At 47.7% G+C, this 72089-nt stretch overlaps 1 protein-coding gene across 1 annotated transcript; it reads left to right on the top strand.

Moving 5' to 3' along the window:
* Positions 1–16598: 16598 nt before the first annotated feature.
* LOC119441438 (renin-1-like) lies at positions 16599–55772 on the top strand. Its single transcript, XM_049660354.1, has 8 exons — positions 16599–16865; positions 44402–44501; positions 45119–45236; positions 49358–49539; positions 51560–51813; positions 52198–52336; positions 53592–53687; positions 55320–55772. The coding sequence occupies exons 1-8, from the start codon at positions 16807–16809 to the stop codon at positions 55476–55478; spliced, it is 1107 nt and encodes a 368-aa protein (XP_049516311.1). The 5' UTR covers positions 16599–16806; the 3' UTR covers positions 55479–55772.
* Positions 55773–72089: the final 16317 nt, after the last annotated feature.

Genomic DNA, 72089 nt, shown 5'->3' on the forward strand with positions numbered 1-72089 from the left:
TGCACTAATACAACTTCAATATATAGTCGCGTAGCAATGTTTGAGCCTTTCTCACTGCGATGTTATCGTATATGCTGCAATGCTGTTAATAACGTCTATTACGCCAGCAAAGTGTTTGTGATAGTAATCAGCGTCCTTCAGCCAAATTCCCCAGCAGGGGATAGCTTTCTAAACAAAAAAATATTTCGCAGTTTTGCCCGAAAGGCGAAGCATCGATTGCGATAGCAAATTAGTAGAGATCTATTCGGAGTAGGGATAGTGGTTTTATCGGCTGCATAAACTTGGACACATTCGCTTACTAACTGAATTAACAATCGTGGTGTCAGCGCGCACAAGCAAACATGAATAGATACACTGAATGACCGCAGACAACGACTGTCAAAACGCTGGCAGCAAGCGCAGCCGCCGCAGCGGGCGAAGGCTCGCGCGGTCTATGTCTTCAACGGAACTGAGCGGCGAATGCACAGCGCATACAAAGGTCAGAGCCATGTGGAGGTAAGAGACGGTGCGGGCGACCGCCAACGCCGGGCAACGTGCAGAGGAGTGGTGCAGAGGAGAAGTTGTTGGCAGAGGAGAGAGAATAAAACATTTATTATTGAAAATTAATAGCCGTTTTGTGGCCGGACCTCCTAGTCCGGAAGACCATTGGCTTTTGCCGCCGTCCGGGCTCGGTTGACCAGGGCTTGTTGCTGTTCTGGGTCCGAGCTGGACAGGGTCGCCTCCCACTCGACTGTCGGCGGATTATGTTTGGCCGATATTTGCGGATTCTGTTGGCAAGCCCAGACCATGTGGTATAACGTGGCCGTCTGGGTACAGAATTTGCATTGCGGATTGTATGTCATGGAATCTATCTTTGATAATACATAAGGATTTGGAAAGGACAATGTTTGTAAGCGTCTCCATGCTACCTGCGTTGCCTTATCTAATTTGGGATCAGGCGGGGGTAAAGTGCGTCTACTCAGCCGGAGGTGTTGTAGGATCTCAGAATATGAAAGAAGGGGCTGAGGATCATCCCGGTCAGCGAGAAGTTGTGCTGTGGAGGAATCGGCGGAGCCCCGGTGTAGAAGTTCTCGGGCGGAGGCATGAGCAATCTCATTGCCTCGAACTCCCGCGTGCCCTGGTACCCACAGCAGCTGTTTCCACTGACCCTCTTGACGATTGGCCGCAGCCTGTTGCAGTATTGAGTGTGCGAGGTGGCCGACTTGACCTCTTGTGAAATTGCGATACGCCGCCTGGGAATCCGTGAGAACAAAGGTGGCTCTTGGATTACGCATGGCTAAGGCAATTCCGGCCTCTTCCATGGCTGTGATGTCCATTCCGGTGGCCGAGATGCAGTCTACCACCTGTCCCCTGTGTGCAACGGTTGCCGTGGAGCGGTTGTGCAGGGGTCCTGCGGCATCTACAAAGAAGGCACCTGCGTGATCCGAATACTTGTCGGCAGAGGAGAAGCTGCCCCCCCCTCCTTCCCGCGCTGCCTTCCCGCTTTCTTGCTTTTGCGTGGGAGATAGAGTGGCAAGTTCCCCTTACGCGCGGTTGCAAGATACGCCTTTGGTGCCGGAGCACAGCGTCGCCTCGCCTCCCTCCCTCCCATACCCCCCCCCCTCCTTTCGCGCGACGGTCGCGTTTGCTTTCCGCCGTGCGTTCGCCCTCCGTGATAGCGCGCGGGGAGTTCGCCCTCCGTGATAGCGCGCGTCCCCCGCGCGCTATCGCTCGCGCATACGGCGCGCGGCGACGATTTTATCACCCTTGAAATCTATACGGAACCTCACGGTGACGCCGACGGCAGAAATCCGGTTGAAGTGTCCATATAATTGCTATCGCAATAATAAGGCTAGAACAAACACGGGAAAAAGCATTTTTAGGCTCTGAAAATGCAATATAGGCACCAACATACCTAGGCATTTATCGGCACAATAATAGAGCCGCTAAAATGTTTCTAGACTCAATCGTTTGTGCTTATCAGTTAAATAAGTAGAATAAGGGCATAAGGAAAAAGATTCTGGTAAAACACACTTTAGGTCTCCATCCTGTAATGAGCAGCAGGCATAGGACTACCAATCGACAGCCATCCGAGAAAAAGTCAGGAATCCTTGTTGAGCATCAATTGTCTCGAAGTATTTTCAGGGGTGCTTCACCAGGCCCCATCGAAAAGTTTTGGACGTCACGTGGGTATGCACGTTGCCATGCTACTTGGTGGGGAGCTTCACTGCGAACATAAAAATTGTCTCTCTTTACCTCGACAAGCGTCTGCAAGCCACGTTCCTTGCTTGCAATCTCCCTTACCGCACCCGATGGACTGCGTCAAATTTACGTCACGGGCCCTGTCTCCTTTTCTTTTTCTTTTCATCCACGTCACTCTTCCAGCGGTGGTTCGATGCGTTCTGCATTGGATAACTTGCCGAAGTCACGTGCCATAATCAGTGACGTTACACACGGTGCCAGCGACGTAGTGGCGTTTATGCATTTGACCTTAATTTTCCGGCAGAAAACACGGCTCCCTCGAGAGGAAGGGGTCACGGGTTTTCGTATGAAGTTGAGTCTGATATCTCGCCGAGCAGCTAGCGGTTTGATACTCTGCAGACAGGGTCGTCAGCAAGTGGTGTAAGTACCAAGCTTGTCTGTTAGCTTGCAATACCCCGTCCTGGTGAAAGGTCCTTTTTAAAGAGGTAGGGACAAATGAGAAGGATAAGGTACTTCATAGTTAAATCCAACACTTCCACATTCTGCATAATATAGTCAGAAGTCGTACCCCCGACAATTCAAGTGGAGTCAAATTATTTCAGCATTTTCTTTTGTACAACAACAGAAGAATGATAGGACAATCAGAAGAAGCTGCTAAGCTATAGCTTGACTGGGTGTTTACCCCATTATTTGCCAAAAACAAGAGAGATGAAAAATACATTTCTGTGACTAACAAAAAAATATTTACACATTTTAAGTGGTAAAATCGCGTAAAATGCGTAAAATGCTCAAAATCCTGCGAGCCACTGTTGTGTTATAGTAAGCCACTGTAGAATAATTAACAGAACAGTAGCCGACGGAAAACATAAACCACATATTTTAAAACACTCAGAAACCTCATTACAGAATCAATAACAGTGAGTGTCGACAAATAAATCCAAAAAAGCATAACATATATATTTCAATGTGATGTAATTATCTCTTCATAGTTACAAATCAACGAACAGTCTGAATGTGTTTCAGAGCACCAATTGTATTGTAAATAAGTCATCCAGTTCTCGCGGGATAAGTTATTTATTTCTACATTGTCATTTTCGAGGTCACATAAAAGAGTAGATATGCACCATTTTAACATGTTGCTTCCATGAAATGTTCTTGAAAGTGGAGACAGCCATGGGCTTCTATTTCTGAGGGTGTGAGGCGTATCCGATGGCTGTGTCCAATATTTCAGTATTCTCCGTCAGAACACGACGAAGCCTATAAAACACATCACGCGCTCGGGGTAGATCAAGGTGCTGATACAAGAACCTTCAGCGTGCTCAACTTTTTTTTTGGCCACATTGACGGGATCTACGAATGTGATTCAAAGGCAGAACATTTCCGTTGTTTCATAAAACCCATTAAATCTTAAACAAAAAACTGTCAGCCCTTCCACTGGGGTGGAGATTGAAGACCAGCGAAGCTGTACCATGGTGGGAATTATGTATTTCCAATTATGACAATAGCAGCTTAACAAGCTTATTTTAAACGACCGGATGCCACGCTAAAGAGCGCGAAAAAGGTTACAGCATAGTAATTCATTAGGTCCATGACAAGCTGCTCCGAGATTCGCTTGCTTTCGTTCCAATGAAGGCGTAATTGCTTGTGGAAAGTGATTGAGCCTCTACGTGCTAGTAAAAGCTAGTGAAGGTCAGCACACGATGACCGAGCGCTTAGGTCTGCGTAGATACCACTGGCTTCGTTCGCAGTTTGGGAAAAGCGGACGGCAGGGCGGCCCAGAAGATTGCACTCAACGGCAACAGCTCCACGACAGCAGAGCATTGACTACGCACTTTTATGATTCGCGCGGTTGATTGTAAAATGGCGATTGACCTCATTTCCTGCAGTTGAGGTGGTAAACAGGGCGCTGTTTCTAGACGTCTACGATGGAGAACGGCCTAACATGCAGATAACGACATGGCAGGTGTCAGGAACGTAGAAGACAATATTTTATTTGGGGATGTAATAAACACTGCATGTGTTTTCACATGTAGCGTGCCGTGACCTGAGTCATGCATTACTTCACCGTGTTCTTTCTGCGATTACGTTAAAAAATTAGACTTAAGTGAATTTTCCATCAGGCTCGACTAAGAGGGGTAGCTATCAATCTGTAGAACTGGATGAACCACTGATAAAATATCATACGAATATACTGAGGTAGTAGTGTGTTTCTGTTATATATAAAATGGTACTATCTAAGTACGTAGGTCTACAAACGTTTGCTTAGTGCTCTTCTTTCTCTGTTTTCAGCCTTAATCTCCAATGAAATTACCCGAGCATTTGTCCGCGCAACATAGAAAAAGCAAAGCAAGCCTTCGTGCTGCCAGCCAACGGTGAAAAAGAAGTTCACACACTAACATGCACTAATACGAGATACTCAATCCCGCTACGGTGGAAAACAAACGAATTGGCCTTACTGTGTCGAGGTTCTTATCTGCATAAGGCTTTTAGGATGTATAATCCCTCTAAATACGACAAAATATACCTGCAAGACTTCATGGTGTTTGACATTTATTGGCAATGTCGCGACTGTATGGTCTCATGTTCACTTCTTTACATCATTTGTATTTGGGTACAATAACAACGAGTTTCTTGTGATGACAAGATGTCAGTTTGCAATACGTAAATAGGCATATGTGCAACAAAAGTAGCAGGACCCATGATAGCTGAAAAAATATATATAAAATGGTACTATCTAAGTACGCAGGTCTACAAACGTTTGCTTAGTGCTCTTCTTTCTCTGTTTTCAGCCTTAATCTCCGATGAAATAACCCGAGCGTTTGTCCGCGCAACATAGAAAAAGCAAAGCAATCCTTCGTGCTGCCAGCCAACGGTGAAAAAGAAGTTCACACACTAACATGCACTGCGTAAACTTCCTTTACATGAATCCAGCGCGGTAATTATAACAGATTCCCTTTCTGTCTGCTCTGCGCTTACAGCTTCAACAAATTCGCCGGCTCTAAACACATTTCTAACATTAGTTCCCCCCCAGCTGAATCTTGTAAAATTATTATGGGAACCAGGACACTGCGAATTACATTTAAATGAAATGGCCGATTCATTAGCGCGAGCATCCCTGAATGGACCAATATCGGTCCTTCCAGTGGTGGCACAAATAACCGCGATCAGACATCGGAATTTTTCAATTCGTAGAGATATTATTGAAACAATTACATCATGGACTGCATTTCAGCACCTAAAATTTCCGTGGAAAATACATTGGTGTCCATCAAGACAATCGGAAGTAATAATCACAAAATTACGCTGCCGTGTCCCACCATTAAACCTACATTTACACAGGGCTGGTCTGGCGATATCGCCGCTGTGCCCATTCTGTCTAGAAATAGAAACCATGGAACACTACTTTTTAATATGTCGTCGGTATAAATTACAAAGAAAAAGACTTCTTGAAATTCCGCTCGCTAAATTAGGGGTAAATTTAACATCAGAAATAGTACTCTCTTTCGGTGCCTCGGTATTCGGCTTTAGCCACAGGGACGTGTTTGATGCCGTTTGTGGTTTCATTCAATCAACTAAACGAATAAAATTTTAAATCCATACTTTTACAACTAGAGATATAGCATGACATTTATATTATAAAAAGTGCAGTATAGGAAAATTATTCTGTCTGTTCTGATTACTAAATTGCACTGTAACAGTAGTTTCAAAAACCGTATCTAAAAGTTCAGGTGCCCAATTCTTGGCCAATCCTCCGGAGTGGGTACGAGGCATGTGCTGAGGTTATCATCATCATCACATGCACGAATACGAGATACTCAATCTCGCTACGGTGGAAAACAAACAAATTGGCATTACTGTGTCGAGGTTCTTATCTGCATAAGGCTTTTAGGGTGTATAATCCCTCTAATCACGACAAAATATACCTGCAAGACTTCATGGTGTTTGACATTTATTGCCATTGTCGCGACTGTATGGTCTCATGTTCACTTTTTTACATCATTTGTATTTGCGTACAATAACAACGAGTTTATTGTGATGACAACATATCAGTTTGCAATATGTAAAATAGGCATATGTGCAACAAAAGCAGCAGTACCCATGATACCTGAAAAAATTGCTGTGACGTGACAGTTGACTCATTATTAAGTGAGTCTTGCACTCTTTCGTATGGCATTGGTTGAAATAAATATTTGAGATTCGTTGTAGCAATGCCAGTAATGCTTCTCGTGGCTCAATGTCTAGATGGCGATTGACGTCATTTCCTGCAGCGGATGTGGTCAAGAAGGTGCTGTTTTGAGAGAGATGTATACGAAAGTCAACGGCCTAATATGCGGATAACGACATGACATGTGTCAGAAACATAACAGGATAACATTACGAGATGTGTTAAAAACTGCATGTATATTCACCTGAAATGGGCAGTGACCTAAGTCATACATTACTTCACCGTATATCTTCTGCGAACAAGACAAAGAATTAGACTTCAACGCATTTTTTATCAGGCTTGGCAAAGAGATCCGTAGAGCTGGATGAACTACTGATAAGAATATCACAAGAGCATAATGGCAGACATGATCAGAAGAAAAGCGGCAGGAGAAAACAGAGTAACAGTCGATTTAATCAAAGATGGAGGCTTGCGACCCAAATAGATGCTTGCGGCCCTTCACACGCAATGCCTCATGACTTCAAGTGTACCAGAGAACTACAAAAATGCCAACATTGTACTAATCTACAAGGGAGACGTTAAAAAATTGAATAATTATAGGCCCATTAGCTTGATTTCAGTATTGTATAAAATATTCACGAATATAATTTCCAATAGAATCAGGGCAACACTTGACTTCGGTCAATCAAGAGAACAGGCTGGCATCAATCAGGTAATCGAGAAATCTTTGGAGTGCAATCAACCTCTCTGTATGGCTTTTCGTAGATAATGAAAAGGCATTCGATTCAGTATAGATACCAGCAGTCATAGAGGCATTGCGTAATCAAGGAGCATAGGAGGCATGCGTGAATATCTTCTCAAATATCTACAGAGATTCCAGAGCTACCTTCGTTCTCCACAAGAAAAGTAAAAAGTTACCTAACAAGAAAGGTGTCAGAGAAAGAGACAATCTCTCCAATGATGCATGATTAGAAGAAGCATTCAAGCCATTAAACTAGTGTTATGTTGGCCGAGTTGGGTTCCAAGCCGGGAGAAGAAGACGCCGGGAGAAGGAAGAACGTACTTTTAATGCGGCATGCTTGCCGAAAGTAGGGGTGCTATGCAGGATGCCCCGAGTTTGGCGAAACTCGGGATCTTCACGAGCTCTGGCGACGCCCCAAGATCAAAGAACAAATGATAACAAGACGAAGTTTGTCCATCGGCACGCCTCCAGTTTCATTGGTTAATCTAGATTCACTCTGGGTGGCTATTATCCCTTGGGCGTTGCCATATGGGCGGTCGACAAACTGGGGCTCACGTGATCATACGGTCGGTGCATGGTCGCGCCTTCTTTCACTTGTTTGTCGTTCCACCGAGTGCATTACAGGCACAAGCAAGTTATAAAATAAATTCATTTAGTACAATAATATTAGTCACATTAACGTGGGTGGTAAGCATTTTAATGTTTCTACGATGTACACGGAATGTGTATTAGACTAATTTGTATTTAAATACGTTTCGCGTTATGCCACGAGGGGACGCTCGCCCCCCTCTTTTTTTTCTGGATTGGATTGGCACGGCTCGCTACGTGCTTGCGCTCCCATTTCCGAGCAGAGATTGGTGTGCGCCTGGTTTTCACACTGGGCTTTTAACAGATCGCTCGTTGCTCGCGCTAAAGAAAAGCTGCGAGTAGCGCGCGCATCCAGCTACAAGACGAAGTGAGCGTCGGCTAGCGCATAAGTGGTTTGCCGCGCGCGTACCGTGTAAGCACACAGGAATGCCGGAAAGCAGACATACAAGGGTCAGAAAACTATGCTTTATTTTCTTTTACTTTGCGATACACCTCCATACTGGCAAGCGTCGAGCGATGGCTTCTAACAACCGCAGGAAAGAGTCTTTGTAGTGGCTAGCCCGAGCGATCCGTGGCTTCTAACAAACGCACTAAAGGGTCTTTGCAGCGCACGTGGATGTTGACTGCCACCACATGCATCCCAGGTGGGACTCCAGCATCGGTGCAGTTACCCTGTACCCATCGCTGACGAGGGAGCGCTTCACGTTTTGACAATAACTTTCTTTTTTTTGCGTGTGAACGCCCGTGATGGGGTCCGCAAAGTTCACGCTTTGGTTGACTGTCTACCAATGCGGATTGAGGTATAGCCCCGTTAGCATCCACTAAATTTGGGATACATTTATATGCGGCCAATTCGTCACTATGAATATTGGTCCCCGGTTGAACATTGGCTGCAATAATGACGCCTAGCGTCGCCGCCTTTCGTCGGTCGACTTTGAAAGTCGCAGCACCCCTCTGGTCGCGCAGAACATGTCGAAGACCCATGGGCCCCCAACTTTAACACCGCCGTAATTTTGGCGGCTGGCGGAAAGTTGTCGCCCGTCATTACGCGGCCTCGATTGTAGACTTTTGCTCGCCGCGAAGAAGGCACTCATCAATTTGCGCTATCTACCCGGGGTACCAAGTGGAGGTCGCGCCAGCAGCTCGTCCCTCGCGACCTTACGGGGGTAGTTCGTCCTGTCGGCGATGGTGTGCTCCTATAGAGGAAACAAGTCACCGGTCATCTCCTTCAACAGCCATATGTCTACGCTTTTGCTCACGCAGTACGTGAGCCAAATCATTTGCCGCCTGGAGAGGTGGTCGTTCGGACGGCCGAGGCGGTCCGTTTTGGCGAAGTAACGTCCTTCGCCTCTCTGACCGTGCAGTGCAGCTTTACCGTGTAACTGCGAAAACTGATTTCGGCACCTGTTGCATCGGAAGGCAGCCCGGCTTCCATTCTGAGTCTTCCAATATAATGTGACCACTTCACCTACGCAGGTTGGTTGGCCCGGGTTGAACCCCAGGTGCTCGCAGGTGCCCCAGTACTCCGATGACGACGCCGGATCTGGCCTGGGGCTAGGGCGCGGGGGACGAGCAGCGCTTGAAACAGGAGAGAGCCGAAGCGATCGCACGAACTTTTCCTCCGCAGCCTAGTCACATCAGTCTGTGCTCGGAAAGCATAATATGCCCGCCACGCAGTCTCCGCAGACAAGGGCGTTCGCCTAACTCGTCACACAGCCAGCGCACTGACGTTTTGGAAAGGCAAAAACGACGCTGAAACTCTACGTCGGTCATGTAGGTGAACGGGTCCAGACGGTCATATTGACGCTTGCTGCCGCTGGATGCGATGACACAGGCTGCTGCTGCCGCCGCCATGCTCCCGAGTTTAACTCGAGGGGGGTTTCGCGATGTACGAGTTTGGCCCGAGTTCGCGTGTCAATCAAAACCATAGGTCACGCCCCGAGCGAGGCATGTAACTCTTGTGCGCGCCCACCACGGTTGGGCCACGCCCAACTTATATTTCGACAACAGCGACGTGGTGCGGAACTGAGAGGCATTAACAATCTTGACCGGCGAAATAAAACACGCACAACGCACTGTCATCGGTGATGTACTCAGCACCACTATAAAAAAAAAGCGTCGACTTTCGCTGCCTTATGCATATGTCTTCTTGGGCTGTGATGACCCCACAACACGGTTCATTGTCTGCGTTGTGGCTACGTAGCGCACAGCAAATAATTATCCGCACGTCACTGTAGCTGCTTGCAAGGCGTCGATGCGCCGTGGTGGACGACGATCTTGAGCAGTGCGTAGTGTTTTCCAACGACAACGTATCGCAGCTGTCATTTGAGATGGCTGCTCTGTCAATGATATAGTGCAGCAAACACGGTCGGCGGTCAGCGCAAACACACCCAGTGCAATGGCATTTTGTCATCACAAGCACGGCACACTAAACAATTGCAACGCCTTCCTGCGTTCGAAGTCTAATTTCCTAACTGCACACAAGAGCCCTCACCAACCAAAATGCGATTGCTGCGCTGTCGTTACGATAACCATCTGCGATCGCTGTTAGCTCAGCAGCAGAGGCAATCGGCAAGCACATTGGAGTGAACAACACACTCAAATTCTGCGCACATGCGCACGGAGGCACCTTTAATGGACAAGCGGTGACAAGCGACGAACTGTGTCGCTAGGCAGCACGCTCGTGTTCGCAATGCATCGCGGAGACTTCGCGCACGCAGATAAACTGGTGCATTTTCATTGTGCTGCGTCACTACGGACCCAGAATACCGCACAGCCATTTTGCAGCGACAGCCGTTGCTCCCGTCTCTATGGCTAAAGTGTCGTTTCAGTTGGTAAAGTGGCGGCCATAATAGCCGCCGCAGTGAAGCACCTGCGGTGAACAGCCATGCCGCAGCGCTGCGTTGCCATTCCCCTATTAGACAGGGAATGGGCAGATCGTTGTCATGACTGACTTTATCGAACATAGCACTGCAGCGCCCCTGGCGACTGCTCACCGCATGAACTCCCTCGTGCGTGTGACCCTCTAGAATGTATTCGCTTGTAAGCTTTCGCCTCACTGTCGCCACTCGCGGCAAAAAAGCACAAAATTTCATAATTCATTATATGTCTGTTTGTCATCACAAATTGACAGCATTCAAAACAAAAAAACCGATACTTTAAGAAGTAAAATGTTGGTTATTTTATTTGTTGTATTTCAAAGTATTCGATTGAGGGAAAGTATAGGTGCAAGAATGCACCGCATGTGCCCTGTTCGCATTCGAGGTAGGATAGAAAGATAATGCTCGAAAAAGGAGGCACGCCCTTGACGCGCCCGAGAAAGGCGTGGCAAGCGGCTCACGGCAAGTGTGCAGATAGACAGCGGGACAGTGACAGTATTGCTAAATTGCGATAATACGTTGATAACAATACGCGGCGCTGGCGCGTTTTGTTGCGCAGTCCTCTGTGCTTGAAGCCCGGCAGCACTGTGCCGCGCAGGGTGCGCTCATGTTGTCATACGCGGCTTTATCTCGACATTTCTTTTTGCCTGCTGTTATCGAACGTTCCTTGCTATCTTCATTCACTGACTGCCATCGAGCAAACTCGGGTAAAACTCGGGTGAACGAGAAACTCGGCGCATCCTGAATAGCACCCTAGGTGTACAAAAGAAGCCCCAACGGCGTGATCCGCAGTCCTTTATAAATGAACACTGTGATCAAAGGGCGAGGGAAAACATATCAGCGCACATGCGCGAAACAGATTATCGTCCGGAACAGATGAGCCAGACTTGGGCGCCGGCTGATAAGCGGTGCGCAAACGCAACACTGGGAAGGCTTAGGAGTGGGGATCAACGGCGAATATCTCAGCAACCTTCGGCTTGCAGATGACATATTGTACTGTTCAGTAACAATGGGGACGAATTACATCAAATGATTGAGCACCTTAACCGAGAAAGTATAGGAGTGGGGTTGATGATTAATATGCAGAAGACAGAGATAATGTTGAATAGGTGTTCAAGGGTGCCAAAATTCAGAATCGCGAGTCAGCCTCTAGAATCTGTAAAGGAGTGCGTTTATCTAGGTCAGTTACTCACTGGGAACCCAGATCGTGAGAAAGATATTTACAAAAGAATAAAATATGGTTGGAGTGCATACGGCAGGCATTGCCAAATCCGGACTGGGAGCTTACCACTGTTGTTGAAAAGAAAAGTGTACAATCATTGCATTCTACCAGTGATAACATATAGGGCAGAAACTTGGAATTCAAAAAAGAAGCTCGGGAGCATATTAAGGACAGCACAAAGAGCATTGGAACCAAAAAATGCCATCGTAACATTAAGAAACAGGAAGAAAGCGGTGTGGATCAGAGAGCAAACGGTGATAACCGATATTCCAATTGACAATAAGAGAAAAAAATGAAGCTGGGAAGGCTATGTAATGCGTAGAGTAGATATCCGATGGACTATTAGAGTTACAGAATGGGTGCCAACATCAGGGAAGCGCAATCGAGGACGGCAGAAAAATAGGTGGGTGATGAAATTCACAAATTAGCAGGTAGAAATTGGAATCAGCTAGCTTGAGACAGGGGTAATTGGAGATCGCCTTCGTCCTGCACTGGACATGAAAATAGGGTGATGATGATGATGATAATGAGGTCGCAGTGTGTGTATAACTGACGTTTATTTGAAGCAGTAGTGATACTTATGAGACATCCGCTGCTTCAGCTTACATGTGACGTATTGTGGATATTCTGAGGCTTCCGTTGCCCTGGCTACATGTAACGTACAATATCTGCGGTATCGGCCCCCTCTGATGTGGCACTCGCTTGCCAAGGTCACCCATGAACACGACTACAACGCAATGACGAATATGGAACGACAAACGCATTGTGACAATGAAGGCATGAAGAAAATGACAAATTATGATGATGGTATAACGACATCATGACGATGACAGCTTGAGAACAATGGGTTGACGACGAGTGTATGACGACAATTTATGACGACGACCTCATGGTGACGACCACATAACGAAGCTGGAATGATGAGGATGGTACGACCACGGCGGCATAACAATGGCTGTATGACGATGGACGCCCGACAACGACTGTATCACGGCAACTCAATGACGACGATGTCATGATAACAGCGGAATAATCACGATTGAATAACGACAACATAATTATGACAGAATCACTAAGCAGGAACGTTGATGCAATGACAAAGGCGGTATGACGATGACGGCATGATGACAATAAGGTGACGTTTCTGAAATGATGATAGTAAAACGACAGCGTGATGATGAGGTCATGACTACAATGACATGACGATGGCTTTGTGATAACCATGCTGTGACGATGACGGCACGACGAAGTTAGACTGACGACGATGGTACTACCACTACGACATCACGACGAAGGTATATATGACAACGAATGCATGACGACGATTGTATGTCCACCACGCAATGATGTTGATGGCATGACAAAAGATTCGAGCACAATGGGGTGACAACGAGTTTGTGACGATGACTGTATGACGATGATGTTGTGACGATGAAGGCACGATGAGAATCTCATTTTAAACCTGGAAACATGACAATGCAATGATCACAACGGCCTCGCGCCACGAGCGCATACCTAGTAGCGCTAGTTATTAGACAGCATAGACCACTGAGTCGGCGGAGAAGGCGTGATGGCAACTGCATGACGAGTCAGATGACGAAACTTTAATGACGACGATGAAACGACCACGATGGGCTCACGACGAAGGTATGTTTATGAATGCATGATGACTGTGTAACGACGATGGCGGGATGAGTACGGCATGACGAGAGTCAGATGACAAACCTTAAATGACGACAACGCAACGACCACCAATAATGGCATCCCTTCCACGAACACATACCTAGTGGCCCAAGCTATTAGACAACTTGGGCCACTCGGTCGGCTTAGAAGGTGTGAAGACGACTGCAGGACGAGAGTCAGTTGAAGAAGTTTTAATAACGATGTTAGAACCGCCATGACGGCACCATGGTCACAAATATGTAATTAGTGACCAAAGATGGTAGACAACTTCGGCCACTGTGTCGGAGTGATAGGATAGATAGATAGATAGATAGATAGATAGATAGATAGATAGATAGGTAGACAGGTAGTAAGAATAAAAGCTCAAAATGCCTGAAGTAGGCAAATAATTCTAATCGCATTAACAATGAGAAACAATTAGCTGTGTCTCTCTACTTCACCACGGGTAACACCACTTCCACAAATGCATGAAGATGACATGGACTAGAGTCCTTGTTGTAAGTGTTAACCATCAAATATGTGGCTGATACCTCCTACGGGGATTCAGAATAAATCGGTAAGATGATTACAAGTATAGAATGATGTAGCTGCAGAGCCTTAAAGTTAATGGCACATACCTACTCTGGGAGATTGGCAAAGCGCTGGGTAGTTCAGCATAAATTAAATAAATGATGTAAAACAATTGAAACAACATGTGAGAACAGGTAGGTTATCAAGATATAAATTGGAGATAATTATTTTAATAAACAAACTAAACACTAAATGAAACCAAAATAAAACAAATCGAGCTCCAATTTGATGATAAGAAAATGAATCTCCTAGGTTTGCATTTAAAAATTTATTCCACTGAGCCTACAAGAAAATCCCGGATAAGGATTTTCTTAAGGTATCGTTGTAATGAAAGTAAGTGTGATGGAATAATAAGGTTTGGTCCCAGAACCACTCACCAAGGAACACAATCAACCACCCGAGTGCACACACAACACAGAATCTATATTAGCAGCACAAATACAAACTTGACGATGGACATGTACTTAAAACGTATGCTAACACATGCAGTCTTGGGGGTGCTACTAGAGTGTCTGTTGTATAATATAAGTTGTCTCTCACCGTGCGTTCTCTTTGCGTGGAGCCCGTTGACACTTAGAGACCGATATAGGTCCAGAAGGGTCGGCTGACGGTACTACGACGTCACAATGGGCCTACCCACGATATCATGGGGCCTGCAGCCGCAGCAGCGACGGTAGCCGACACAGCCGTGCAAGCCGCGCAGTAGCTTCCGCTACTGCTCTGGCCTCCGGTAGCATGCTCGTCGTGGCAGGGGCCCGGGAAAGCGGCCACCTCGCCTTTGTCTACTTCTACTTCTTCCTGGGGTTTTATGTGCCAAAACCAGTTCTGATTATGAGGCATGCCGTAGTGGAGGGCTCCCGATTAATTTTGACCACCTGAGGTTCTTTAACGTGCACTACAGCGCAAGCACACGGGAGTTTTTGCATTTTGCCTCCATTGAAAACCTCGCCTTTGTACCTGGACCGGTTGCCCAGCAGGAACACAGGACTTTGAGGCTACCTGAACGGGTTGCCCCGCTCGCCTGGCTCCCTGGACCGGTTGCCCTGCAGGAACACTGGTCCTTGACGCCCGAGAACGGCGGAATGGTCGATGTAGGTTCTCTGGAACGGGCGTCCAGCGAGTACCGGCTGGCCTTCAACGCTGAGCAGCACAGAACCCCAGCACGCACCACGCGCGACGCGCCACACGAGCACACCGTGCACTTCGTCGTCACCCCCGCACGGAGAACACAGCATCGTTTTTTTTTGTCTTCCGCGCCTCTATACATATCATGACATGAAGTTTTCTAATTCTTTTCAAAATGAGATCCGTACAACGAATACGAAATGTTTATTTGAACAAATGCCACACGAAAGAGTGTAAGACACTATAATAATGCATCAGTTTTGAATTGCAGTTTAATGCAGTTTTGAATTGCGGGCAAAACTGCAAAATTTTCAAGTATCTTGAGCCCTGCTGCTTTTGTTACACATATATCTACTTACGTAGTGCAAACTTACATCTTGTCATCACAATAAACTTGGTATTGCTGTACCGAAATATTGTTTATCAAGTAAAAACTTGATAAATATTGTTTATCAAGTAGGATGCGACAATGCCAATACATCTCAAAGAAAGTGAACTCTTCAGTTATATTCTGTCGTACTTAGAGGGATTGTGCATCCTAATTTTAAATAGAAGCACGTAAACTTCTGTTGCTAATCAGCTAATGCAGGCACGAACCTCGACGCAGTAAGTCCAATTGGTTTGTTTTCTACCGTAGCGGGATTTATTTTTCTCGTATTACTGCATGTTAGTGTATGCGCTTCTTTTTCACCATTGGCTGGCAGTACGGAGGCTTGCTTTGCTTTTTTTATGCGGCGCGGACAAATGCTCAGGTTATTTTATCAGAAATTAGCTCATAAAACAGAGAAAAAAGAGCACTAAGCAAACGTTCATACAGATGCGTACTTGGATAGTAACGTTTTATATATTAAAAAAGCACGCTGCTACCTCATTATATTCGTATGATATTTTTATCAGTGGTTCATCCAGTTCTACGGATTGATATATACCCCTCTTAGTCGAGCCTGATGGAATATGCATTTAATTCAAATTTTTTAACGTAATCGCAGAAGAAACACGGTGAAATAATACATGACTCAGCATCTCTGGTTAGCAGCGCGCCGGTCTACATGGAAGCCAGAGAAGTGATAGGAAAGAGCGCTGTCACTTTTCTCGCTTCAATGTAGATCGTCGTGCTGCTAACCAAACATTAAACTTTACCAACACGCCTGTCAGCCACCCTTGCGCATGACTCAGGTCACTGTACGCTACATGTGAATAGACATGCCGTTTTTATTACACCCCCAAATGAAATACTGTCTTCTACGTTCGTGACACCTGTCATGTCGTTATTCACATATTAGGCAGTTCACTTTCGTATATGTCTAAAAACAGCACCTTGTTCACCACATCCGCTGCAAGAGATGAAGTCAATCGCTATTTATACATTGAGCCGCGAGAAGCATAAAAGTGTGTAGTCTATGCTTTGCTGTCGTGGAGCTGTTGCTGTTAGGTGCAATCTTCTGTGCCTCCCTGCCGTCCACTTTTTCCAATCTGCAAACGAAGCCAGTGGTATCTACGCAGACCTAAGCGCACGGTCAGCGTCTTCCCGATAGCGCGCAACCTAGGCTAGCTTATACTCGCACGTAGAGGCTCAATCACTTTCCACTAGCAAGTACGCCTTCCGTGGAACGAAAGCAAGCGAATCTGGGAGCAGTTTGTCGTTGACCTAATGTATTACTACGCCGCAACGTTTTACGCGCTCTTGAGCGTGGCATCCTGTGGTTTAAGGTAAGCTTGCTAAGTTTCAACTGAACTTTTTTTAAATATTTAATGGGTTTTATAAAACAGCCGGAACTTTTCCGCATTGTAATCACATAGGCAGTTCCTGGGAATGAGGCCAAAGCAAAGTTGAGCACGCTGAAGATTCTTGTACGAGCACCTTGATCGATGACGAGCGTGTGGTGTTCTTCACCGGCTCCGTCGTGTTCTGACGGACAAGATTGAATTATTGCTGTATAATGCTCTGTTTGCACCTCATATTAATAACTGTACCCTTATATGAGGAACTACTTCATGTAGGAACATTCAGAAGACTCTGCAGACAATGCCACTGCGTCATATTGCGACTGTAGTACACGATGCGCATACAAAGAACCTATTATTAAAATACGGCATACTTCCTTTACGTCTATTACATGACGTTAATCTACTATTCAAGTACAAGAACAGTCTTCAGCAAAACAAAAAAGAGTCATTCTCACATCATGTGCCCACAACCATCCAACATGCCTTTGCACTCAGAAATAGAAGCACTTGGCTGACTCCCTTTTCAAGAACTTTTCATGGAAGAAACAGGTTAAAATTGCACATGGCTGCTGTTTTAGGTGACATGGAAAATGACAATATAGATATAAATCACTTATCCCGCGATAAATGGAAGACTCACTTCCAAAACAGCTGGTGCTCTTAAACACTTATAGACTGTTCGTTGGTTTCTAATTATAGAAGATATTTTTACATCGAATTGAAATAGACATTTCTTTGTAGACACTCACTGTTATTGCTACGGTAATGAGGTTTCTGAGTATTTTAGATGACGTGCTTTGCGTTTTCTGTAAGCTACTGTTTTGTGGGCTACTGTTCATGGTAGTGTACAGTGTCGTACTATGACAGAATAGTGGCTCACAGGATTTTGAGTATTTTACGTGATGTGCCTTTCTTTTTCTTCTTTCCGTGAACATTTAAAATGTGTGTATATATTTTTTGTTAGTCACTCAAATGTCTTTTTCTATGTCTCTTGTTTCTGACAATTATTGGGGCAGGCCCCCATTCAAGCTGTAGCTTAGCAGTTTTTTGCGTTTGTCCTAGCCTTCTTCTGTTTTACCGCGAAGCTGTTAAGGTGGCGCTCCCACTCCGGTGGCACGAGCCCCCCGTTTTCATTACTTTTGGAGCAACCGTGGCGGCGCTTCTACTTAAGATATAAAGTGGACATATGTACCATAAAAAAGCTTAATTCTTCTAGATTCCAATTACATATAATATAAAAACAAATGATTGATGTGAGTTAGAAATAAATGTTCAAGAACAAGCATGAGATACATGGTTTTAACGAACTGTGTCTCAGTTGTGACCATATTTAGAAGACACTACCGCATTTACTGCATTGCGGCTTGCTCTGTACCTTTAGAACATATTTATCTATTTCCTAGATGCAGCAAAACAATGTTGAATTTTTACTTTTTGGGGAATTTGCATTTGAAGATTGCCAAAATATCCAAACTTCTGTGGTAAACAGCCCGGCAACTACACGCTCAAGGAAGCTAAATTTTGGATAAATTAGAGCTCAATGAACTTTCATTTAGGACGAAACATTTCATTCATGTACCGTTATTAGTTTTAAACCGCAGCTTCGTAGCTTTAGTACCTTCCCGCAAAAATGGGCAAAAGTAGGACCAGAATTCTAAATATTGCTTAACTTAGGTCGCATTATTAGAAAAACTAATGAAGGTACATGAATGAAATTTTGCGTGCTAAATGAAAATTTCTTGAAGTCTAATTTGTCCAAAATTTAGCTTCCTTGAGCATGTAGTTGCCAGGCGTTTACAACAGAAGTTGTAATATTTTGACAATTTTTAAAAGCAAATTATCCAACAATAAAAAATTTAACATTATTTTGCTGCGCCTAGGAAATAGATAAATATGTCCTAACGCTACAGAGCAAGCCACAACGCAGGAAATGCGTTAGTTTCTTCTAAACATGGTCACAACTGAGACACAGTTGGCAAAAACCATGTACCTCATGCTTGTTCTTGAACTTTTATTTCTAAATCACATTATTCAATTTCTTTATATTATATATAGTTGGAATCTGCAATAATTAAGCTTTTTATAGTATATATATGACAACTTTATATGCTAAGTAGAAGAGCCGCCACGGTTGCTCCAAAAGTACTGAAAACGGGGGACTCGTGCCGCCGGAGGGGGACCGCCACCTTAAGGGCTCAGTCTTCGATGGTCGCGTCCGGATGTAGAAAAAAAACTATCGTTGGCCGTATGCTGTATGTGCGAGTGAAAGCACGCGAGGGACGCGCACTTTCACGGCGAGCGAACGCACGGCGGAGAGCACACGCCACTTCTTCCGTCGCGCGAAAGGCCGTGGGGGGACGGGAGGGAGGTAGGGAGGGTAGGCGACGTTTAGCTGTGGCACCAAATGCGTATCTTGCGACCGGGCGCAAGGGGAACCGGCGACTCAATCTCCCACACGAAAGGAGGACAGCGGGAAGGCAGCGCGGGAGGGAGGGGTTGCGGCTTCTGCTCTGCGAGCAACTTGTATTTTGCGCGTCGGCGGGGGGTCGCGCGCACCGTATCTTGATAGCGATCTGCAACAAGGCTCCTACCTTTGTATGTGCTGTGATTTCGCCGCTCAGTTTCCGTTGCACTGATAGACCACATGAACCTTCGCTGGCTGCTGCTGGTGCGCTTGCTCACGCCAGCGTTTTGACAGAGGTTGTGTGCGGTCACACAAACAACGCAAAGAACTGTTGTCGATGGCGGCGGCGTTTTGCCCGCGTTTGCACCGAACGCGCGCGGCGTTGGTGACATGTTTATGAAGAAGAACGTGCCAACCTTTGCCGTACACCCTATGGCACTGTACCGTAGCGACCATAATGCCATGGTCCCTGTGGTCACTAAATAAATGAAAACCACCGGATCATATATATTTCTCATTCTTTAATAGGTCAAATAACCAATCACACCATCACATCTTGATAGTCATAATTGGAAATACATAATTCGCAGCATAGTACCGCTTCGCTGGTCTTCCATCTCCACCCTAGTGGAAGGGCTGACAGTTTCTTGTACAAAAGAAATCCTGAAACAAATTGACGTCACCTGGCTTGTTTGGGGTACGACTTGTGACTTCTGATACTTTATTATGCAGAACGTGGAAGTGTTGCATGTAACTATGAAGTAGGCTTATCCTTCTCATTTGTCCCTGCCTCTTTAGAAAAGGGACTTTCAACAGGTTGGGGTATTGCAAGCTGACAGACAATCTTGGAGCTTACCTCAGGCGCTGACGATCCAGTCTGCAGAGTATGAAACCGCTAGCTGCACGACGAGATATCAGATGCAACTTCATACGAAAGCCCGTGACCCCTTCCTCTCGAGGGAGCCGTGCTTTCTGCCGGAAAATTAAGGTCACATCATAAGCGCCTCTACGTCGCAAGCTCCACGTGCAACGTTACCGATTATGGCACGTGACTTCGGCAAGTTATGCAATGCAGAACGCGTCGAACCACCGCCGAAAGAGTGACGTGGATGAAAAGAAAATGAAAAGGAGGCAGGGTCCGTGACGTAAATTTGACGCAGTCCATCGGGTGCGTTATGGGAGAAGGCTAAGAAAAAAGGAAAATAATATTCATGTTGGCAGCGAAGCTCTCCACCTGGTAGCCTGGCAACGTGCATACCCACGTGACGTCCAAAACTTTAGACATTTCAACCAAACTTTTCGATGGGGCCTGGTGAGGCACCCCTGAAAATACTTCGAGACTATTGATGCTCATAAGGATTCCTGACTTTTGCTCGTATGGCTGTCCATTGGTAGTCCTATGCCTGCTCTTCATTACACGATGGAGACCTAAAGTGTGTTTTACAGGAGCTTTAGGCAAAATGCCAATCTTTTTACTTATGCCCTTATTGTACTTATTTAACTGATAAGCACAAACGATTGAGTATAGAAACATTTTAGTGTCACATTAATTGTGCCGATAAATGCCTAGTTATGTTGGTGCCTACATTGCATTTTCAGAGCCTAGAAATGCCTATCCCCGTGTTTAGTTCTAGCCCAATTTTGTTTTTAATGTCATTCCCTGCTGGAGAAATTGGCTGAAGGGTGCTGGTTATTACCACAAACATTTTGCCAGCGTAACAGACGTTAATTGCAGCACTCACCAGACTTCGCTGTGAGAAAGGCTCAAACTGTGCTGCAGGACGATATATTGAAGGTGTCGGTCTTAGCGCACTTGTGCGCTAACTTCACGTTTATAGCCGACATTATCAAGACGCTTGAATGCTAGGGCGCAACCTTGACCTTTAATGCGTGGAGGCTCATTTTGGACGTTCAGGAAACACTCGGTGACATACACAAATGGACCGGTTGCTGATAAAGTTAGCTCGAAACTCCAAGCTGTTTTGGACCAAAATCTCAGTTTTCAGGTTCTCAAAGAGCTGTCAGAGGTTCTGACCGGTGAAATTTCTGTATTTACAGATGGCATTGGATTATTGAACGTTTCGAAGTACAAGTATGTGCCGCTAACTTCGGTCGATGTTGAGCGTTTATTTTTCGCATACACGCTAATGCTATGTGAAAAAAAAAGACACACCAAAAACTCGAACATCTTTATTTGGTTTTTGTTTGTCACTGCATCCAGAACTTTTCCCGTGGTGTGTAGGCACACTAGGTTTTATGTCTTGCAACCTTTGCAACTTGTCTCACTCTGTTTTATCGAATAAAAATGAATTTAAGAAAACATGCGCTTAGTGGATCAGTGTTCCTTAAAAATCATATTTTATACTCAAATGCAGTACAGAGTTTCTTATTACTTATCCTATACGTGGTGGCCTAAGGACATTATTTGGAGCCTATATAAGCCATGTATGAGAGCTTTAGTGTTTGTTGTAGCTGCCTAAAGCAGCATTTATTAGTTCCGAAAACTTCGGTCTCTCGTTATAATCACTTCCGGTTTTTGCTTTCCCGAAATACAGCCTATTTCTTGTTTTTTGTTTCCATAACTATAGAAATAAAATTCACCTGTCTCTATCCACGAGAAAATCGGTTTTCTTCGGTGAATATATCTGATGGAGGAACTTTTCCCCTATTTTCCGGGTGGTTAATTTTTCATGTTGAGCTCAACATTTTTATTCATTTTTCGAGGAATATCCACTTCACTAATTTTATTGAAACTAGAACTCATGTGTGACTGCATATTCCGCTCTTGAGTGGGAGGAAATAACTTTAATTAGTCCTGAGGAACCCCTCCCCACCCTCTCTTTGTTTAGTGGTGGGCTGCCACTCACGACTGTAGTTTTATCCACTACGCATAAAAAGAATCAGTATCCCTTCCGCTGTCGAGGAAATGGGGGTAAGCGAAGCTTGTCGTGTGTTTCTTCGGTGTTCTTCGGAACGAATTGCACTGACGAGTACCACGTTGTGCTCGAACCACAACTGGTCAGACGCACTGCAGCTGGCTCTGAAGTTCCGGTTGAGAAACTCGCATGGAAACCTGGCCGTCGCACCGGGGAAGTTGGCGCTAGCATTGCCGAGGCGTGCACCACCGTTGTCGGGTTCCTGGAGGGCAAGACGAGGCTCACGTTTGGCCTCAACATCGCGCTCCCGCAACTCGGGGTCCGCGGCTAGATGTTCGCTGAGGTTTTGCTAGGGCTTCTGAAGCCCTCATGCTAGAATAGGCACGTCGACGACGAGCCCATTCCCGAGCGCGTTCGCGGAGCCGTTGCTGAAATGCAGCCTGCTGATAGGCGAAACGCACCACGCGCGGCCTTTCCATCCAGGCGCCGAAACCACGGTGTAAGAAATATAGGTGTTGACACTCGCCGCCCTCTTGACACTCGCCGCCTGGATCGGCGCGCGAGGCCCCGCCGCGCGCGCCGATAAAGCAACGGGCTTTCTCTGCATCACCCCCCCCCCCCCCCCCCCCCGCGCGCCGATCCAGGTGGCCGTGACGGTGTAGCTGTGGCACATGCGCCGGCCGCAGCTGCGTGGGGAGGCGCTGCGGCTCAGGGGCCGATGGGGCGTGGCTACAGCGAACACGATCTGTCCGCGCCGTTGGGCGGAATTAGAGTTACTGTATATGCTCCAGCATATACAGTAACTCTAGGCGGAATGTCAACACCTGATGTATGTCTTATACACCGTGGCCGGAACTGCTCTAAGGTGAGGGAAGCCCAGCGGAGCGCGAACCAACCACCTTTCCTTCCCTTTCCCTCCCAGCGACACACCAAACGACCCTGATTGGTCGCGCGCGTCAAGTGATCCGGCGCCAGCGCAGCTTTCCCTGCACCTGCTCTTTCCTTCTTTCTTTTTTCTTCTCTTTCTTTCTTGTCCCTGGCTCATACGTGCAAATCCCTGGCTCATACCCACATCTGCAATGCGGGTATGCGCCACACGTTAGTTTTTGCTTGACTACTACGCCACCGAAACTTGTGAGCCAATACAAGTTTCGCTTGAAAACAACATTTTTGAGACCCCCCAACAAAAATTGTTCACAGGAAGATGGAGGGTTGAAGTGATGAGTCGAAGTCGAACAAGCAATGTCGCTGGAGTCAGCGTTTCTACAAGGGGACTTCTGTTTGTCAGGGCGACACGTTGTTTCCTTGGCAGCGTTTTTATGCACACGTAGCTCACTCCCCGCCACCCTCAATGGAGAGAAGGTGGAATAAGAGCCATTGCTCCCTATACGATGCGCACTGGCTTATTCTCGTCCTCTTGCCACATTAAGGCGGGTGGGGGAGGTGGAGCTAGAAAGAATGATCCTTCCGAAATGTCCGTGGTTTTTGCTATGTTAATTTGATGTTGTTCAATTAAAAGTTATGTAAATTTAAGGTCGTGCTTTATCAGCATTTACCGCCAAAAATTTTTAGTGAGTCTGGTTTTTCGCGCATGCGCTACAGTACTCCAGGGGGCAGTGTTTTCTTGTATTGTCAGTTGTAAGTCAGCGCTGACGTGTTTCGCGCTAGTTTAACCTTTTTAATGCATTAATTATCTGGAGAGCAGAGCACCCGGCTACTAGTTAGAACCTTTCTCCGAGTCATGCACCCGCGGCCAAATGTAAACAAAGCACGTAACGGCCGTGCATAGTCATACATTTAGTGCAGGACAGCAGCAGCAGAACCAGTAAGATTGAGAGCTCAAATCATCACCAGCGTCACAGCAACAGGGGTTCATGGTATGGCTCCTCCCTCCAGTTAACATGTATCTGCCGAGAAATCATGTCCTGGGTATATGCTTTTTCTCTTGACTCGGTTCAGTTCCACTTTGTCGTGCTACAGTAAACAAAAAAATTACATCACTTTCAGGTTTGAGGACTAATATTGTTCTGCACTTTTAATATTTAATAGTCGGAGAAGATTTAAGATAAAAGGCGCACGTTGTGAGTGTTACGTTTCATGACATTTGTTTGTGGGCTGCCATTCTCAAAATTCCGAGGAAAAATTTGTCAGCAATGCAAGATCTGATATGAGCAACTTTAGTGATAGAATAGTGTAGCACTATAAGCCGCATGTAAAGCAGGGCAAGTACCCTACATATAACAGAAAAAGGTGCAAATATCCTTTGTTGGGAAATCACAACAAAGGAAGAATCCAGGCATTCTGCTGCTAAACTCGCATTGCGGGGCGCCTATTGATTTGAGGGCTATTATTTATATGCACAGAACAGTAAATAATTTTTTTATGGTTAGCCGCTATGTGTACTCGCTTCTCGTTAAGTTTAATATACAAGGGAGGCTCTTCAAATTTTAAAGAGGTCGTGAACCACCCCTCAGGCTCGGCGAATAAACACAGTCCGCGGATATCTCAGCCAAATTTCGCAGTCGTGTGCGGCGCGTGGAATTTGCAAGCGGATCGCGAAGTCCCCTTTTTTCAAGCACTCTTTTCAACCCGAGCCTTCTCACTTTTTTCGGGCGGTTATGCTTCGTCATATAGCAGATTCCCACACGCGGCTACTACAGGCCAATCTGACCTCAATCCAGAAGGGTGTTTGCATCAGAGCGCTGCTTCCTACTCTTACTTTTGTATATTCATTGACGCAGTTTAATAAACAGTCTGAAGTAAGCGAAAATCTGCGTTTCAAATTTCGACAGGAATTACGTCCTTCCGGAAGTACGACTATCATACCAACGCCGACGACAGTCGGCTACGCCGCGCCCGCCCACGTAGGAATGAAACATTGGCCCCACTGCTTATCAGTGTTGTAGCCGTAGAGTCTCGCTAATTTCTATTCGTTTTGAACGCTCAATTATATTCGAACAACGCGAAACATAAGGTCAGATCAGATGCACGCTAGTCAGCGCTGGCTCACTTCTGGCTGCTCTTGTCTAGACGCCTTGGCAGACATTTATTTTTCATTTTTGGCGCACCAAGCTCGCCTTGTACCTCGCGTTTTGTAGTGAACTTTTGACAGCGCGCGCAAGTTGGATGCAGCTACTATCCGTCGGTCAAGCTGGTGGAGGACAAAGCCTGTACGCACAACGTTACTAGACTAGCTTCAGTTGTAAAACTCTCCGCCCGTGCGCTTACCGCCGCTGTCGCCACTCCTTGGGCAGCCGCCAGATGGCGGCGCCGTTCCATCGCGCTCCACTGCAGACGCCTCACCGCAGCCTTTAGCTCGTGCGTACGGGCAGCTTGTGCGTTTTTCACGCTCGCTGGCATTCTTCAAATAGTCCGAATTAGTGATACCATGCGAAATCGGTATCTACCTGCAGCGATAACATATATCGGGCTAGGTGGTTCATACTGAAAGAACGGTAAAGTGCACGATAGGAAGAAACTCATACGGCAAAGCGCAGAAGCTGCGTTTTTAAGTGTCGTGTGTTTCTTCTTGCCGCCTAAACCTTTCACGCAGTTTACTTTTCCCATACAGCAGCTTGGCACGTTTTGTCGCTGCTTTTACTTGCTTAACGCTTTGGTCTGGTGCAGCTATACGCCAGCTAGCGATACCAAATTTGTTATCCACAAAAATAACAGCACAGCTTTCTTGTAAACCACTGAATGCTTTATTAAAGAAAACGAAGTAAAAAACAACTGCATGCCCCTATATATAGCTAAGACTTAAACTGTCACAAGGAACAAAATCTAGGCAAATGATTTGGGCCTACGTGGAAACCAACTCCACCTACAGCAGCTTGGCACGTTTCCTCGCGCCGCCTTTACTTCAAGACTGGATCCGCGCCGCTGCTCCAGGAGCCTTGCCTAAGAATGCATTTTTAGGGTGGTGGTGGTGGTGGTGATGATGTTGAAGCAGGCGGGGTTAGCCTGGCATACATAGCCGGCAATTGTTCCGCCTGATCCTCCTTCGAGTTGATATCAGGGGTGTGTCACCAAGTGTCTATGAGCCCCGTGTCTCGCAGGAAGGCCAGCAGCAGTCGTTGCGCTCTCTTCCTGGTTGTCGCAGGTCCTCCGGGGAAAACGACGTCTTCAAATGTCCTGTGCGTAAGACCGCTCTTTTGTAGGCTGTCGATCATCGCTTTTCTTTCTTTGTCAAACTGCGGGCATATCCAAATGTAATGTTCGATGTCGCCAATGTCACCACAGAAAGCACAGAATGGGGAAGCGCGAAGCCCAGTCTTGAATAACCAAGCTGTGGTGTACGCGGAGTCGGTCCTGATGCGGTATAAAAGCGTCGCTTCTTCGCGGGTAAATCCATGAGTCACGCAGGCTTCGTGGGGATTCTTGTGGATCTCCCTAAAGTGAAGGCGGATTACACCCTTAGGGTTCTGAAGAGCTTTTGGAGCTTTCACTTTGGGGACACATGTCAGTGCTAGGCGTGCAAGGGCGTCAGCGTTCTCGTTTCCATCGATTCCTACGTGTGATGGTATCCACTGGAATCTTATATTAAATCCTTTGCTTGTTAGATCGTTAATTAGTGTCAGAGATTGCCTTGTAAATTTCTCTAGAGGTAGGCCACGATGCAATCTCTGTAACGCTGACTTGGAATCCGTCAGCACCACGACATCTCGTGCAGAGAAGGCCCGTAGTTTCCGCAAAGCCGCGGTGATTGCGGCGCTTTCTACTGTTGTAGAGGAAACTACGCGATCCAGTCGGCCAGACCATGACACATCAAGGGATGGTATGCAGAATGCCGCTGCACAGCTATCTGTTTGTGTGCACACCGAGCCGTCTGTGTAAACTTGTAAGTGGCGTTGAAATGCTGTGCTCAAGTGTTCCAGCACAATAAACTTTGCTTCTGCAGTTGAAATGGTGCGTTTCGCCGGTAGGTGGGGTACACTGAAGCTGCAGGTAACGTCCGAAAAAGACCATGGCGGGTCAAGGCGACTGCGTTTAGGCCATTCCAATCCTAAACATTGGAAAGTGTTCAGCGCCGCATGGAAATGTGAGCGAGTTCTTGCTCTTAGCCGCCGGAGAAGCGCCGTGCCTGCGCGGGACTCGCCCAGCCTTAATAGCTGCGTCAGCAACGCCTGAGATGCCAAGAGATGGAGTGGAAGAGATTCTGCCTCATTAGTGACTTTCTTGTTTGAAGCCGTCTGTGGAACTCCCATCGCCAAGCGAAGTCCCTTTCTGTGCACAGCCTCCAAGCGCTCGAATTGACTCGATGACGGGGATATCAGAGGGAGCTGATAGAGAATGCGGCTTGTTATCAGTGCCGCATTCAGTTTAAGCATGGACATAGGATTGTTTCCCCAACGTACACCTGCCAATCGACGAAGTGCGTTGACTCTTTACACTGATGCAGCCACAACACTTTCGACCGCACGACGCCATAGTAGCTTGCTGTCGATGGTGACGCCCAGGAATCGAACATGAGTTGCACGAAGAATTGAATGCCCTCTGATATTCAGCGTCAGGCGTGTTGACTTGCGTCTCACTCCCGGGAAAAGCATGAAGGCAGATTTTTCCGCCGATAAAGATAGGCCAAGCATCGATAAGTGGCGTTCGATGGCGGAGATTGCGCCCTGGGCGATCCGGGCCAACCGTTTGTGTTGGTACCCCGAGATCCAAATGCAGATGTCATCTGCGTAGATGGACATTTTAACTGCCGTCCGACTTACTTTCAGTGCATCTGGAAGGCTGGCCATGGCAACGTTAAAAAGCAAGGGAGATAGGACGCTTCCTTGTGGGACACCGAGGGAAATTCGTCGCTTATCACTCATTATACTTCCGAGCTTAACTTGGGCATACCGATCTCTGAGAAATTCATGGATGAATCGAAGAGCATTTCCTGAGACGCCCATGTTTTGGAGTCCGTTGATGATGCCTGTATGAAGCACACAGTCGTATGCCTTGGCAACGTCCATAAAGATGGCGAGTGTGGAAAGGCCGTCTGCGCGATGGTGCTCGATATGGCTTATTAAATCCAAGACACTGTCCTGGGCACTCAACCGTGGACGAAAGCCGGTCATGCACGATGGCAGTCTATTTCCTTGCTCAAGATACCATGTTAACCTCGCACATACTAGTCTTTCCATCAACTTTGATACGCATGATGTTAGCGATACTGGCCGATATGAGGCGAGGTTCGCAGGATCCTTTCCGGACTTGAGTACCGGCACCACCCATGCTATCTTCCACGTTTCTGGGATCTCTCCCGTGCTCCAGACGTGATTAAATATGTCCAGAAGGGCTCGTCTTCGTTCGTACGGCAGATTTGTCAGCATCTGATTGCTGATCGAATCGGGACCCACAGCACAGCGTCTTCTTAATTTGCTGAGCGCCATATCCAACTCACGGAAAGTGAATGGCGTATCCATGGTATGGAATGCTTGAGACAACAGAGGGTTCGATACTCCTGCTGATCTGCCAGATGTGAATCCATCTGCAAAATCTTCTGCAAGGGTTTGCAAATCTTTTCCTTGCTTCAAAGCAAGTGCTTCAAATGGCCTGTGCGGGCGAATCTTTCCGGATAGGCTATTCATTACTCCCCATATTCTTGTCATGGGAGTAAACGCCGATAAGCTCTCACAGAAAGCAGCCCACTGAACTCGCCTTAACCTTTTTGTGTGACGACGGATGACAGCGTTTATCCTGTTGTATTCAGTTTTTGCAGAGGGATTTCCCGTTTTTCTCATTAGTTTCCGCTCCGCTCTCCTACGCGCTGCGCAGAGGTTCTTTAGTTTCAAATCAGGAGTAGGAAAATGATCTGGCAGTTTCAACGTTGAGGTAGCCACTCTCTTGCTCCGCAGCATATCTGCGAATAGCTCACCAGGGGATTCATCCAACGCTTCTCTGTATGTGTCCCAGCGTGTCACAGCACAGAATTGTCGACCAGCAGTGTGAAATCCGGTGATGTTGGTGAAGATCGGAAAATGGTCGCTGCCCATCCTGTCTGGGGCCGTTGTCGACGATACGTAAAGGTCTGTAGAATGGATCACGAGGTCTATGGCACTCCATGAATCTGGTGGTCTGAAGAAAGTTGGTTTACCATCGTTCGCGATACATAAGTCAGCAGCATCCGCGGCTGCGACAAGTTCCTTGCCTCGGAAATCTGCAATCTTATCTCCCCAAAGCGAATGATGTGCGTTAAAATCGCCACAGATTATTCTAGGAGAGGGGCAACGAATGCAAAGGTCCTTTATAAACGCCCCCATAGAGACCTTCCTGCGTGGACTTATATACACCGACACCACACTGAGTTTTCGGTTTCCTAGGCACACTTGCACAGCGGTGACTTCCAAGTAGGTAGAACAAAGGTCCTGCACTGGTAAGGCGACGTGAGGTATTTCTCGCCTGATGTATATCATCGCACTTCCATTAGCAAATGACGGTATACTCGGATTTCCATGTCTGATGTACCCTGGGATCGTCCTTCCATTAGGGAGACCAGCCTCCGAGAGGGCTAGAATTGGTATAGGTATGTCTCGAAGGAAAAGGCTGAGTTCACACAGACGCTGTTGAATACCGGCGCAGTTCCATTGCATTATTAAGGGCACTTTTGGGCGACGGAATGGACCAAGTGGGCGAGAAATTGCCATTATGCTACTGAGGGTATGTGGAAGTAGAGCAGAGTATTACTGACTCAAGAGCCAGCACTGCTTCCAGCATATCCTTCGTTGAGCTCGCAGGCATCTTCGCGACGTGGGAACGTAGTGCCGTGAACAGAGCGCGTATCACATGCTGGCAGTTTTCCAGCTGACTGCTTCCAAGTGGTGCTTGAGGTCGGTTCACTGCGGCCGCATAGGTGCGCTTTACGGACTCTTTAGGAACAGGTTTCTCGGCAGCGGTGACCGTTTGCGTTGGCTCAATAACTTCGTTTATCGGTGTGAGACGCGGGAAATCAGAAGCGTAGTCTCTTTCCAAAGCAGTTAGTTGTGGCGCGCTGAGTGTCTTCTTCGTGTTCGATGGTGCGCTTGCATTCTTTGGACCTAAAACAAACATCTTATTCCTTCGTTGAGCAGCTGTCCGCGCAGGACATCGACCGTAGCTAGCAGGATGGTCGCCGCCGCAGTTTGCACACACAGAGTTTTCTTTGCTTGCACACGTCTTAAAATCATGAGGTCCCCCACAGCGCTTGCACCTCTGTTCCCCACGACAGTACTTGGCGATATGTCCGAAGCGCTGGCACTTAAAACAGCGTGGTGGTGTCTCCACGTAGTCGACAAGCTCGTGTCTGGTGAAACCAAGGTTGATCTTCTCGGGGCGTTCAGAATTTGGAGCAAATGTGAGAACCACTGAGTTAGTGCGCCTTGACTCCCATTCAGATGACGAGGTGTGGACCCGACGGATGATTCTTTTTGCATGAAATACTCCCTGAGGTCTCAGGAAGGTGAGCAGTTCCTCATCCGAATACCATTTTGGGACTCCTCTAACAATGCACGTGTTTTTCATATAACTGTGCGGGACACGGGAAGATATGGCTATGCCGCCGATATTCTTGGTCTCTAGAAGGATGTTGGCTTGTCCTTCTGTCTCCACATCTAAGAGCAATGCTCCCTGTGCTGTGAAGCGGCTCTTCACTGGTGCTCCACCGAGAATCGCTTCAAGCTCAGAATACAGGAGAATAGGGTTCACTTGCCTTAAATCAGCTCTCTCGGATGCTGCAGTGATTAGCACTGGAATTCCCTCCGCCCTGTCTTTACGATGGCGCACAACTCGGAAGCCACCCTCGTCCATGTCGAGGTCTGAAAGGTTCGCCACGTTGTCGTCCTCGATGATTGTTGACTCGTCTTCAGAGTCACCAGTGTCTTGTCGCTTGCAGTCAGGCTGGCTTGTACAAATCAGCTGGCGTTTCTGACCCGGTGTCACCCCTTGGGAGGTCATGGCGGAGTGCTCGTCGGTGCCAGCTTGGGTCCTAGCACCTTGTGAGGCGGCGGGTGGCGCAGCACCCGTCGGTCTCCGATACGGAAGTTACCTTTTCGAGTCGACCGACGTGACGAACAGTTCTGACCAGTAAGGTTACCAGAACAGAACGATAATAACGATAATTGTACGCAGATCTACTCAGACAGGCTAGCAGCAGCTTCGTCGTCTTCAATGCATTTTTATGCATTTTTATGCATAATGCATTTTATGCAGAATGCATTTTTATGCAAAGTATGCGTGTATGCATGTGCGTGATTAAATATAAATTAGCATAGCTTGCACAAGTGGCGCAAAGCTAAAGAAACAGCGGAGCTGATCGGCACTCAGCTGGTACTGGCCTTATACGGGTTATGCATTTCCGTAATTTATTGATTATTGATCGATTACTTATTGATTGGCTATCGCAAGGTATTGGCCACGTATTTGGGCTAGGCTAATCACTACCAAGTCATCCCCAGCATTTTCCGGAATTTATTGATTATTGATCCATTAATGATTAGCTATTTATAGGCTATATCACAAGGTATTGGCCATGTATCTGGGCTAGGGTAAGCACGCCCAAGTCATCTCCAGCATTTGCCAGAATTTATTGATTATTGATCGATTATCGATTAGCTATTTATTGGCTATCGCAAGATGATGCGAGGCGCAGCTGTGCGCAGTGACGTCATCGCTAGGCGAGTTTTTGCGAACACTACGCGGGGAAGCAAAAGCTTAAACAGCCGCGCTGTTAAAAATTTAATGATGCGTGCACTCAGTTCCTGAAAGCGCAAGGGGCACCCAACACGACTCAGCGTATACTTTGACAGCTCTTGTAAGATGGCCCAGAACAGGTCACCAAATATCTCTCTTCGTTTGCGTCCCCCCCCCCCCCCCGGTTGGTTCTACAGGTACGAGGGAAGGTTCGGGAACACTTTCGGCACCGCACCCTCGACAAGTCTCCACTTGTCTCGTGGCACCTCAACCGTCCCTCCATTGATGATATGTACAAACGCTTTAAGATGTCTTGCTCATGAAAGTGTAAATCACACACCATGGATTTCTCAGAGAGTTCCCGGTCGGCTCGAGGAATCGCTCTGTTCAACGCCGAGTGAAGTGTCGCATTGCTGGGAGCACACAAGAAGTGGCGCGCTGAATTGTCGACATCGTTCGATAGCCGCTTGTTGCAGTCAGGAACGCAGCACGTCGGCATCGTCTGCTAATATCCTTAACAAACGCGGCGAAGGCTGCAGTTTCGCGGATGACATGCTTCCTGAAATCCGCCGTCAACAACTAACCACAGAATACACCAACGCTGCACCGCGTGTTTCGTCCGGCCAGTTCGCGTAGCCGGCTAGTGGGGAAGTGAAGCTGGGTGCGACGGCAGCGCCATGAAGGTGCGGGCCGGTGGCGGTTCCGCGCAACGCCGCCGAGTTTTACAACTGAAGCTAGTCTAGTAACGTTGTGTACGCACCAGTAGCACGGCCAGTCAGGAGCACATGAGCGCGAACGCGCACTCCTGCCTTGTCGTGCACAAAGCAAACGCTGCGCATACGCACCACAGTTGCATGCAGCTGCGGTCTGCTACGTAGCGTAGATAGCATGGCTACCGCGTGGTGCCGCAACAAGCTCGCTCGCTGAGCGCACTACGGCTCGATGACTCAACCTTGTTTGGCGCATCGTAGGCGCCACAATCGGAAGTAGTGGCGTCTATGTGAACATACAAAAAAAATTTTCAACTACGCGCCATGATGACGTTCAGTAGGCGAAGCATTGTGGGCACCCCCAACTCCATCGACGCCTCCTCAGTACACGGCATTGAAGAAGGAGCGGGAGCACCGCAAAGGGGTTCACAGGCAATTTTCAATAGCCAATGACGCCGCTTCTGCTGAACGCAAGGAAGTAATTTTTGCTGCAAAGAATAGCTGAAATAGTGTAGTTTCACTTCAAATGCATTTATAGACTTCGGTAAAAAGTACTTCGGGGCCCCTGTAATCGAAAACAGAGCCTAGATACCAGACACAACAACTTAACGCGTCGATGTGGAATTGGATTTGTTTTATGTTACGAATTCGCGACACAGGCCGTTAATGGGTCACGTTGCTGCCTCCGGAATTCCGACTGACTCACCCACTGACCATCATAGGTAATGGGATAAGTAGTATATCTTACGTCGGGCTAGCGATGAAGAGGAGGGCGATGTTAGCCTGGACTCTTGTTGAAAAGGAATCAACATCAACTCTGATTCGATAGCGAAATCTAGCTTAATCATCGCTCGTGCTGTTACCTATAATAATATTTCTTTGTGTAACAAGATTGCCAGTTTCGTACGAAGAGGCGAAGCATTCAAAGCGATAGCAAGGCTTAGCGTTGCGCTGGAGTTCCACGGATAGCATTCCGAAAATAAGCGAAGTTCACGTGGCGCGACGCAGCAAGCGAGACAGCTATTGCAGCGCAGCAGGAACAGTGCCCTGGCAAATACCAGGCGTGTCACACAGGAGTCGCACTTCAATGCTGCACACGATGAAACCGTCGAAAAACCACTGGCGTTTCTAAGCGCCCAACGAAAGGGTCAGGCAGAATTAGCGTGACGTGTACTCTCCGTTCGGGTCAGACCATGCACTATATATACTACAGTGGCATAGAACTACGGTGAAGTATGCACACACCTGCTCACAGGAACGCTATGTGAACGCTCGTGAAAGAAGCTCAAGTCAGAACGATGGCCTGGCGCCGGCAGAGCCGACTGAGCAGACGTGACCACGGTGACGTGACGATGCGTCCACTCGGCTTCGTCCATTCGTTTGTGCAGCTAAACGCACTGTGCGTCTCTGAAGGTCTACTCACCCTGCGCGCGTAGGCTGCGTATGCGCCGCAGATGCCGTGACAGCACCACGTGCGAACGAGTGTGCATACAATTGTTGTCACAATAATATGCCCTGTGGCCACCACCCACCATAGCCGTGTTTACGAGCGCTAAACCAACGCCAGGAAGGAGAAATAATGCAAACCTGCGCTGAAGGGGCAACGACGTGCGATACTAGAAAGTTAAACGGAGTGGGAATAGATACTTTATTAACAAAGGACACCAGTTCCGCCTGAAGTCAATGTAACTATAATTGTTTTTACAGTGCGCAATTATTTGAAGGAAATGTGACTTCAGAGTTACAATACTTCATTGTTCCATAGTGGTGAGGCAGAGAGTGAGAGGCCTTCAAATGCCCAACAGACGTTGACAACGCAATCGGTTATTTGCTAGGTCACACTGCCAGTTACCGCCGCTGTAGCTTAGTGGCTATGGCGTTGCACTGCTGAGCCCAGCTGGATGTCGAGAGTTCGATCCCGGCCGAAGCGAGCGCATTACGATGGGGGCGAAGTGCGAGAACTCTCGTGTATCTAAATGTGCCCGTTACAGAACCCCAGGTGGACAAAAGCAATCCGGAGCCCCCCACTACGTCGCCAATCATAATGAGATCATTGTTTTGGCATGTGAAACAGTGTAATTTAACTTGAATAGTTTAAGCTATTTAGGACCTTATCAGACTAAAAATGAGGCATTAAGGGCCTTTTTAGGTGTCGAACACCCAGATCGCTGTCCCCTAAAGAATTCCGTCTCCAGAAATATATATATTGCAACGTGATTTATTCACGTGTAAACGTCAATGAATTCGAGAAACGTCAGGCGAACGTCAAGAAGCGGCGAGGCGACCAGCAGTCAAAATCCGGGCAAGCGCAAGCTCGGGGCGCGTGGTTAGCACTAACACTGTGGCTTGCTTGCTGACTGCTTCGTCGTCGTCTTGTCTGTCTTCTTCATTACATTGGCCCCCGGGAAGTAGCGTAGCCATCCTGGCGACTTAAGGCGTTGAAAGTATAGAGGGGTCATAATAGGGCTTGAGGCGACTCACGTGAACGATTTCTCGACCACGACGATGTAAGTCTGGAGACGGTGTCAAAGGCTCAACGTCATAATTGACTGGAGAGGTCCGAGCGAGGATGCGGTAGGGCCCATGATATCGGGCCAATAATTTAGACGAAAGGCCAGGCGTACTCGGAGGAATCCAAAGCCAAACTAGGGCACCGGTCGCGAAAGTAGTGAGAGATCGGTCGGTGTCGTGCCTGAGCTTCTGGTGACCTTGGTCTTCGGTTGTCAAGGAACGGGCCAATTGTCGACAATCTTCGGCGTACTTGGCGACATCAGAAATTGCAGTGTACTCAGATGAGTCAGGTGTGTAGGGAAGCATAGTGTCCAGCGTGCATGATGGCTCACGTCCGTACAAGAGGAAGAACGGCGAGAATCATGTAGTCGCGTGCGTAGCAGTGTTGTACGCATATGTGATGAATGGAAGGACGGTGTCCCAATTTGTCTGGTCTGATGCCGTGTACATCGTCAGCATATCCCCCAGAGTGCGATTAAATCGCTCAGTGAGGCCATTAGTTTGCGGATGATATGCACTTGTCATGCGATGAACGATGTTACACTGAGCGAGCAAGGCTTCAATAGCATCAGACAGGAAAACACGCCCCCTGTCGCTTAAAAGCTCACGGGGAGCACCGTGGCGCAGTACGAAGTTGCGTAAGATGAAAAACGCAACGTCTCTTGCTGTGGCTGTAGGCAAAGCTGCAGTCTCGGCGTAACGCGTGAGGTGGTCCACGCCGACAATTATCCACCTATTCCCAGAGGTGGTTGAGGGAAGCGGGCCGTATAAGTCGATACCGACGCGGTCGAATGGACGGGCAGGGCAAGGGAGAGGCTGAAGTGTACCGGCCGGGCGTTGAGGTGGAGTCTTGCGCCGCTGACAGGCAGTGCAAGCACGTATGTACTTGCACACAAATGCATACATTCCGCGCCAGTAGAATCGCTGCCGCAGGCGATTGTAGGTCTTGAGAACGCCGGCGTGAGCGCTTTGTGGGTCAGTGTGGAAAGCAGCGCATATGTCCGTGCGCATGTGGCGAGGTACCACTAGAAGCCACCTCCGGCCATCAGACGCGTAATTCCGGCGATAAAGGAGATCGTCGCGAATAGTGAAATGGGTGGCTTGGCGACGCAGAGTTCTTGAGGCGGGATAAGTGGATGGGTCAGTGAGAAAGTCAAGGAGTTGACAAATCCACGCATCCTTGCGTTGCTCCGACGACATGTCTGCGAAGTCAATAGGCGACAAGGGAGCCGAAGAGGCTGACGGAGAAGCCATGTCAGACGCTAGCGGCGAGCGGGACAGTGCATCACCGTCCGAGTGTTTGCGGCCGGATCGGTACACAACACGGATGTCGTAATCTTGCAGGCGAAGCGCCCAACGACCGAGGCGTCCCGAGGGATCTTTCAGCGACGAGAGCCAGCATAGAGCATGATGGTCCGTGACGACGTCGAAAGGGTGGCCATAAAGGTACGGACGAAACTTAGCTAAAGTCCAAATTATAGCGAGGCACTCTTTCTCGGTGACAGAATAATTACACTCGGCTTTCTTGAGCGTTCGACTCGCGTAGGCAACGACGTATTCTTGGTATCCTGGTGTTTTTTTGAGCCAATACCGCACCAAGGCCAACACCACTGGCGTCAGTATGGATCTCCGTAGGCGCATTAGGGTCAAAGTGACGGAGTATTGGTGGCGACGTTAGTAAGCGCCGTAGCGTTCGAAAAGATTCGTCGCATTCTGTTGACCAAGCAGACAGGCCGTTAGAGGCGGTCAGAAGGTTGGTAAGAGGCGCGATGATGGCAGCAAAGTCGCGCACAAATCGACGAAAATACGAACACAGCCCAATGAAACTTCTAAGTGTTTTCAAGGAATTGGGCTTGGGATATTCGGCTACGGCACGGAGCTTCGCGGGGTCCGGAAGAACTCCCTCCTTGCAGACGACGTGGCCTATTATCGTCACAAGGCGTGCAGCAAAGTGGCACTTCTTTATGTTAAGTTGAAGACCAGCAGAGGTCTTCAACGTGAGAATCGCACGAAGACGAACAAGGTGAGTTGGAAAATCGCGAGAAAAAACGACGATGTCGTCAAGGTAGCAGAGGCAGGTATTCCACTTGTAGCCACGAAGGATGTTATCCATCATCCGTTCGAAAGTAGCTGGGGCGTTGCGCAATCCGAACGGCATCACGTTAAACTCATACAGTCCGTCAGTAGTGACAAAAGCCGTCTTAGGTCGGTCAGGGTCGGCCATTGGAACTTGCCAGTAACCCGAGCGCAAATCCAGTGACGAGAAATATTCTGCCCCTTGCAAACAATCGAGAGCATCATCGATGCGGGGCAACGGGTATACTTCCTTCCGAGTTATCTTATTGAGGCGGCGGTAGTCAACACAGAATCTGATAGAGCCATCATTTTTGCGCACAAGTACAACAGGAGAGGACCAGGGGCTCTGGGATGGCTGAATGACACCACGCGTAAGCATATCATTCACTTGTTCATTGATAATACGCCGTTCTGCCGCTGAAACTCGGTATGGTCGTTGGCGTAAGGGCGCATGGGAACCGGTGTCAATGTGGTGTGTGACGCTTGTTGTACGACCTAAAGATGGTTGGGCGCAATCGAAGGAGGACCGGAAGTCTCGAAGAAGGGCCAGGAGTTCGCTGCGTTCTGTTGACGGTAGATCGGCAGCAATAGAAGGATGGAAACTGTCTGGACCCGAAGGTTTGGCAACAGGTGATGTCATGGCATTCAGTTGAAGATGGGGTTGGTCCTCTGCAAACTCCAGGGAGCGCAGGAGATCGGCACCTTGAATGTGACCCAAAGATTCTCCACGAAGTAATGTAACAGAGGATGGGAGCCAGTTGGAAACTAACATAGTAGTAGCACCCGATTCAACCGTAAGTACAGCAAACGGCAGTCGTAGGCCGCGACGGCGGAGAAGTACCTCCGATGGGACAAACAGAACAGTTCCGTCAGGGGCGGCCGTACAGGACAGCGGCACAATGGTGGACGTTTCAGGGGCAATATCTGTGTCCGCAGCAACGACAAGTTTGTGAGCGTCGGGATGATTATCCACCGAAAGAGAGGTTTGCAATGGCGTAATGGCCACTTCTGCACGGGAGCAGTCTGTGACGGCGCGATGACGTGAAAGGAAGTCCCATCCGAGAATAACGTCGTGGGAGCATGACGGCAGCACGAAAACCTCGATGACATAAAGTTCACCTTGAATAGCGACACGTGCGGTGCAAACAGCTGAAGACGCAATGCACTGTGAGCTGGCAGTGCGGAGCATTAGTCCCGAGAGCGACGTGGTCACTTTTTTGATCTTGCGGCATAGGTTTTCGCAGATAACCGAAACAGCGGCCCCCGTGTCAATAAGCGCTAATGCGGCGGTTCCTTCAACGTCGACGTCGATAATGTTTTGCGGCGAAATAGATGGAGGCCTTGGGCAGTTCGACGCGCATGCAGCATGGGTGATAGGGAGCGTCGTCGCGGAGATAGGGACCGGCGGTTAGCATAGGCTGGCTGATCGTCAGGGACGTACCTTGGTGGCGACCGGGCAGACGAAGGAACAGGCCTGTCCATGACGTCAAATGGCGAAGGTGGACATCGGCGACAGTGGCGGGCGACGTGTCCAGCGACACCACAGGCGAAGCAGATGGGCCTATTGTCTGGCGTTCGCCACGCGTCGGGGCGGCGCAGGAACGGAGCCGACGGTCTCGCGAAGGCGAGCGGCGCAGCATTCGCGGTCGTCGGCCAGGCATTGGTCGGCATCGCAGGTCGAGCATACGGCGCAGGATGTTGAGGGGGCCGAGCCGCGACGGAATCGTAGGTAAGTGGCGCAGTGACGGGTGGTTGGTGAGTCACAGGCGGGAGGGCCTCAGCAACCTGGGTCCGAATGACGTGTTGAAGGTCCGGAGCCAAAGACTGCGAAGGCTCGTGCGTGAGAGGCAGCAATGAAAGCTGACGCGCTACCTCTTCCCGGATAAAGTCCTTGATGGTAGAGAGCAGCGGCTGTTGATCGGCAGAGGGTGCAGCTAGCTGCAAGTTCGATAGTGTGTCTGGCGTCATGAGGGCTTGGCGGGCGATCGTGCGCTGCCTACGGAACTCGTCAAAGCTTTGACACAAGGAGACGAGTACCGCGACCGTGGTGGGATTTCTCGCGAGCAGCATCTGAGAAGCGTCGTCCTCGATGCCCTTCAGTATGTGCTTGATTTTCTCGCCCTCTGTCATGGTAGGGTTGACGCGGTTGCAGAGATTCAGCACATCCTCGATGTAGCCCGTGTAATTCTCCCCTAGATGTTGCGCACGTTCACGCAAGCGCTGCTCTGCGCAAAGCTTGCGGGCCGTAGGCCGACCAAAGACGTCCGAAATGGAAGTCTTAAAAACGGACCAAGTGGGTATGCCGGTCTCGTGGTTGCGATACCACAGTTGCGCGATGTCCGCGAGATAAAACATGACGTGACTCAACTTAGATGAATCGTCCCATTTGTTATTGGCGCTGACCCGCTCGTATGTCGACAACCAGTCTTCAACGTCGGAGTCACCTGAGCCGTTGAAGATGGGCGGATCCCGCTCACGGTACACGGCGCTGCAGGTGGCAGGCGCTGCCGAAGGGTCAGTCTGAGTCGAGGTGTCGTTGACCATCATGGGTGCAGGAACCGAAGGGAGCGTCCGGGAGCGGAGTTCCAGGTTGGTGCGGGGGACCCACGCAGCCTCCACCAAATGCAACGTGATTTATTCACGTGTAAACGTCAATTCACGTGTTATTTCACGTGTCACGTGTCAATTCACGTGTCAATTCACGTATTCACGTGTTAAACGTAAATTAGATGTCAGGAGATTGCAATAAAAACAGTTTGGAATAGCTTTACGTTATAGCGCCCCAGGGCAATTCTCTTTCCATAACCAAATATGCGCATGTAGACATTACACACGAACAAGAAATATGGAGTGACGCAAACACCCTACGTGCTTAGCTTCGCTCCTGGATGGCGTGGTACACAGTAATACCGGACGCAGTCACGGAAGCCACCGGAAGTGACGAGCGTGACAACTATTTATTTATTTTACATACGTTCAAGGCCCGTAGGCGCTACAGAAAGGAGTGGTACATACAGAGAAAAAGAATGCAGAACAATGAGTAGAATAATTGTTAGATGGCATGGAAAACAGCTAGCAGTCTTGAACCTCGATGCGTCTGTAATAGTGGCGACCGATGCGGGAAGGTGGTTCCAGTCAATGCAGGTGCGAGGTAAAAAAGAGTAATAGTACGCATTCGTACGACAAGATGGCACGAAAACTTTATGAATGTGATCGCTGCGGGATGAAACGTAAGAAGGAGGAGCTAAACGTTTATCTTTTATTACCGGGTTGTGGTAAATCTTGTGGAAAAGGCAGAGGCGACTGTATGCACGACGTACTGAAAGAACCGGTAGGTTAAGGGTTTGCTTCATGAGTGTAACGCTAGCATTGACGAGAGTGATTAGATAGAATAAAGCGAGACGCGCGGTTCTGAATGGCTTCGAGGGAGAGGGTTAGTGATACTTTAGGGGGATCCCAGATGGCGGAGGCATATTCTAATTTTGATCGACCAAGTGTTTTGTAGAGCGTCTGTTTTAAAGATGCAGGAACGGTGTAGAAGTTTCTGCGCAGATAGCCTAGCGTGCGATTACCGTTAGAAGTTATATATTCAACATGCCTGTGCCATGATAGATCGTGAGTGATACAAAGGCCGAGATACTTGTAAAAATTAACTTGACAGAGAGGAGCGCTATTGAGAAAGTACATGCGTGTGTCAGTATTGTTAGTGCGGCGTGATATGCGCATATATTTACATTTATTTACGTTTAGTTTCATGCTCCATGTATTGCACCATATGGATAAATTGTTAAGGTCTTCTTGCAGTTTAGTGGAATCGGCGGCGTCACTAATCTTATGATATATTACGCAGTCATCAGCAAATAGGTTAAGTGAAGACGATTTGACGCAGTCAGGGAGGTGGTTAATATAAATTAGAAAGAGCAGAGGCCCGAGGACCGATCCCTGCGGGACCCCTGATGTAACGGATAAAAAAAGCAGAGGAAGCGTTATTGGCAGTTGCGTACTGGGTTCGATTGGAAAGAAAGTCTTTATTCCAAGCTAATACTAAAGGATCAATGTTAAGCTGGTCGAGTTTAAGGTTTAGTAGATCATGCGTTATGGTATCAAAGGCCTTAGCATAGTCCAAGAAAATGCGGTCAACATCAAAGTTATTGTCAGATGCAGCAAAAAGATCATTAGTAAAGTAAGCTAATTGGGTTTCGCACGAGTACATTTTTCTGAAGCCATGTTGACAGGAATGAAAGAATGAATTGTTCTCTAAAGATTCAATAAGGTGAGAGTAAATGACGTGTTCCAAAAGTTCGCATGAGATGGTTGTCAATGAAATGGGACGGTAGTTCTCGGGAGCATGCGCATTGCTTGACTTTGGGACTGGAACCACCTTACCTTTTTTCCAGTCACGCGGGAGCGAAGAATACTGCAACGACTGAGCAAAAATTTTAGAAAGAATAACAGATGAAAACACTTCAGTGCATTTTAATATTTTTGAATTAATACTATCAGGCCCACTGGAAGACGAAATCTGCAGATTATCGATTAGCTGGCTAATACCAACCCAGTCAATTATTATGGGATCCATTACAGGAAAGTTCGAACTTGGTGCACTCGGTAGATTGGTGATGATATTAGTACTGAGGAAAGAGACAAACGCCTCATTCAAAACGCTGCAACATTGATTAGGTGGAATACTGGTGCCATCAGGGTAAGTTAAATGTACAATGTTGGCTTTAGTGCCATTAACAACACTCCAAAACTTGCGTGGACTCGTTTGAAGAAACGAGGGCAGTGTAACATTCAAGAAGGTAGTTTTAGCGTTGCTAGTCATTTGGATGTACTCAGTTTCCACTTGACGGTACGTTGACCAATGAGCGGGGAGATTTGTTTGCTTGGCCCGACGGAATAGCCGTTTCTTTTTGTCGCGGAGGCGTTTAAGAGAGTTGTTGAACCATGGTGATCGAGTGTTTGAGGGTATCTTTCTTTGAGGTACATAGCTGTCAATTAAAGATAAGTTTATTTTTGAAAAGTTGCCAGTTATCCTCAACTGAGCGTTCGTCGAAACCGGGGATGGAAGCAGCTGTGAATGATTCCATTTCTGCCGTGATAGAAGCAGTATCTGCGAGCTTGTAATCGCGAACATCCTTATAGCTCTTTTTAGTAGAAACATGGGCACGCAAAGTGAAATGAATAAGCAAGTGGTCACTTAAACCAGGGATATAAGTAAGTTTGGAAACTAAGTCAGGAGTAGTAGTAAAAATGAGGTCAAGGATATTAGAAGAAACTGCAGTAGTACGAGTGGGTTTATCAACCAGTTGTGCGAGGTTGAAATCAGAACAAACACCAAGAAACTGTGCGCATTCCGAAGAATGTTTTGTGATAGTGGCGGAACCATTGTGCCATGTGATGTTTGGAAAGTTGAAATCTTCCAATAGAAAAAAAGGCAATGTGTGGTATCGCATAACTACGTTATTCAAGACGTCATGAAGTTCATCACAGAAAGAACGGGATGCAGTTGGGGGTCTGTAACATGCGAAAAAAATAGTCCTTATTGTCAATGGTAATACGCACGCACACCACTTCTAAAGCTGATACGACTGGAACACTTGAGGAAGAAAACTCTTCATTAACAGCGATCAAAACACCCCCACCGACACGAACATCGCGGTCATATCGACAAATAGCGTATTTCTTTTCACAGTCAAAGATTTCACTGCTTTGAACTTTTGCAGAATGCCAAGTTTCGGATAGAATAACAATGTCAGCAGAACATGAATCAATATGAGCTGAGAGTGCCACTCGCTTGTTGAGCACACTGCGTGCATTGCTAAAAAGAAGAGACACATCATTTGCATGGCGGGAAGATAGCTACGCTGGCGAATTGCCAGTATTGCTTAAAGCCGCATTGCGTTTACCAGGTAGGTGTGGCTCACGAGGGGAGTCAACTTGACAAACGTTATCAGTGGATGCGCAGTAGATGTAGCGCTTTTTGTTGATGATAAGTTTGTTAAAGCGTAGTGAAAAGGGTTGGCCGCAAGATTTTCCGTATTGAATTAGTTTTTTTTTCGTGACAAGCGTGTTGATCTACAGAAGTCCTCGCCCACAGAGATGCCAGCTGTTTTCAGCTTAGCTTTCTGAGAAAGAACTAACTCTTCGGTTTTAAAAGACGAAAACTTGAGGATAACTGGGCGTGTCTTCAGTGGCTCAAAGGAACCCAGCCTGTGCGCTCTGTCGATCATATTGTCGGTAACGTTCAAGCTTAGATGACGCGACAGCAGATCTTTAATACAGTCTTCGGACTGTGTCCACGTCTCGTCAGCACTGTCAGATATGTCATAAAATAATAAATTATCCCTTCGAGACCGATCTTCCAACTCGTCAAGCCTTGAATTGAGCGCGGCACCTTCATTTCTAACAGTTTCATGAGCAAGGCGGTTAATTTCAGCTGGCGCCAATGCATTTTCAATAGATTCAACAGTATATTCTAAAGTTATCAATCTTTTTGTAAGATCTGCGACATTTTGCGTAAGTGCTTCTTGGTTTTCCTTTAACTCGGCCAAGGATTTCATTACTTCCGCGTGACGCTTGTCAAATTTTTTGACAATGCAGCAATGGCATCAAGCAGTTCCTTGTGCAATTTGCTAGGGTCAGGCTGAGGCGGACCGGGGTTTTGTTCTACGTCACCGCTTAGCATCAGGAGTTTAACGACAAATATACAGTCGTACAAGGTATCGCAAACAACACTTGGGCACGGGAAGAGCAAGAGACATCTGTTGCTTGAACGTTTACAATAAAAAGAGGGGCTGCACCAACCTGCATATGAAATCAGAAGGGGATTTTGAGCAGCAACATCGTCGCTGCTCTCCCGTGCCCACTGAAGGTGGAAAGCCGATGCAAGTCCTTTAAATCCCGATGGCAAGATGCTGTCGATGGCAGTGCTGATGCCGTGCTTGATCATGATGGGAAGGTGGCACCAGGGCAAAGCTCGTATCAGACATAATCGCTCGCGGTCGCCGAAGGTATCAAGAGCGGTGATGATAACGGCAACGGCGTCGATGCAGGAGCATCTGGTCCAACCGCTTGCGCAGGCGCGGATAGCCATCCAAAGAATAAGGCGATGAACTGCATATGAAAGCAGAAGGGGATTTTGAGCAAAAACATCGTCGCTGCTCTCCCGTGCCCAGAACAAATAACGAATGCTTGTTATTCTAGAGTTCTGCTTCACATCGCCTGCGATGAACTCTGTATACGACATACTCGCATTTCTATAGTATTTGCCTTCATCCCCAGGCCACGACTGAGCAACGAAATAATAAGCGGTGGCCATAACTACAGCGGGAACTACTGGCAGGCTGGTGGAGTCGTGACTGTACCTCTCAAGGCCACTAATGTGAGTTTCCATAAAGGGCTTTTCACCCACGCTCTATTCTCATTCGTTTGGTTCTCGCGTTACGTGGTTGACTTGCACAAAGACAAATTGCTTCAAGGAGCTCACAAGCCAGTCTGAATCCAAGCGAGCAAGAGCTTCATCCTAGCCCCAAGCGCGAACAAAGCGGCTTGCGCCGCCTTCTTCACTACACTGGCCCACAGGGTAAAGTGGAGCCATCCTGGCAACTGAACGCGCTGTTAGTATAACTGGGTCGTAGATTGGCAAGATGTAACTGAGGGGGGGGGGGGGGGGACGTGGAAAATATCAATTCTACGATGATGGAGATCTGGGCTTGGTGTCATAGGCTGAACCTGGTAATTGATGGGCAAGGTGCGGGCGACTATGCGGTAAAGCTCAAATATCTGGCCAGCAGAAAGTGCAGCACTGTTTTCGGAGGAACCCAAAGCCAAACGAGCGCACACGTATAGAGAAAGCAGGAGAATGCCGGGGCCCGTCGCGTCACAGTTTTTTTCAACCTTGGTTGTCTGTCTTCAATGCAATATATAATCCATTTAGACGTTAATATTGTGGTCGATCACTTAAGTAACTGAAAACGTTTTGCTTGCCTCACTTGACAGACTCAATACTACGGTGTCATCAGCATCGGAACACCACCGCAAACTTTCAGAGTTGTCTTTGACACAAATTCTAATGTTACATGGCTGCCTTCAGTTGGCTGCAGCAAGGCACAATGCGGTAAGTATATTTTTCTGCTGCTTTAAAGCAATATGCGTAAAGAATTTTACTGTCAGTGCTCTTTCTACAACGGCTACTATCTTTCACAAAACAACGGCTATAATTGCACTCCGTACGTATGTCTTGCAGCTCTATGCATTGGTGGCGCTCCCATTGCTTGAATCTTCTTCAGTGAAGAAGTTGCGGAAGGAAACAGCTAGCTTCTTTCCGGACCCAGAGATCATACAATGCGCAATACTGCTTCTGCTACTAGGCATCCTGGCGCAGTTGTGGATGCCACGGATCTCTCTTTTAAAGCGAAGCTTTGTACCTCTACCAGCCAAGGGTTCTGTCGTGTCCGTCGTTGTAAGCAAAAAATGATCCCGACGAACCGCTAACAATTGCAGGTATAGCAGTATAGCTTACTTGAATTCAGGCATTCAGCGTACAACTAAGCACTCGTTTTCGCAAGAAAAACCACAAAAACAAGCTTCAAAGTGATGAGCCAACATGATGGATGATAAGGGCTGCGGGCAAACAACGGAAACAGGCTCGGCGCGGTCCGTAAGATTAGATTGCAGCTGTTGCAAAGCTTATGCAGCTGCTTGAAAGAGGGTTGACGTCATTCGAAACCCTTCCAGCCTAGTAACTGCTTCGATTCATTTTCTAGACTACCCCACTATGCGGTAGTCTAGTAGTGTATATCACACCGATCATAAAGCAGTAGTGAACATTGTTGTGAAGTAAATAATAATAAAGGCCGTGGTTAAAGTTACGTTGTAGTGTGTGAAATATCAAGTGCGCCGCAGTCACCGTGAGGGTGGCGTAAAAAGCTTCGCTTTCCAACCACCATCACAGGGTGGATTGGCGGGAAATTTTTTTCAATAAAGCAACTATCGGTGGCTAGCCCATGCGAAAAAATTGTTCGTGCGCAATACTGCGCGCACTCGCAAAATGTTTGTGCCGTCATAATCAAAAAAACCTGGCGGAACCCATCTCATGTTGAATACTGACGTTACTGCAGTTGGCATTGCAGCGATGTAACGACACACCCTATTGCGACCGCCAAAACGCACCATGTATAATGCGTGTGTGCAGCCGGAATGTTCTCCCCGCTGCCCTCTGAAGGAACTGCGCCATCCAGCGCCGCCGTATCGAAGACGACGCGTGGCGCGTGTGGAATACTGTCTGAATATTAAATGACAAAGGTTAGACTGCACCCACAACCGGTGAAATTTAAAGGATTTTTTTGTCATTGAAGAGGGGAACATACCCAGTTACACATAGGTAGTGACACCAGATGGCGTAAAAGACGTTCATTGAAGAGCACCACATATCCAGTGACACAAAGCAAGTGTCTCAAGTTGAGGTGAAACAGGTTTAGTGATGAGCGGCACATACCTTTGCGGCACATACCCAGTTACCCAAGTTGACATCAAAGACGTTCACTGAAGCATGGGATCGACATACCTTGTTTCCTAGGGATCTAAGTTGCGGTGGACGAGGTTCATTGAAGAGCGCCGTATATATAGGGGCACATCATCATCATCACCAGCCTATATTTACGTCCACTGCAGGACGAAGGCCTCTCCCTGTGATCTCCAATTACCCCTGTCTTGTGCTAGCTGATTCCAACTTGCGCCGGCAAATTTCCTAACTTCATCACCCCACCTAGTTTTCTGCCGTCCTCGACTGTGCTTCCCTTCTCTTGGTATATATTCGGTAACTCTAATGGTCCACCGGTTATTCATCCTACGCATTAGATGGCCTGCCCAGCTCCATTTTTTCCTCCTAATGTCAGCTAGAATATCGGCTATCCCAGTTTGTTCTCTGATCCACACCGCTCTCTTCCTGTTTCTTAACGTTGGGCCTAACATTTTTCGTTCCATCGCCCTTTGTCGGGTCTTTAACTTGTTCTCGAGCTTTTTTGTTAACCTCTAAGTTTCTGCCCCATATGTTAGCACCGGTAGCATGCAATACTGGTACACTGTTCTTTTCAACGACAGTGATAAGCTCCCAGTCAGGATTTGGCAATGCCTGCCGTATGCACTCCAACCCAATTTTATTCTTCTGTAAAATTCTTTCTCGTGATCAGGGTCCCCTGTGAGTAATTGACCCAGATAAACGTACTCCTTTACAGACTCTAGAGGCTGATTGGCGATCCTGAATTCTTGTTCCCTTGCCAGGCTATTGAACATTATCTTTGTCTTCTGCATATTTATCTTCAACCCAATTCTTACACTTTCTCGATTAAGGTCCTCAATCATTTGTTGTAATTCGTCTCCATTGTTGCTGAATAGGACAATGTCATCTGCAAACCGAAGGTTGCTGAGATATTCGCCGTTGATCCTCACTCCTAAGCCTTCCCAGTCTAAGAGCTTGAATACTTCTTCTAAGCATGCAGTGAATAGCATTGGAGAGATTGTGTCTCCTTGCCTGACCCCTTTCTTGACAGGTAACTTTCTACTTTTTTTGTGGAGAACCAAGGTAGCTGTGGAATCCTTGTAGATGTTTGCTAAGATATTCACGTATGCCTCCTGTGCTCCTTGATTACGCAATGCGTCTATGACTGCTGGTATCTCTACTGAATCAAATGCCTTTTCATAATCTATGAAAGCCATATAGTGAGGTTGATTGTACTCCTCATATTTCTTTATTACCTGATTGATGACATGGATATGATCCATCATAGAATATCCCTTTCTGAAGCCAGCCTGTTGTCTTCGTTGCACCAAATGGGGGCACATAGCTCCTATTTATCTGGAATTTACAGAGGTTATTGCGGAAGCTAGGGATTAACTGATGGACGGCACATATGCAGCGTCGCATACCCGTTGCCTAAGCTGGCCCTACGATAGGTTTCGAACCCAGTTACCTCATCACAGCAGCGCGTTGTTACAACCATTAGACCATGGACTACGCAGTGACCCTGTCACCCAAGTTTGCGTAAAAGCGGTTCAAGACAGCGACACAGACAGACAGACAGACAGACAGACAGACAGACAGACAGACAGACAGACAGACAGACAGACAGACAGACAGACAGACAGACAGACAGACAGACCGACCGACCGACCGACCGACCGACCGACCGACCGACCGACCGACCGACCGACCGACCGACCGACCGACCGACCGACCGACCGACGGAGGAAAGTGCGTGAAGTGCCCTTATAAAGCTCATCACATTAAAATATTCTTGTGTATATAAAGCCTCAAACGAACAATGCCATCGACATTAGGCGACCTTTGTGTGTTAAGAAAGGCAATGAGATAACTCTTCTCACTACTTCTGCGACATCGGACTATCCTTACGGACTCGAAAGCATCCTTTGAATGTATTTGCATGGGAAAGAACAATCAAAATACCACACAGCCATAAACTAAATTACATACTTGCCCCCTTTTGCTTGGAAAGCTGGTAATTTGATCACCTTTCAATGGATTTTCTCGAACTGCGGTATATCAGGCAATGAAAAGGCATATGAGGTTGCTCGTAAGCGCCACAAGAACAGAAGTTATAGGACCTCTTTTTCACAAAAACAGGTGCATCTGCACTGGCAAAGTGGTATGTGCCTAACGAGTGGGAGAATCTCTTGTATTCCCATCTCGGGCACTATGAGTGTTTCTACTATACTAAGTAAAGGCAATTGTATGAATTGTTTCGTTTTATAGCGTTTGGCAAATTGCTTCACAAAAGCTGCGCTTCGCATGGTTTCCACCACGTGCATTGAATAGGCATATTTTTTCCTTAAATACTTTCCTAAACGCACATACGTTAACACATAGAAATGATTTACACCTGTTTACGCTTTAATTGCGTTAATAAGCGACCTGAATTTATTAGACGCCTTTTTGTGTTTTGGTATTTTATGACCTTAGATATTTTAAAACATGACGATAACATGCCTACATTCGAGGCCATGAAACAGAGGCTAATGGGCTCCTAAAGCCACCCATCCAGCATTTATCCTTGGTCTTCCCCTTGAATCAATAGGCAAATAAATAAACTTCAAAGCATGCCTCGTAAAGAAAGATGCATATTTTGTGATAAAGCATTATGAAATCTTGTTCGAAACATTTTTCATAAACACTCCCTTCATACAAACTTTCAACTGAGCTTCCCTTGCCCTCAAATTTAGGTGATCGCAAGCTGTATGACAACCGCAAGTCCTCTTCGTACTCTCACTACGGAATATGGGTTGAAGTACCGTCTTTCGCTGGTGATGGCATCAAAGGAACTGCGGCTCGTGAGACCATCGTCATAGGTGGCATCAAGCTCACGGACCAGCTGTTTATTGAAGCAACCGTCATCGATCCTAAGGTTTGTTATTCTTTCAGAATGGTGAACTATTTCTCAGTGGGTCGACCACTTCGCCAGTCTTGGCAGATATCGATATTGGTAATCTCTTACGACAGAAAAATACTTGAAAATATTTGAACCAGTGCATAGCAATCATGTTTTCGCGGAATTTGTTTCTGAGGTTTACGTGCCAAAAACACGATATGATTATGAGGCACGCCATAGTGGTGGATTCCAGATTGATTTTTTACCCCCTGGGTTCTTTAACGTGCACTTGGCCCCAAGTACTTGAAGCCAACATTACATGAATTCTATTCCTTGGGGGTCATCTTAAGTTCATCAATGTCATAGCGAAATTTTGTCTTGGGCTAAAAACTTAATTTGAGCTTCCCGTTTCACCAAGTAAAAGTGTATAAAGCTCCCTATTTAGCGGTAGAACTAAGATTGTTGCTCGGGCTAGCTGGTACATTGAACGAGAAGTGGAAACAGAAACAGTGCAAAGCAAAACACGAGAAGCAAAGACATGGCAGCACTGACCTTCAGCCAATGTTTCTTGCGTCGTTCGCGCTAAAAACATATCCTCGCAGGAGGAGGGTGTTATGATGTCATTGCAAGACACTTCCTACCGTTTGCCAGGGCTCGCCTGCACACGTTGGCAGCCATCTATGAATTCAACGTCTTTAACAAACTAATTGAAGGTGCGCTTACACAATCTGTGCCTTACTTTGCAATCCTGTAGGCTTGATATATTTACTTTGTCCGTTGCAATGTGTACTCAAACCAGGAGGGCATTGTTTCCTGCATTCTTTCCAAAGGGTAGAATCTAAGTGCACGATCATTTTTGCATTTCACCGATATCGAAATGCGGCCGCCGCGTTCGGGATCGCACCCGCGACCTGGAGCTCAGCAGCACAACGCCCTGTAGACACTGGGTTACCGCGGCGGATCGAGTTCCTGAAACTTATGGTACTTTGTCGTCATGACTACACACTCAGAACCACTCGCTAAGGTAAAATGCGCTAGAAAGAAGCTGTCTTGCTGGAAAATTGACCGCGATTCGGTCAGGTCGCGGTAGTCTGCTGTGATTTTTTGTAGCATTTCAAGAAGTACTGCTCAGAAAAGACCGTTTGAGCAAAATAATTGCCTCCTTGGGTTCATTATTTCACGTTACGCTGTCCTTCGTAAGGGCATTAAAATGCCTATGCCAGTGAAACGTATGACATCTACTTCGATAGCATTCGCATGCTCGAAACACGGTTTGATCTGTCCTTCGGCCCTTTCGCCCGTCCGTCAAGTTTCACTGCGGCGTGCATCGTAGCCCGTGTTACGTTTGTGGAGGCCTCGTGGCCGCACCGCAGCAGCCGCGACACCATCTCCCATCCTTCACCATCGGTCGAATGTTATCGCGTTACGTGCGAGGAAAGGAGGATGGTGCAAGGATGCGAAACCGAGCTGGCGAGGATGGACGATGCCTAAAATAAAGTCAGTTGTTTTGTTCGTCTGGGACGCACTACTCGCTCCTCTCTGCCTTCTCCAGTCGCGCTCGCGGCCAACACGACACGTGCATAGTAAAAAAAAAAGGATACATCAATAAACAATTTACAGCGTCATATGCCTTTTGGATATTGATATTTCTAAGTCCCTTGGTTTATTTTCGGTGTTTGGGATAGGCGGCCGTCGTCTATTTTTCCCAGATATCGTAAAATAATAAACGACGATAATATAAGAAGCAGTTAAGAGCTCGCCACAGAGATTGCTTCAATATGTGGGCGTTTCGCCGTGATTTCCTTCGTCGCGTCCACGCTGTGATGCAGCTGTCGTGAGCCATGGGTTCATGTGGGCATGGGGCCGTCATCTTGGACGCCTTGTTTTTGTGCGATAAAATTTAATGAGTTTGTGTAGGGCTCCAAGAGTTTTGCACAAACTCGAGAGCACAGGCGGGAGCCGGGCAGTACCTGGCATCGCAGTACTTGAGTCCACAGACGCGCGAATGGCTGAAGGCTACTAATTTTTTTATTGCATTTATGACTCCATATTACAGATATACAACAATCTACCGTTCGATGGTGTCGTAGGCCTCGGAACAGAGCCGCAACTTCCTGAGCACTGGTCCGTCTTTGATACGATGAACCAGCGATACCTGCTGGACATGCCTTTATTCGATTTATACTTTCATAAAACACGTGACGGCGCAGATGGTGAGATTATGTTTGGAAATTATGACACGGCCCATTATCAAGGAAGTCTATTCATGCTGCGTCTTCCTGGACAAGACTGGTCCGTTCCTATGTATTAGTAAGTACTTGCATGGCATCTTACTGTGTGTAGGCTACGTCATTGCAAAAATTGCCCTACCAGGGGCATTTCTTGTTATGCCAATTACTAGCAATTTCTTTTGTGCATGTGTGAGACAATGGCTGCGCGAAAAATATTAAGTTAATGCTCTTCAAGTAATGCTTGAGGCCACATAAGATGCACAGGGTCCCGCCTTAGGCAACTAAACTGCATAAGTAACAGTAGGTAAAGGTACGGGGCGTCAAGGATGGGCAATAGATTCCAGTGATCTTAATCTGTTTTATTGAAGGTGAAGTTCAGTGTTGTAATGATAGATACCTCCTTAGATATCACCTTCTCAAGACTCTCTTTATGAATCACCTCCTTCTTGCGTCTCATACTCAGCATAACAATCGGAGGGGAGTCCATATGGGAGTACTTCACTGCCAAACCTGCTTCCGCACTGCCATTCATCTATGGGCCAGAGAGGTACATCAATGATATCCACCAGGCTCTTGGAGCTACACGAAGTGCTCGAGGAGAGGTGCGTATGCCACGCAGTATATTTATTAGCTTTACCGTAAAAATGGACAATAAAAAAGCAAATACTATTAGGCATCTGGTCAGTGCGAGAACATATTATATAACTAAAACCATTTCTTTGACTGTACTATTTATGAGTAGCACAGAATATCCTAATTATTCACTGCACTAAATTCGAAATAGCTAACAAACATGAAGGAAGGCCAAAGGAAACATGATAAATAACGTATTTGATAGCGCTGAAGAATGTACATAATTGTTGCTATTTTAATACAGAGAAAACATAGCTCCTTCTACAGTCCTATTTACTGCCAGCGGACCCAGAAAGAAAAATACCATCCAAGTATAAACTTGTAATACACATTTTTCAAACTGAATGACTCGACACAAGAATAAGGTAACATATACATGCGAAACACTACACGAAAAACAAATCTTTATTTAAACAAAGGGATGATTACTTATCGACTCGGACACGTTCAGTGAGTGAACGCATACCTGCTAAGTTTTTCCAAATCGCTTTTCTTGTCTTTCGTGCTACAACAGGTTATGTTTATTCTATTTGTTTAATGACACATGCTTGCTTTTCTCCGGTATATAGCCCTCACGGGATCTGTTGTGAAACACATTTGCATTCTTGACAAAGGTATCCAAAGTGGTAGTGCGCCAAAGTGCCTCGCTCGGTCATGGCTGCATTGAGAAGCCGGGAAGGGTAACGGAAGCTAGGATTCTATGAACAAGGGACAAAACTGCGCAATGTCAGTTTTGCCGCTCCTGAGATTGTAGCAATACGGGCCTAAATTTTCGTCTCTAGACTCTAGAAGCTAAATAATCATCGATTCTCACCTTAGGGTGCAACAAACATAGGGCTGGTCACATAAGTCAGATCGCGTTCTTTTCCCGCGTCAAAAAATAAAAGAAGAAACACAGCTATTGGCAAAACAATCTGGAAGACATGTATAAAAAGAGGTCTAAGGGCAAGCGCATTTCTCATTGGGTCATTAACGACGGCTAAATCATTGTCGATTTTCTTATTGACATTATTGTCGATCTTTTTATTGACTAAATTTGGTAATTGGCTAGTACAGCTTCGTGTCCATGAACGCACATGTAGGATGACATTTTTTTCCACCTACAATGGGATCTTGTCGAGTTGGTGAATAGCGGTATGGCGCAAGATGAACAACAAACGAGGTTGATTTGCTGTGCGCAGCGCTGCGACAGATGTTATTCGACATTTTTTCATTTTGTTTCAGTATATGGTAGACTGCGAAAGTGTTCCAAAGTTGCCTATTATCGGATTTGATTTCGGTGCTTGGATGCAACTGTCTCCCGAGGACTACGTCGTTAAGGTAATACCTGGTTATTTGTTGCTTTAGGGATTGTTATAGGAACTATAACTTTTGTTGTGTATTTAATTGTTGAAACACCGACAAACTAGAACTGATAAATATCCCCCCCCCCTCCCAGTTAAGCTGTACGCAACTTATTTTCCACCTGGTTAGAAAAGCCGAGTGTATTTAGTACGCTCTGTACGGTTTTAGTCCTAATTTAGCGTTCTTTACCCACAATTTTCATTTGGAAATCTAAAACGCATGATAAAGAAAAGAAATTGTTTTGTGGAAAAGTGCACACAAACTACGCGGATACAAAATATCTCTCTGGAAATAGCTCCACAAGCGTCGTGCAAGGAGATTTCGACGTTTTCTTCTTGAGAAAAAAAGTCGACAAAGCCCAGTGCGCAGTTGCCTTTCACAAATTATCTATGGCATTCTCTTTATTTTGTCACTGTGTGTCTGGTTAAACATAAATCACAAAAAAACAGGTAGATATCCATGGTTCTACATATGATTGATGATAGATAACACATCAGAGCACAGCTATAGTATAGTAAAGAGCTAATTAAGCGTAAGCAATATTTATAAACAATTAGGAAAAGTCTAATTGCCGTACACCAAATCACACGGTCGTACCCTTTAGGTACCCACCGCATCAGTACAGGTTCTCGTGAAACTAGAATAAAGAATAGAAGTGACGTTATCAGTGGCGTCACACTTAAACTAGGGGTACCTGTTCATTACTAATTAAAATAAAAACAAGCTAATTAGAGCTACACACCACCTGACACAGAGTGAACGCTTGCCTAACACAGCGGAGGGTTGACGTCACTCCCTCCTCTCTCTCGCTTCTCTCCCGGCGCCGACCTGCTTCGTCGCTCGCTCGCGCACGCCGGCGCTCGTTACATGCTCTACCGTCAGCGGCGGAGGGGCGCGTAAGGTGCGCTTCGTGCGCCGTCCGCTAGGGGCAACGCGTCGAGTCCTCCTCGCCCTCCTTCGCTTCTGCGCCCGTTCCTCTGTGTGTGGCGGCTTACCGCGATTTCCGTTCGCTCGCTCTTCCGAGTTTGTTTTCCCGCCCTACACCAGGGAACACTAATGCCGAAGTGCGAATGCCACTAGCAGACACCGATGTCAAGGATTAGGGTCGTTTCTCATTTTTTTTTGTCTCCACCCATATTAAACAACCTACTGCCTTTTATCTCTGACTTGTTCAATTATTGTTGTCATCCATTTCTTTGCGAAACGCCTTAACGCTACCGAAAGTAATTAAATGAAATGAAGTTGGTGCATATCCACAAGTTAGACCCACAAAGACGGAAGCAACAAAGAGACCCAAAAGCAGGGTGGCATCGCGTGTATTCCTTTTACTTTTGGCAGTCATACTACTCACTGACACAATAGCGTAAGAAAAAGAACGCAGCCAAAAATGTCCATGTTCATTCGAAAAGATTCCCCGTATTATTTTCTATATCACGGCTTTGTATTATTTTATTGCCTTTCACATCCCATCGAAACTTGGGATACTCAATAGTTATTGAACAGCAGAGGTGGAGGAAGTTCCAAAAAGCAGCTATAGTACATGTAGCACACAACACAAGAGCACTAATCGATGCGTCTGATTTCTTACATCCTCACATGATATCGCAGGTTGGCACAGTGTGCTACAGCGGTTTCGCTGTAGCACCAACAGGAGACTGGCTCTTGGGGCAGAACTTCTTTCGCCGAGTCTTTATGTCCTTCTGGCAAGGCGGATTCATGAACGAGAAGCAACTCGGCATTGGATACGTCCGGCAACCAAGCAACTAAGCGTCACTGCGCCTGTCGCCGTCAAATAATAGCTTTATTTCAGAACTGCGCAAGTAGCCTGTTGTATCTAAGGAGAGGGCAGGCTAGAAATTTGGCGCCGTCACATAAAAACATTTTTTTGCTGTGGTCATTGTGAGAACATTTGACAGAAAAGAAATTCCAGTAGTTCGCATGACCTGTTGTTAACCCTTTCTTATAGAACCGTCAATTAAAACATACTAGCGGCAGACCGTACAATAAATGGTCATCGGAACCAATGAAACGTTCCACGCATATTTAATGACCATGCTTTATTTGCACCAAAGGCGAATCACTACAAAAGCGTAGCGACCATTACATATGACGTTTCATTAGCGTCTGCATTTAGCCGCGGTTAACGCAGGCTATAGGCCGACCGTCCTTAATGGCGTTGGGAGAGGAGGCAGTGTATCAAGTTTACACACTTTTCACGTGTCCCAAAAATCAATTTTTTTTATTTGACATGTTCCAGTGGGATGCACAGGATCAAGTAGCGAAGTTTCACTTGTGTTTCAGCTGCTCTGTACCTGAATCCGTCGGATTACAAAGAGCTGCGCGATACAGCTTGAATCGTCTTGGCGCTCTTTGGCCACATCTGTCTGTTGTGCCAGAAACCACACTAATAAATAAATAAATAAATAAATAAATAAATAAATAAATAAATAAATAAATAAATAAATAAATAAATAAATAAATAAATAAATTGTACTGTGAAATAAGGAGCAGTGGGGATGTGTCTGTGAGAGAGAACGACGAGAGAGATAAGCCTTGTGTCGTGCTCGATCGGCTGTGCTACCTCTCGCTACTTTATCGTGCTAGTCGCGAACGCTGACTTCCCCAAGTGCTTCGTAACATTTGGTGGAGGTGCTGGGCCTGTTGCAAACCTGTATCTCCGCAGCCGGACAATCCCTGTCACATCTCCCATGCCTGAGGAGGCTCGTCCTACGGATCCACCCCTGGCACCGCCTTCGGTCGTCTGTCCTGGTGCGCCACGCCAACGGGATCCTCCCGTATTCAATGGCACTGACGATCATGATGTAGAGGACTGGCTGTCATCGTACGACCGAGTGAGTACCCATAACAAATGGAATGACACTGACAAGCTTGGTTACGTACCGTTCTACCTGTCCGGGGTCGCCCATCTTTGGTTCCGCAACCATGAGGCTGACTTTTCTACCTGGACAGCATTCAGAACGAAACTTCAAGAAGTATTCGGTCGCCCTGCTGTGCGTAAACTTCGGGCTGAACAACAGCTTCGCTGTTGTTCGACAACCACTACCAATCGCGCCTTACGTCGCCAAGCCCATCACTTCTCCATTCGCGACGGGCTCTTATACCGTCGTAACTACCTCCCGGACGGCCGCAAATGGTTGCTTGTCATCCCTCGACATCTACGTTCGGATATTTGTGCAGCGTTCCACGACGATCCCCAGTCCGCACATGCCGGTGTACTAAAGACATACGCGCGTCTACGCCTTCGTTACTACTGGCGAGGGATGTACCGATTCATCCGTCATTATGTCAGCTCCTGTCTCGTTTGCCAACGCCGCAAAGATCCCCCTCGTCGTTCAACCGCTCCGTTGCAGCCTTTGCCTTGCCCAGCACGTGCTTTTGATCGAGTAGGCATCGACATTTATGGACCTTTGCCAACCACATCAGACGGCAACCGCTGGGTAATCGTGGCCATCGACCATCTTACGCGCTATGCGGAAACTTCCCCTTTGTCCAGCGCTTCTGCACGTGACGTCGCCTTGTTTCTCCTGCGCCACATCATCCTTCGCCATGGAGCTCCCAGGGAATTACTCAGTGACAGAGGCCGCGTCTTCCTCTTCGACGTCATCGAGGCTCTCCTCAAAGAATGCCGCATTATTCATCGCACCACTACTGCATACCATCCGCAGACCAATGGCATGACCGAGCGCTTTAATCGAACTCTTGGCGACATGCTGGCCATGTACGTTGCATCCGACCAAACCAAATAGGACCATGTTCTACCATTTCTGACTTACGCTTATAATACCGGCACGCAGACGACCACGGGATTTTCGCCCTTCTTTCTCCTGTGCGGACGCGAACCTTTTTCCACAATGGACACTATCCTTCCGTACCGTCCTGACAACACAGAAACCACTACCTTGTCTGAAGCTGCAGCACACGCTGAAGAGTGTTGCAAGCTATGCCGTATATTTACGTCAGAAGACCAGCAACGCCAGAAGCACCATCGAGAAACTTCACATGCTCCTGCATCCTATGCTCCTGGCTCGCTAGTGTGGCTTTGGGTTCCAGCCCCTACCCCTGGACTGTCACCGAAACTGGCGTCGAAATACCAGGGCCTCTACCGCGTGATCGAGCAAACGTCTCCAGTCAACTATATCGTGGAGCCGCTCGAGCTATCTTTGGATCATCGCCGTCGAGGACGCGACATTGTGCATGTCCAGCGTCTCAAGCCGTACTATGATCCGCCTGTCTTGTCCTACCCCTAGGTCGCCGGGACGGCTTCTTTTTTCGCGGGGGAGATAACTGTACTGTGGAATAAGGAGCAGTGGGGATGTGTCTGTGAGAGAGAACGACGAGAGAGATAAGCCTTGTGTCGTGCTCGATCGGCTGTGCTACCTCTCGCTACTTTATCGTGCTAGTCGCGAACGCTGACTTCCCCAAGTGCTTCGTAACAAAATAAATAAATAAATAAATAAATAAATAAATAAATAAATAAATAAATAAATAAATAAATAATAAATAAATAAATACAGCGTGAGTCAGTTCCTTTCCAACTCATGCAAACGTTTCCGACAAAGTCGGCAGCATATGCTGACAGTTGCCCGCATCGATACACGTGGGTTATTGCGGTACTCAAAGGTTATTTGAACAGGTAATTAAGGTAAGGCTTTAGCCACGAACTCATAATTTTCTGTAAACTGCATTCCAAAATCTCAAACGATTACGGTTGCAGATAGTTCATCTGGTGTCAATAATTAAGTCTTCGATCTAAACGAGGGAATAGAACGCAGCCCGAACTCAAAATTAGCCTGTGCAGAACATCGACCGTCACTGAAGCTAAACCAGTAATGATTGCCTCATAGGGTGCCTTTAAGAAAAAAATCTGCAAAAAATGCGAACCGTTTACCTGTTGAGCAAATAAATAGCAGAATAATCGAAAGTGTTAATCTTGCCATTATTCTGGTGGAGCTGCTGGGTAAATAATACGATCGCCCGAGACGCAGCGTACTCCTGACTCGTCGCCAGTGTGTAGTCCGACAGAGCTCACCCCGGTACACATCCGTACCAGCCGTCGGCTTCAGGGGCTCCAGCCACAGCACGGTGTGCTACCTGATCCTACCAGGACGATGCACCAACCGTCTACTGATGCGCTTGCCGCGCCGACGCAGGTGCCAGCCTATCTCGCGTCAATATAACAATCTATGGGCCACGCACGCATACTTTCCGTAAAACAAGTGTGATCATTCACCACCGGTGTCTGCTACAAAAAAAGTCGCAGTTTCGCCCGGAATGCAAAGCATCAATTGCGATAGCAAATTCGTTGAGAGCTATACGGAGTAAGGATAGTAGTTTTATTGGCTGTATAAACTTGGACACATTCGCTTACTAACTGAATTAACAAGCAGGGTGTCAGCGCGCACAAGCAAACATGAATAGATCACACTCGATGACCGCAGACAACCACTGTCAAAACGCTGGCGCGAGCAAGCGCGGCAGAAGCAGCGAGCGAAGATACGTGCGGTCTATCGCTTCACCGGAAACTGAGTGGCGAAGGCACAGCGCGCACAAAGCTATGGGCCATGTTCAGACCACTTTCAAGATACGGTGCACGCGATCACCCGCATCCGCGCAAAGTACAAGTACGCAGTTGCTGGTAGAGTGGAAGCGGCACCCCCTCCCTCCCGCGCTGCCTTCCTGATTTCCTCCTCTCGCTTGCGAGATTGAGCCGCCAGTTCGCCTTGCGCCGGGTCGCAAGATACGCAGTAGGTGCCGCAGCACAACGTCGCCCCCCCCTCTCTCCCTCCCATCCCCCCACGGCCTTTCACGCGGTGAAAGACGTCGTGTTTGCTCTCCGCCGTGCGTTCGCTCTCCGTGAAAGCGCGCGTCCCTCTCGGGCTTTCACTCGCAGATACAGCAAACGGTGAGCGGCGACTATCTTATAGCCCTCGGACTTTATACGCAACCTTACGGCGACGGCGACGGTACCGCAGATGGCAGAAATCCGCTTGGCGTGTCCGTGTAATTGCTTTCGCAATAAATAATTTTCAAATGTTCATCTGCCATGCAGAGACAGCGACAGCTACATACTTTATCCCATCAAAACGCCCATGTCGTCTCGACCGAGTGGTGCCAATGAGCTCATGTTACGTGCGTTGGATGTACGCATTCAATGACCACGCGGCACAGGTAGGGGGCATCATCATCATCTTCTTCATCATCAGCCTATATTTATGTCCACTGCAGGACGAAGGCCTCTCCCTGCGAGCTCCAATTACCCCTGTTTTGATATGAGGTGGCGTACTTCTACGTAGACACCACAGAGCTTGGCTGGATTTTCATGGCGCCTGGCTCCTTTCCCTGACAATTCACTCCTAAAGAAAACCGAGTGTTGGGCCTGATCATGATGCATCATACAGTTCTGCAAAAGTAGCAGCCGCTGCTTGAGAGAGGAATTCCCTTCACCACACCAAGACGGCACGGTGTCTAGGAAGGAGTATACAGAAGAGGGACATTTTGGAGTATGATGTGGGTGGGGTCGAGTGACGTGAGCAGGCGCGAGAAATTCCCCGTAGACGGGGGAGAGAGATCAGTGTTGCAGTGTTGGCAGACTACTCTGGCGGCTTCTATTCTCGACAGCACTCATTTCTCCATATACATTTGGCTGTACGCTTCAGATGTAGTGTCCCAAACGCATGGGAAATGTTCAATCAACCAAAACAAGAAAGAATTGAAGGGGCTTGGTCACCTAATTAGGCCATCGCAGTGGTACACGTGCAACCTTCGCAAATGTGAAAGGACTGCCAACTACATCAACGAAGCATTTGCGATAAGGTTGCCGCCCTATTGAGCAGTAACTTGGTCAAGGTTCCCTGACACCTGCACGAAATTCCGCTGCCTCCTCCTCAAGCGGGATCGTTTGTTCCGTCCGTGCAGGTCTCCTCTCTGCGGGGATACGCGGTGGCGGCATGCCCATCTCGCAAAACTATGTCGTCGTTGTAACGTGATGCGCACTTTCCGCACCAACAGCCGGGATTTTTTCTCCATGTGTATACCCCACAGAGGCGGATTCACACGATGGGATGGAGCAGGGATTTGTGCAGCGGACAGCGTATCACGTGAAGCGTGCGTCAGCAAAAACTTGCTGCGCTCGGAGAGCCTCCTGCGCTCGTAGGCCGGATGTTGGCCACTATTTCCGTCCGTTCATTTCGCGGTCGTCTGTCCTCTACCTAGCCTTTCAGCGTCGTGTCTGTCAACATGGGCTGTGAAAACTCGTTTGTGACCGCAAAGGCGAAATTTCGCTTTGTTGTTTCCTTGGCGATAAACACAAATTCGACAATCGGAGCGAGGCGCAGAGAAGAACGCTCTCGTCTCCGGTGCTTCGGTACTGCACGAAAGCGTTGGAGTTGAGAGTAAGCAAGCGGACAGTAAGCAAGCAAGCGGTCTAGACCGGTGGCGCTTGTGTCAAGTGATCACATGATCCTTGACCCGTGGGGTAGGCCGAATTAGGCCCTCACACGTGAATCCAGTTTAACATGCGGTATTGCGCAATTGTCCTCGCAGATAACATTCGAAGTGGTAGAGCGGCACCTTGACTGAGGCCAGTTCGGACAGAGCAGACCACACTGCCTTACCTAGCAGCCATAGTTTTAACCGAAACTTTTTAACGCGAAGCATCCTTTGCCTGATTCCAGGCTTTTTTGCGGTAAGTCGGTAGGTCGAAAGGTATGTACTATCTCTCTACACTTCGGACCTCTGTAATAAAAAAAATGCATGACCGACAGTGGAATCAAACCTCTCCTTTCGAGCACAGCAGCCCATTGCTCTAAACACTAGGCCGCGATTGCACGCATTCTACGTATTCTCGCGCCCAAGCCAGCTAGCTCTTTAAGACTTTTGATGCCTGCTTCAAGTGCCAGTTTTTCGTGCTCTTTCCTGTGATAGTTCCAACTTTTAGAAGCTGTGTTCGAATGCACCCGCCGTCTCCGGGATCGGCCTTTATTCCCCAGTACTCTCCTCGTATCAGCTAACGCTACGTAGAAACGTTGCGATGCTGTACCACCTTCATGATCAGCCCTGGTAGATCAGGCTTTGACGTTTCATCGCCGCAGTGCAATGTCTTAGTCGCCTTAACATACGCCACATGACGTAGCTATAGGTACGTACTATTTTGTAACACGTAGTCGCTGATAACGTCAGAATCCGTGTTGCTCTCCTTTACGCGCTCGTCCAGTACCTACGTAAAACAACAATCGGCGTGGCGTAAGCTCGCTTCGAACGGCCGGAGTAGTAATCATGCCGCCGGCGTCACACGATCGTCGTCACCGTCGTCTTGCTGCTCTCGTCACGCACATGCTCGCGTCGGACACATAATTGTCCGTCTTACACAAACACTCAGGTCCACATGTTAACGCTTTGCGTAATCCCAACCGATGCTGGATAGCCAGCTACCAGCAAATTTTCTTGCACAGCCTGGATTTCTACAGCGCGTGAGATCTGCTTCATTTGTTCGAAAGAAGCAACCTTTGGAAATTGTGTTAAGCCGAGTTAAATAAATTATGATAAAAGCAATGTTTTACGGGAAAATGTAGTTCAGCTCTTGTAAGCCTTATAAGCCTTCAAGTTTTTCTAAAGATATATTATAAAACGCGCGTAATAGGCTTGAGAACGTGCGCAGGATTTGTAGACTCTCAGCACTTTGTGCAAGCCACAGATAACTGTCTTTTTCTACTTTGACGAAAGTTATGTACAAATTACGGCACGTGCGGGTGTTGCCTTCCCTTCCAATCTGACGACGGCACTCAATGTCCTAAACATGCGTAATCCCAGTACGTGCTTTCTACCTTAATATAATGCAGCCGAGTGTAAAGGTCCTTGAAACCGTTCGGCCAAATTTTGTTTACTGTAGGCAACAGCTATAGTAAGGCATTCGCGCCTCAATTTAAGTTTAGCATTCCTGCGGCGAGTCTCGTCGGCGGCGTTACCAAGCGAACGAGCACAGCGAAAGATGAAAGCGAACGCGGAGTGCAGCCGGGGGATGAAATACTCGAGGAGGAAAGCCCAGCGCAACCAGGAGGCAGAAAGTTGACGTGGGTATGGCGAAAAGGCGAGGAGGAAAGCGTAGTGCCGGCGGCGACCAGGCTTGCGGCCAGCGCGGAAACAAAGCGCAGGCGGGCGCTTCGGACCCACTGCGCATGTCCTACATCGCCTGCGACGCCGCCGCCGATAGAGTGTTCACAATTTCTTTCTGAGCAATGAGCGACGCAGCCGGTGGAAATGCTTCGTCTTTCGCTGCTGCTAAACGAGCTGCCCGAGCAGAGGCTCAGCGCTGCCGCCGAGAGCACCTTGTCGTTAAACCTAGACACCTAAATAGCTGCGCTCGAAATTCGCATTAGGGAGAATCACAATCATCGGTGAATGTTTATAGAAACAAGTTAACTTACATTCCAACTATTACGAGCAACATTTGTTAACCATAATGTTAGATAACATTATCGATGACGCAACCTGGGCAGTCAATCGGATAGCTCGCCCTACTGGCCTCATATATGTATACGGTCACCTCGCATTACTTGGTTTAGGGGCGGCTGAAAACTCTGGGGAGTGGCGTCCTGCGATCGGCAGCGATGTGCCTTTTAAAACCTTATAATAAATTATACGCTTACGCGGGGCGCTTCAATGCGTCACTTTGTGATCAGAAGGGGCAACCCTGACTGAATACGTTTGTACAAAATGGTCCAAATCATTCCAGGCTTTTTGCGGTAAGTCGGAAGGTCGAAAGGTATCTACTATCTTGCTACACTTCGGACCTCTATAATAAAGAGAAATGCATGACCGACAGTGGAATCAAACCTCTCCTTTCGAGCACAGCAGCCCATTGCTGTAAACACTAGGCCGTGATCGCACGTATTCTACTCTCGCGCCAAAACCAGCTAGCTCTTTAAGACGTTTGATGCATGCTTCACGTGCCAGTTTTCGTGTCCTTTCCTGTGACAGCTCACGCTTTGAGATGCTTTGTCCGAATGCACCCGCCGTCTCCGGTATCGGCCTTAATTCCCGAGTACTCTCCTCGTAGCAGCTAACGCTACGTAGAAACGTTGCGATGCTGTACTAGCACTGCACGGGCTCGGGCTTACCCGAAAGCCCTGGACCGACCCCACCCGTGGGCCGGGCCGGGCCGGGCCGGGCCGGGTAGGGCAGTTTTTTCACGGGCTCGGGCCGGGCTCGGGCACGGCATGTGCTTTTTGACCCGGGCCCGGGCCGGGCTCGGGTATTTTGACGCGGGCCCGGGCCGGGCTCGGACTTTCTGTCGGTGTGCATGTAACGTGCAGCGAGTTATCGACGCGCGTCTCGACTCTGAAAAACCTGTTGCCCCGGCGCAGCTCGAAGGTGCTGCTCCTGTGTGCTTCCCTTCTTCCGTCGCATTTTGCGCTGTTTGAACAGAACGTAAAAGTTCAGAAAGACCGAAGTGGCTTCAAACCAAATGATGCCATTGTATTCCTTACCTAAATCAATGTGACTAATGCTTTCAGCGCAGTGCAATCGCGTTCACGACTTGCTGATTCTTCAAAGGCGAATTGGAAAAACGATGACTGGTAAGATAAGATCATTCGTCACACGGCTGAGATATGGCACTGCGTCCATCCATGATTGCACGCATGTTCTCAACTGGGCGCCTAGCAGCAGCGCATTACGCTGCACCATGGATGAGCGAGAAGAGATAGAGAGATTAAACTTTTATTGGAACCAGCAATTCACGAGGGCGGACGCAGCCTCCCTCCGCCTAGCAGGCGGCCGAGATCCCCTGGGTCTCAACGGCTGCCTCGGCTAGCTGGACGGCCGAGACCTGGTCTTGCTGGTCTGAGCTGAGCAGCAGGGTCTCCCATTGCTGCCGGTTTGGAATTTTGCGGCCCTCATAAGGAGCCGCCTTCGAGCATGCCCATAGAATATGTGGCAGATCCGCCCTACCTTTACATAATTTGCATTGATCGTTGTATTGCCCTGGATAGAATCTGCTGCAGGCCACCGGGTTTGGATACATGTTTGTTTGCAGGAGGCGCCAGGCCACCGCCTGTTTCCTGGTTAGCACGGGATGAGCTGGTGGGTACCGGGCCCTTTCCAGCCGATAGTAATCGGTTATTTCTTTGTACCATGCGCTCTCCATGCGGTTATTACCATGTGGTTATTTCTTTGTACCATGCGGTCTCCTCTCGTTCCCGGCTGGGCCGGCTCACTTGCTCGGCGAGTAAATCTTCGAGCTACGTTGTGAGCCGCCTCGTTGCCGGGGAGAGAGGAGTGCGCGGGTGCCCAAATAATTTGCATCGTCCCGCGAAGACGGTCGCTGTTACTATTTAGAATTTTGATCGCCTCAGGCGAGATGTGTTCTTTCGCGAAATTATGAACTGCAATTTTTGAGTCGCTTATGATAACTCTCGCTTTCATGGAGGCAACCGCTAATGCTATGGCGGCCTTCTCCGCAACTTCGGCGTTGTCCGTTCTCACGGTGCCGCTCGCGAAGGGTTCTCCGTCCGCGTTTACCGCTACTACGGACCTCACTTTGCGTTGCCTGTATTCCGCGGCGTCTACGTAGGCCACGCCCTCTACGTCATGGTATTTGCGCTCAATATGGCGCGCCCTTGCCTCTCGTCGCTCCTTGTGGTGCTCCGGGTGCATGTTCTTGGGCAGTGGAGGAATTTTAAATTCCCTCCTCGTCTCTAGTGGAATGCTTAGTTTGGTGCCGTGTTGCGCTTCATATCGAATTTTCAGTTTCTGTAGACTGTGTCGCCCCGTTGGGGTTTGTGTGAGTCTTTCGTTTTGGGCGGTAGTGTGCGCCTCGGTTAGTTCGACAAGCGTGTTGTGTAGCCCCAACTCTAAGAGTTTGTCGTTGGGTGTTGTGACTGGGGCGCCAATTGCCTGTTTGAAAGCTCGTCTGGTGACGCATTCCATCTTACTTTTTTCTGCCACACCAAATGTTAGGTACGGTGCCACATAGACGACGCGGCTTATGACGAAGGCCTGCAGTAAACGAATTAGCCTGACCTCCATCATGCCGTAGTGTCTACTGGCAATCCGTTTGATTAGCCTTAGTGTTTGCTGTGCGCTGTTCTCTAGCGCCTTGATGGTACCGAGGTTTCTGCCTTCCGCATGCAACCGAAGTCCTAGGACTTTGATTTGGTCTACGATAGATATCGCGCCCCCGTTCACCTTGATGTTAATGTTCGGTGTTCCTCCGTATTGTTTCCTGGTAGTAGATGAGTAACCAGAGAACAACGTGAGGGCAGGAGCCAACGTTTAGACAAGTGGACTTGTCTTCTTCAAGGCAACATATGCTCAGAGCATATGTTGCCTTGAAGAAGACAAGTCCACTTGTCGAAACGTTGGCTCCTGCCCTCACCTTGTTCTCGTGTTACTCATTGCCTTGAATCGCCATCTCCCGCATTCCCCTTGTTTTTCCTGGTAGTAGGGCACACCAGCAGGAGTTCGGACTTTTGAGAGGTGCAACTGAGCCCCTTCTCTGCCGCGTAGCGTTCGACGGCCTCCGTGGCCTGTTGGAGGGTTTCCTCGATTTGGCGTTCACTGCCGCCTGTCACCCACAACGTTATGTCGTCGGCGTACAGGCTGTGGTTGAGGCCGCGGATCTTGCTGAGGATTTTCGGCAGGCCGATCATGGCCACGTTGAAAAGAAAGGGGGACAATACCGAGCCATGCGGCGTTCCCCTACTACCCAGTTTTATGTTATCCGACTTCATTTCTCCTATCGTGATTTGAGCTGTGCGGTTCGAGAGGAAGTCCCGGACATAGGTGTAGGCCTTGCGACCTACCATGCCTTGATTTCTGTTGGTCTATCTGTCCCTGCAAATGTTACAATGACCGATTCAGTAGGAATTTTGTTCTTGTATACCACACGTCCACACCGATAAATTGAAATAGCACCTGCTGGTGGAAACAACTCTAATATTTCTGTTGGTGTCATGTTGACATCAACGCCACGCACAAGCCCTTTCACACACACCAAGTGAGGTGGAATGAATGCCTTTACCGGATTGGAAGCAGACGTGGAACACGTAGGAAGGTCTTGTACACAGGGCTGGTCTGGAGAAAAGCATAGGATACCTCCTCTGCCGAACTGGCGGACCTCTGTGATATTCAGGAAATGGGCTGTCGCCAATTACAGTTCCGCCTGAATCGCTTTCGGGTTCTTCATCCGTATGATGCCATCATTGGTTGGGACGATAGCCACGGGAACAGATCTGACGCCGTTGCGCAGAAACAAATTCACAGGTAAATCCTGCGAGGGAATAGAGGCGGACCACAGGAAAGCCCCTGGCCCTGGGGACGAAAATGGCATCTGTCTGGTCTGATTAGCAAAAAAACACCAATTAAACAACAAGTAAAGCTGTGACTTCTTTGTCGTCTATGCTTACTGGTATATCAGATGTTACTACGTGCCTTGGATCATCTAAGTGTGGATGAAGGTCGGTCTGTTGTCATCGCTGTCGTCGCAGTGGACGATATTCGATACACTCGGCGTCAAAGGCCCCACATTCGGAGGTAACTAAACCCAGTTTTCCCGCCTTCCAAGACTGGGCGAACTGCACCTAGGGGCGTCTCGAGAGAAGACGGGATTTGGCGACCGGTATCGTGACGGAGCAGGTGACGACGAGCGAGGCTCGTGCCTTCGCTGTTCGAAGAAATTGCGACGACTGGCAAGGAAGCCCTTGATCTCCAGGAGGCGCTCACCAGGTCGTGGACGAGGAGCATTCGGGGAAAACCCACGGAGACCCACGCGTCGGTAGGGACACGTCCTTTAGATATAGCTGGCTTCACTGCAATGAAAACAGGGGGGGGGGGGGGGCTGTGCTCAGGAGCACGTCAGACATCACTCTTTCTTGGCCTGAGCTCGTTTATGAACGGTGGATTACGTCGCCTGAACCCTACTTCCATCTGTTCCGCATTGCGCACGACGTTTGAGGTGTGATACAGCTATGGACATCGTGCGGCTTCCGCATAAGTCAGCCGAACTTGTTCGTGCTGATGTGGTGCCCCGAAGCGTTCAGGAACTTCGATAGCTTGCCTGATTCGTCTCGCACCATCTGTGCCACAGAAAGTCACGCGACCGCAGGCTCGACCGCCTGCATTTTCTGGAGCTCTTCTCTTAGGACTGTTCTTATCAATCCTCTCAGGTCTCTGACGTCGCTGCCCAGTGTCACCTTAGGAATGCCACTCGGAAGTGAAGCCACGTTTCGGTGCCACTGCCTGGCGCGCCATTCTAGTGCACTTTCCATCGCAATGGCTTTAGCAAGAAAGTCCGCAAATGTAGTCGGTGGGTTGCGGAAAAGGCCGGTAAAGATTTCCTGATTTACACCTCCCATTAGGTGTCGGACTTTTTTCTCTTCGGCCATTGAAGCGTCTGTACGCCTGGAGAGCCGAGCTATGTCTTCAGTATACGTGGGGAAGCTCTCATAGGAGCTTGAATTCTTGCCTGACCGCTACTCCGCTCTCTCCTTTCTATCCGCGCTGGTGTGTGCGGCGACTAACTGCCGGTGAAATTCGTACCACGATGTCAATATCGCCTCGTGGTACCACGTCTTTGCAGAATTCTCGAGAGCGAAGTACACATTACGCAGCTTGCGCTCTTGAGACCAACCGTTGAATTCGACGACCCTTTCGAAGGGGTCAAGCCAGTCTTCGAAGTCTTCAAAAGCACCTTTGTGGAACAAATTGGGTGTCTGCAACTGATGCAAAAGGATTTGCGTCGGCGCGGCAGTCGCAGCAGTAGGCGGTTGGCGCATCGTCCTGGTAGGATCAAGTAGCAGACCGTGCTGTGGCTGGAGTCCCTGAAGACGACGGCTTGCACAGGAGTGAACTCTGTCTGACTGCACACAGGCGTCGAGCCAGGAGTACGCTGCGTCTCGTGCGATCGTATCATTTACCAAGCACCTCCACCAGAAAAATCTCACGAAGTTAACAAGCGAGGCCTTGGCACAAACGGCGTTCTTTTAATAATGGCCTACACTCGGAGAGTGCGGGTTCCACAACGCACTTCGTCGTTCTCGTTCCAGTGGCCGGCGCCGCAGGTGCCAGCCTATATCGCGTCAATATTAATATATTCGGCAGGGGTGGCCGTTGCCCACGGTAAAGATTAGACCGCAACCGAGATAGATTCCCGACCTTGAGGAAATCGTGGTTACAATGCGCCAGGTCAGCAGACGACAACGCGGTATGACCTGTGTTTTCCGGTGTGGCTAGTCTGGGCTGCGTCAATACCTCCTGTACCATGCACTTTTGTATATCTCTTTCGCATGCCCCTTGGTCAAGAACTACAAAATTAAGCACATGCGCTGTGTGCTGTGTGCCCCAGCACACGATACGTCTAGTCTGCAACAAGATAAGTCTCCATTCTTTCCACCAAATCCTCAGAGAAAGAAAGAATCGGTGGCAAGGCTATGGATAAGCAATCCTGCGACATGGCAGCTTGAAAAATTGAAATTCACTGCTGTCTCAGTCAACAGCTTTCTGGATTTCTACATACGCCCGTGGGAAAGAAATTAATGCGCTAGTGGCATTGCGCACATTTACCTATTGGACGAAGCGTGAACACATATGGCTGCACAGGCATAGAGGCTGGATGGAAATTAAGATAATTAATTCCTGGGATTTTTCGTGCCGCAACTGCACTGGCATTATGAAGTCCCCTGTTTTGGAGGACTCCAAAATAAGTTTGACCCCTTTGGGTTCGTTAATGTGGACATCAATTAAAAAACACATATTGTTATTTTTTTATTTTACCTCCATTGAACTGCAACCTTCACGGCCGGGATCAAACGCTCAAAGTGCAACTCAGCAGTGAAATGCCATAGCCACAGGGCTAGCCCGGCGGGTAAATTACGAATATTAGGAATGGTTGCTAACATATTGTCTGCTAAATCCGTATTTGCAGATACATGGTTTGTCTATACGCTAAGGGACGCTCCTTATGAGGAATGTAATGTAGACCAAAAAATCTACAACATCTAAAACGTTACAAAACGCAACACAGTGAGGGTAGTCAGATGCTTTTTGGAACAATTGTGCTGTTGCGTCTGAAGGGCGAAGCATTGAAAGCAATAGCAAGAACAGCCCGCCCGAAGCTGCTTGGACAGTGTATGAGAATACCCGGGTAGGACATGCTGGCGTGACACAGCGTTCGAGGCAACTTCTGGAGCACAGCAGAAACAGTGGCCTGGTAGCTATTAGGTGTCTCCCAATGCTGGCGTTAGGAAGACTGCAGACACCAGCGTTGCACCAACGGAGCAGTTGCACCTTAAATGTGCGCGATGTGAAACAGATGATCAGCAGTGAGACTTTGTATCTTAAAGTTTACTATCCGTTCCGTAAGACCACTCTACACACCACGGTGTGGTGTGGACAACTCGGCACTGCAATCTCCAACATTAGGCAGGCAGGAGGACGGCGCGCATCAAGCCATCATCTTTCTTCGTTCACCTTCACAAGCTTTCACTGGCACCTAAAGTAAACGGCTCATGAGGCGTGCTCTTACCACGCTGCAACTTTATAAGGAACCTTAAATGCTCTAAATTGATAAATTGTGGAAGTGAATGGGGTAAAAACAAGATGTGGTCGGATTTGTTTCGACCACTTGCAGAACACTAAGATTCCATTTCCGGAACCGCTGGACGCTGCGGAACCCAATCTGAGAATCCCTGGAGTAAAGAATATCCGTAGCCAGTAGCAGTGAGAACCACCTGCTTCGTGTAGCTTGGCATAAAACCGCAAGTGCAGACAGCACACGCCTTCACAGTCGTCATTGTCCTCGAGGTAAACCCAACTCTTTGGCACACAGCACTTCGTGTACCAGGTGATCAGCTCGTCCTTGACTCGGGTGGCAAACTTCCTAAGGCGTTCTCGCTTCTGCACCTTGTACTCGGCGAGCTTGTTCCAGAGCTGCCGAGACAAATCATCAATGAAACAGTCAGCAGCACGACCAGACATCAGCTTTAGCGCAGACATGATGGCATCGCTCTGCTTGTCAGCGTTTTGCTAGCATACCTACAATTTCATATAATGTTCATCGTTGGACACGGACAGAAATGCTCCTTTTTCATCAAAAGCTGCGAATCACATCTAACGACAGGTTAAAACGGATAGGCGGGCTAGTTGGTTTGGTATCATAATGAAACTTTTGCGCACACAACACGAAACCACAACGAAGAAGTACACAAGGACTAGCGCAGACTAACAACTGACCTTTATTCACTAAGAAAACACATATATATGGTCGCGACACGCACCTCACAATCACTGCACATGAGCACAAGGGCATTTTGTAATCTATTACATAAAAAATAAAACCTTTAACAAAACCATTGCGCTATCACATCTTATTCATCAGGTCAATTTCCTTGTCATTCAATGCTATTGAAGGATGACTGACACATGTGCCTTGTAGTTTAGATATATGCCAAGCTTCCACAATCTCTCTTGTTGTCTGATTAGGATGAACATACAAAATATCAGTTTGATTACACACAGGACTACACATATTCATTGAACACCGTGCACAATGTAATGCCAAATGTGTCAGCTGCCTTCCTTTCATATTCGCCAAGTGCTCTTTTAATCTAACGTTCACGCATCGCCCAGTCTGCCCTACGTAACACTTGCCACATTTAAACGGGATCTTATACACTACATTTCTTTTGCACTCAACAACCTGGTGATCAGAACGCTTGGAACATTCATTACTGACACTAATAGGCCTGTCTTTATACAATTTGTTTACAGCCGGACACACGCCCCCTAATTTGTTTTTTGCCGAGAAAACTATCTTGACACCATATTTAGCGGCCACCTTCTTAATTTTATGGGAAAAACCATGCATATAGGGGATTACCGATATTTTCTTAGCTTCCTGGCTTTTTTGCACCTCTTTCTCACCGAATTTCATTTTCTTCAATAGCCTTTCGCTTACAGTCAGAAGAATCGAGGTAGGGTAACCAGCCTTTTCCAGCCGAAACTTTTGCTCTAGGAAAGATTCATTTAACTTGTGCGTGCAGGTTTTTGTTAGAGCTGAATGAAAACATCCCATTGCGATCCCGTTTTTTATTATCCTTGAATGGGCGGAAGCATACTGTAACAAGGGCTTCTCTGTTCTCGGGGAGTACTTCCAACACACATGGTTTATTTCGAATATGAGCTTCACGTCTAGGAACTGTAAGCAGTTATCAGTGGGTTCTTCAAAAGTGAAATTTAGGCCTTTGCCTCTTTTTCTGAACGTATCCAACACATTTGAGGAGAATAGAGCCCATTCCGTGTTTGAGCCCAAAATCAAATAATCATCCACATATCTGAATATTTTCAAAACATTGCTATCCAATT

The sequence above is a fragment of the Dermacentor silvarum genome, chromosome 1 (genome assembly GCF_013339745.2).
Source record: "Dermacentor silvarum isolate Dsil-2018 chromosome 1, BIME_Dsil_1.4, whole genome shotgun sequence".
Taxonomy (NCBI): Eukaryota; Metazoa; Arthropoda; class Arachnida; order Ixodida; family Ixodidae; genus Dermacentor; species Dermacentor silvarum.

Bases quoted from the DNA above. Each gene is read 5' to 3' on its own strand.
- LOC119441438 (XM_049660354.1), top strand. From the start codon at position 16,807: ATGTATTACTACGCCGCAACGTTTTACGCGCTCTTGAGCGTGGCATCC. The intron at 16,866-44,401 runs GTAAGCTTGCTA...CTTCATCCCCAG, and splicing joins GTGGCATCCTGTGGTTTAAG to GCCACGACTGAGCAACGAAA. The intron at 51,814-52,197 runs GTAAGTACTTGC...TCTCATACTCAG, and splicing joins TGGTCCGTTCCTATGTATTA to CATAACAATCGGAGGGGAGT.